General features: G+C 41.4%; 1 protein-coding gene across 1 annotated transcript; it reads right to left on the reverse strand.

Annotated features, from left to right (window-relative positions):
- Positions 1-42,762: 42,762 nt before the first annotated feature.
- Positions 42,763-52,989, reverse strand: LOC125092349 (odorant-binding protein-like). Its single transcript, XM_047716763.1, has 7 exons — positions 52,876-52,989; positions 52,267-52,406; positions 48,058-48,128; positions 45,628-45,738; positions 44,556-44,657; positions 43,848-43,900; positions 42,763-42,852 (listed from the first exon to the last, which is right to left on the reverse strand). The coding sequence occupies exons 1-6, from the start codon at positions 52,951-52,953 to the stop codon at positions 43,881-43,883; spliced, it is 522 nt and encodes a 173-aa protein (XP_047572719.1). The 5' UTR covers positions 52,954-52,989; the 3' UTR covers positions 42,763-42,852; positions 43,848-43,880.
- Positions 52,990-72,089: the final 19,100 nt, after the last annotated feature.

Here is a 72,089-nt window from a genome sequence, read left to right on the forward strand (position 1 = left end):
TTCTAGGAACAGACCCTCCTCCCCTCCCGCTCTGCGTGGTCACTCTGGCATCCCTGCTTCTAGGAACAGACCCTCCTCCCCTCTCCCTCTGCGTGGTCACTCTAGCATCCCTACTTCTAATAATGGACCTTCCTCCCCTCCCCCTCTGCGTGGTCCCTCTGGCATCCCTGCTTCTAGGAACAGACCCTCCTCCCCTCTCCCTCTGCGTGGTCACTCTAGCATCCCTGCTTCTAATAATGGACCTTCCTCCCCTCTCCCTCTGCGTGGTCACTCTGGCATCCCTGCTTCTAGGAACAGACCCTCCTCCCCTCCCCCTCTGCGTGGTCACTCTGGCATCCCTGCTTCTAATAATGGACCTTCCTCCTCTCCCCCTCTGCGTGGTCACTCTGGCATCCCTGCTTCTAGGAACAGACCCTGCTCCCCTGTTCCTCCGCATGGTTCCAGGAGCATCACCCCTGCCCTGCCCACTGTGTCCTCCTGTGATCCGACCGTGAATAGAATCGCACAATATAACTGAACTTCTGTCTTCTGCTGCATAAACTCCTGACCACATCTCCTCATCTCTCCTCCTGTGAATAGTTCCTCCCCCTGTACCTCCCAGGTTCTGGGCAAAACTCCATCAACAGGACACGTCTCTTAACTCACAAAGAAGAGTCTTACCCTGGCTGGTCTGCCCTGAGGTTTCAGCATCATGAAAACTTGAAAATAGGCTTTGAGAGCACGTTTCCCGGGTGGCCTCAGTCCTGGCTTTTAAGCCCTGTTATCAGATCCTTCTCATTTATAACAGATTCTTCTATATTCTGGTGTGTTTCTCCCCAGCGGCGGGTGCCCCTGAGAGCTCATCGGGATGCAGGAGCCCATCCAACACGTTTGCCTCATCGCCAATAACACGGGCCCAGTATGTGTCCCTATCTCCACCCTTGAGGAAACCTGATTTACACATTAACGTAGGACTTGGTATTTCTCTGTATCAACTGAATTTCGTAATTTCATATAAATTCCAACTTGCAATATCGTTTTTAAGACTACTAACAATATTGAATGCGTTTCTTTCTCTTGAATTCCTGGAGTTTAGGTTATTTAAAATTATAGGAATGCGTGCTGGTGCTCTCACACCTTTCCTTAGAAACGACTCGATGGTGGTCTTTTCCTTGAAAATAGCCCACTTTTGTGGGGTATCTGATGGACTCGTGTGTTTTGAACTTCTCGGTAGAGGAGAAATAAAGATGACCTTGGGGAATATTTAAATAATGGTTATAAAAATAAACCTTAAATATTAAATCTTCTTTTCACAGGCCATAAAAAAAATGAAAAATTAAATGTATGGTGTAATTCTAAACTTTCGGGCAGGAGTATATATATATGCATATGTATTTTTGTGTAAATATGTAAATATATGTCTATCAATACCCACTTTTATCAATATAAATACATACATATATAGAGATAGAAATATATACCTATATTACAATATATATCATGTACATTCTTGTATGTACATGTGTATTATGTGCATATATAATTTATTCTTCATATATATGCATATGTATGTCTATGTATTGTGTTTTTTACATATTTAGATCCACAGACATTTATACTTTTTTCCTTTAACTTTTCAGTGTATTCACTGTTTACAGCATGGTACAGAAACTCTTACATTTTTAAAGCTATTTTACGTAAATAGAAAAATGCAGAATGTTTAATTGAAAGTGTTGACTCCCAACCCCATAGACAGAAAATGCTCCGTCATCCGACACTGGCTTGCCAAGTTCACATGCTCTTTCATTCAAGGAAGATGAGTTCATTAAGACCATGACGTGTTCCTGGAAATTAGGACCTTGTGAGCTCAGTAAAAGGCTGCCTGTGAAACTAATAAAGAGAAAGAAAGAAAAGTGTCGTACACACACAAATCTGTTACTCAATTGAAAATCAGCACTAATTAACTAAAATTACCCAGTTGAAAAGTTAGCACTAGGGATGCCTGGGTGGCTCAGTGGGTTAAGCCTCTGCCTTCAGCTCAGGTCATGATCTCGGGGTCCTGGGATCGAGCCCCGCATCAGGCTCTCTGCTCAGCACGGAGACGACTTCTCTTCCTCTCTCTCTCCGCCTGCCTCTCTGCCTACTTGTGATTTCCCTCTCTGTCAAATAAATCAACAAAATTTAAAAAAAAAAAGGAAAGAAAGAAAGAAAAGGGAGCACTAATACTATTAGGTACCTATGGAAAACAGTTGACTGAGTTTCTATAAACTTTATTTTTCTAGACTGATTACAGAATAAACATAGGAAATTTGATAGGAAATTAAAGGGATTTTGATTTTTTTCAGAAAGCTGAAGTTAACGAGAAAGACCTTTTTTTTTAGTACAAAGAGCGTGAGAGAGAGAGAACCTAGAAAAACTAATTTTATAGGTTTCAATGTGGACTTTTTACAGCACATGTGTTCCCTTCTTTATTTCCAGTCTTTAAAAATAATTATATCTTCCCATCACTGCCATACTGGACGCTACTAAAAATTAGACTCTGGTGGGGGGAAAAAAAAAAAAAAAAACAAAGATACAAACATTTCAAATACCAGGTACCTACTATTGTCTTTTTAGTTCTTCAGTGACTTTCTCTTTATTAGGACCCCGGAAAGACATTGTTTGCCCTGCAGATAATAAATTACAAAACCAACAAACAAACAAAACCCCCCAAAAACAGGAAAAGAACCCATCAGTGTCTTTGACCCTGGCCGTTGACAAGAAGCTGATGCTGTGCTCCGCTGAAGGAATTGTAAAGTTGGGGAGCTTCTTATTAATTTAACTGTCGGATTGCTTTCCCTGCAAGCGTCTTGGAGAACACTTAGCAGAAGGAGCTCACCCGTGGTAGACGGCCAAATGAACTTTGACAGGGTCTCATTTGCTCTTGAGTCCGACAAGCCGTTAATGGTTCGGGGGGAGACATAGGAAGTAAATGGAAACGTTTCCTAATAGACACTGGAACACGGCTAAATGGGGTATTTTGTAATTAGACGTCTTTGGGTTGCTGGAAGAAAGAGCTCATGCCTCCAGAAGCTTGACCTCAGAATGGGTCAGTTAGCCTTACACCAGAAAATATTTACTCAGATCTGACGTTTAAGGAGAAAATATAAATTTCCCCAGACATGCTAAGAAGAGCGTTCGACAAATTAGTGTCAAAAACATGAACTGCTTACAGTTCATGCGCTTGTGGGAAAATAGGATCGCTGATACATTTGTAGATAATTTTTTAAAAGATTTTATTTATTTATTTGACAGACAGATCACAAGCAGGCAGAGAGGCAGGCAGAGAGAGAGGGGGAAGCAGGTTCCCTGCTGAGCAGAGAGCCTGATGCGGGACTCGATCCCAGGACCCTGAGATCATGACCTGAGCCAAAGGCAGAGGCTTAACCCACTGAGCCACCCAGGCGCCCCCATTTGTAGATAATTATAACAATGTCTGTTCCTACAGATTTTATTCCAAGGGGCGATCAGAAACACCAAGACATGGTTTTTGCTCTATTTCAGACCCAGATCCAAGGTCACCTTCTTACAAAGAGCCTTTTCCCCAAGACTCTGAGCCATGTCCCGATCCCATAGACAGCACGGGGAGTCATTGTCAGACTATCGAGTTGACTCTAATTGTCTTTGCCCGAGTGTGCATTCCAGAGGCAGCCACGTACCTGAGCCCCCCATGGTGTGAGCAACACAGCAGGTTCAAAGAAAGCACAGTGGGGTCACTGCCTAGGACGTGCAGCACCCCACAAATTCCACAAATGCAAACATTCAGCTTCAAAAACAGTTTACCGTGACTTCAGTTAAAAAAAAATAATAAAATAAAGAATAAAATAAACCCACTGGGGTGCCTGGCTGGATCAGTCCTTAAGCATCTGCCTCCAGCTCAGCTGATCTCAGGGTCCTGGAATCGAGCCCCGCATCGGGCTCCCTGCTCAGCAGGAAACCTGCTTCTCCCTCTCCCACTCCCCCTACTTATGCTCCCTCTTTCGATGTGTCTCTTTGTCCCAAATAAATAAATTAAATCTTAAAAAAAAAAACAACACTTTTTTAAAGTTGTCATTCCCCAAAGAAGCTTCTCCAAGTTTAAGACCATGGTAACTACAATTAATAGGACTACATGTGCGGCTGAAATGGGCTAAGGGGAGATGTTACACATGCTCATCACACACATACAAAGTAACTATGTGAAGCAGCGAATGTATCATTTGTCCTGGTTAGTGGGGATTATGTTACCATATATTGTCTGTCAAATTGAATTTAAGCTGTGGAAGAATATTTTTAATTCTATTAAAAGGTAGGGAGGACTTACAAACATTTTTTTGTGTGGGGACAGGGGGCCTCTGAATTATGAACAGACCCAAGAAAGAAAACCAAAAAGGATTTGTGCAAGACAGCATGATTCAGAGTGTTTGCACTGGGGATTTACCTTTCCCTGAGTGAAAGCAAGGTTTTTACACTTGGTTTTAAATGATGATCCAGAATGGGTATAACTTTACCAGTGACGCAAACCGTTACAACGGTTTTAAGGATTTTAAGTGATATGGTTGTCATTGGAACGACCACAGCCACCTTGCACACCATAGGGTTAAACACCGCAGGGTTGCCGGACCATTTGAAACATTGTATCTTGAGAAACTATGTGCAGGGACCTTCCTGGAGTTGACAGTGTATCTATCAAATTTTGGAGAAGACGCCTCCGTGTCACCTGGATTCAGTTTATCTCAGCGTTGATTAATGCGCTCTGAAGGGACGGGAAGGAGGAGGGTGGCAGCCAGGACGGATCCGTCCCATGATGAGTGACAGCGCTCGCTATTTTAATCAGGAACAAGCTTGCAGACATGAAGACATGGGGTTTGCAATTAAAACGCATGGGTTCTGGCTCTGTTCGCGTGGTGATGACTACGTAAATCAGCATTGCTTCATGGTTTGTGATTAGGTTCTCTTCTGTGACCTACTGCGTCCCATCTTTACGCTCTTGATCTCACATGACGGGTGCACGGACGTTATCCGAGACCTCAGAGATAGGAGCCCCCCAGGGAACACACATTTCTGTACACTTTGCCAGCAGGACGTATCCAGGGAATAAAATAGCACAAAGATGCCTGAATCAAATTCTGGATTTTTTTTGTAAAAGTACTTTGCATCGGATGTGGGGCTTACACTAATTAAAGCGTGCAATGCTAAATTTTAAAAACGTTAGAAGGGATTTCCATTTGATGAAGACCACACCATCCGACAGAATGACATTCAGACAATAGGCCCAGGCAGATACACAGGCTTTCAGAGCAGGCATCCCACACCATCAATAAGGCGACACCAACAATAATGGAGAAGAAAATCCTGTCTGTTCCGATTCATACTACAAGTGTTCCTATTTTTCTTGCAAAAAAAAAAAAAAATGTAAATGCTTTGAAATATTCAGTCTCGTTGAGAAAAACTTCACTAAGCAAAGAATGCACATCACCATTCCTCACCGTAAGGAATGTGTAGTCTGTGTAGGACAGAAACTAGAAAGATGACACGGAAGATATTACCAGCAACATGAATAAAGCATTTATGGCAGCAAAGACTATGTTATCCACATATCTTTGAAGAGAGGAGGTCAACAGGACGCTGTCCTAACCCACGTTACTGTTTGTGCAATGGGGGACAATAGTGCCAGCTGACTGGTGGGACCCCAGGGGACCACCTCATTTGTCCAGTGTGCAGAACTGGGCTGCTCTGTGCTTTACTTATAGGAAGCTTTGTCGGTACTGGGGACCGTCCTGCCTTCCTCCTGGTGCTTGTGGCTCAGACGCTTTCTGTCACCTTCACTAACTTCTTGATGGACGTCCGCTGTCCAGAGGGACAAATGCAATGTACTCTTTCCATCCTCTCCAAGGAACTCACTGGAAACACCGTGAGACTCCGCACATAATACCAGACATGATAAATTTAGGATATGCCTTAAACCGTATTCCATATATAACATTAATGCACAACTATCTCTGATCTATACAGCTATGTAAAACATCAGTGGAAAATACATTTAAGTACTTATTTATAAGTTGCACCAAGTAGAAAACCCCTCACGGTTGTATTTGTGTATTTGAATGAATTGAATTGCTTCCCGCTCCTAATTATGCAGAATTAGTTAAGCATTAAGTATATATAGGTACGCTTATATATCATCGTTATTTCATTAAGTATTGATAGCAGATTTACGACTGGATACACATTTATAATATATTTACAAGTACACATTACCATTTCTGTGTAAATTAAATATTTATAAATAATTGCTTATACCATAAAATTACATTTATATCAATCACTATATTTTATGTATCTACTTATTTGCTTATTTTTAGGAACAGAGTAAAAGAAAGTGGCAGGGGAGAGGCAGAGCGAGCAAGAAAATCCCAAGCAGACTCTGCGCTCAGCACGGAGCCTGACACCGGGCTCAGTCCATGACCCTGAGATCATGAGCTGAGCCGAAATCAAGTCAGACACTTACCCTGAGAGCCACCCAGGCTCCCCCTACATGACGTATTTTAATACTCATTATCCCTTAAAAATCTAGAGATTGATTTAATACTCATTATTATGCACATTTCACTTATTAATTCATTTACTACCCATTATCATGTGTACTTTGAAAGGGCGCGGACGTAATCCATCAGACGTGTTTCAAGAAACAATATATGACATAAATTTGTATCAAACATGGAAGCCATTAAGTGATTAACACAATTATAAGTTATTTGCAGACTCGTGACCTAAGTGCATATGCATTTATATATAATATAGGGAACTGTTCATATCAACAGTTGCGTAATACGCACAGACACATGTGTGTACGCAGGTTCCTGAGGAAGACGGCTATGGCCAATGTGAGTCAGCACGTGGGATCGATCAGAATGTGTGTGCCTGGAACCCAAATGTGATGAGTCAGGTCTTCGAGAACACGGGCGGTTGATTCCTAATGAAAAATGGTCCCTGGCAGGAGACCACAAGACCACAGGAGTCCTGGTCATACTGTCCCTGCAACCACCCAGCATGCTGAAGCTGGAGGGAGGGACTCACAAGAACATTCAGGACTAATCCCCAAGGACAGATGGGAAGACTCAGCAGAGTGGGGTCTGGAGAAACAGGAGTTCAGGTGTCCATCATTGTGAGGCCCCATGGAAGGAAGGCCGGACACAGGACATAGTGACACACACACCCTCTTGTGCCCTCTGTGACCTTCAAATCTGACTCCTAGAACACATCCTCAAATCCATGTGCTGCACACCTCGTAATGTCCCCCAGTGATGTATGTTTCCCTGCTCCACGGAGAAGAATTTCAGAGTCGGGACGTGTAGGACCACCATCCCCTCTCTGAGCCTTTGAATATGTTTGCAAATTCAAAATATTTTGCATTTCAAGTAAGGAACAGACCACAAAAAACACGATCAACACAATTTTTCTTTGCAAAACTCAGTCGCGCAATCCAGTGAGGGAAACGGACAATGTCTCATAGAATCCTTTTTGCCAAAGCTGTATCATTACTGTACCAGTGGGATTTTTACAACATGGTAACTGTTTCTGGAGAATGACCTAGTAGCAACGGTAACAAAGTCGGAATCCTTTGTGGTGGGAAGGAACCCTCCTTCATATATTGTGCATTATTATTCAGTGTTTAAAGTGGATTACATTGGGGTACCTGGGTGGCTCAGTGGGTTAAGCCTCTGCCTTCAGCTCAGGTCATGATCTCAGGGTCCTGGGATTGAGCCCCGCATCAGGCTCCCTGCTCTGCCAGAACCTTCTTCTCCCTCTGCCCCTCCCCCTGCTCATCTTCCCTCTCTTGCCATCTCTCTCTCTGTCAAATACATAAATAAAATCTTTAAAAATAATAATAATAAAATAAAGTGGACCACGTGTGTTGGCTGTGCATGATTCTCATTTTCAAATGTTCAGTTTCCACCAACCACGGCATTGTCCCCTTCGTCTTTAACCCAAAACCGAGACAATTGGCACAGATGCACAAAAACTAGTTTCATCATAATTACTCAAGGAATTACAGTCCCGTTCACTAAAGAGAATTTATTAAGGAGTTTTGACCCACCTCACATGTGAGAGCGACTTGAAACCATGTAAAGCATTTGACACCTCAATGGATCATGATTTAATAATGCAATTGGGACGTTGACTTTCGGTGAGCACTCTGACCTATAATATAATATAATATAATATAATATAATATAATATAATGTGAGCGGTACACATCTATGACAGGTGGAATGGCAGGTCCCCTCAACACCATAAGAAGCTGGTTGACTCATTTGATTTGCAGAACTGTCCCAGCAACACTAACGATATTACTGGTAAATAAAATTGGGCAGACCTGGGAAAGGAGTGGGGGTTCATAGCGTTCTCTGTTTAGCTAAGTGCTTTCAATGAGGTATTAATCAGTGATCGTGGGCTTGTAATTAGACACTTCTCAGGACTTTCAGCCCGTCAAGGGACATAAATAAATCCCATGTGGGTATACATGATCAACTATAGGTAAACACATTCCTACTTGGACACATTTTCCTGTGGAGCGTGCGGAGAGGGTAGTGTTCTGCAGAAGACTGTAAAAGAACCTTTGCATAACTTGTGATCTCTCTCTCTCTGTCAAATAAATAAATAAAATCTTTAAAAAAAAAGAAAAGAAAAGAACCTTTGCATAAGTTCATCCCCCACATCCACGGAACGATGTTTCTGTGATGATACCCCAAGCCATTCATGTTCATCACCTGCCTTGTTATTCAGACAGGGTGCAGCTACAGAGATGGTATTTCCCATTTTTTGTTTGTTTGTTTGTTTTGTTTTCTTTTTTTTTTAATGTCCCCACCAGCAAGAAGGACAGAGTCACAACCTCACTGAAATGAATCCAGTTGCAAATGGAAAGAGGCACAGACGATGTCCGCTTACAGACCAACTGGAAACTCCCCTCCTGTCTCTTACCAGCCTCATTCTTTGTGTGTTGTTTTCCTAGTTTTCTTTTCTTTTTTAATATTTTACTTTATTTATTTGACAGAGAGAGAAAGAGAGAGCATGAGCAGGGGAAAACACAGAGGGAGAGGGAGAAGCAGACTTCCTACAGAGCAGGATCCCAGGACCCCAGGATCGTGCTCTGAGCCAAAGGCAGACGCTTGAGTCCCTGAGCCCCCCAGGTGCCCCTGCTTTCCTTATTTCTCAAAGGAGACTGAGAAAGTTCACTTTTTAAGCCTCCCATGTCAATACATGGGTTCCTTATTCTGCAGTCTCGGTATACCCGTCCTTTCTGTCTTGTCCCTTCTGCAACTGTGCATGTGGACCTCCCAACAGAGTCCTCCGAGCACACGTGTTTGTGTTTCTCACTAAACATGGTCACCACTCTGAATGCACCAACCTTCTGCTCCTCAACCCCCATACAAAATGGGACCCTCGGCTCGATTCCTCCCAGGCAAATCCCGTGCCAGCTCCTGTCGCGGCTGACTCCCGTGCTCGACAGTGTGGCTGTCCCGTCCTGGAGATCTTGTTTGCTTTATCCCCAGGGCATCGTGCAAGCTTCTCTGGAGAGACAGGGCGCGCATTCTGGGAAGGACTGCTGTCCAGGGGTGGCCAGCAGGTAGCACGAGCTCACGGTCTGCGTGGTGTACCTTCTGTTCTGGCACAGACCCTTGCCAGGTGGACTTTGTCTCTCCTCCTGCCCCAAACAGCAAAATCTCTGAAAGGAAAACACAAAACAGAAGCAGGAATCTTGTCTCTAGAAACACTGACACTCAGGGACCCTCCTCGTTTCCCTAGCCAGTGACTCTGGTGGTCTGGAATATATTTTATATATTTTTATATGTATATAACAAATAGTTATATTTATAAATGTCTATATATATATATATATATATATATATATATATATATATATATATATATCTATCCATGGATTAAGATTGCTACAGAACTTAGTTCATTCTTCCAAACCCAAAATTGCAGGATTTCCCTCCATTTTACATGAATATTTAAGCTCTTCCCAAATTACCGCATATCTTTTCAGCCATGGGATCGTTTTTATGTCGTTGTAAAGGGATCTTTTGAAATTTCTCTTTGTTTCTCCCTGGGTGATGGAAATGCAGTCTTATTCGCAATCTTGCAAAATCGTTAATAAGTCCCATGGTCTGTAGACTCTTTTAGATTTTGGTATGTACTGAGTAATGTGAACTGAACAGGAAAGCTGTTTTTTTCAAGATTTTATTTATTTATTGGACAGAGAGATAGGGGGAACATAAGCAGGGGGAATGGGAGAGGGAGAAGCAGGCTTCTCGCTGAGCAGGGAGCCCGATGAGGGGCTCAATCCCAGGACCCTGGGATCATGACCCCAGCTGAAGGCAGACACCCAATGACTGAGCCACCCAGGCACCCCTGAACAGGGAAACCTTTATAGATATAGATAGATAGATCTCTCTAATATATATGGATAGCACTGATTTTTCTGTGCATTCTTTCATTAAGAAGCATGTCTAGAACCGTGCATGAATAGGGTGGCTCAGAATTTCTCCGTGATTTACAAAAAGACATTGCCCCATTCACTGCAGTTTTCTGAATGCCATACATTGCAGACTGTCTCTGTTGCATTATGGAAACTGTCTTTCATCACCAGGACCTGAAATTTTTTGTTTCTTTTTAATCATAAACAGCTGTTGAATTTTGTCATTTTCTCACACGGTAGAAATGGCCATATCTTCATGTTCTCCTCTTTCTGCCTTTTTTTTTTTGTCTTGTTTTGTTTTTAAATGAAGGGAAAATCAGCTTTCCAAGTGGCAACAATAGCTTTGCTTGCATGAAGCATTTCCTTCCACAGGGAGCCACTGCAAACAAATGCAAATGAGTCTTTGCAGGGGTTGAAGAATGACCCAAAGCAAAGCCCATCTGGCCAGAGTCTCCTGGTGACAGGACACAAGATGGCATTGGAAGAGCACAAGGCAGGAAGAACTCTACCCACATGCTTCTCCCTCTGTCAGTCCCCCTGCTTGTGCTCGCTCTGTCCCAAATAAATCAAATAAAATCTTGGGAAAAAAAAAAGAAAACAAAATTATTTATTTTAGATAAAAAGAATGCAAGTCAGGAAGAAGCAGCAAAGGGAAAGAGAGTATCTCAAGCAGACGCCAACCAGAGCACTTAGCTCTGGTTGGCTTCTCGATGTGGGGCTCGATCCCTCAACCCTGAGTACATGCCTCAGCCAAAACCAAGAGTCCACTGCTTAAAACCAACCGAGCCACCCAGGTGTCCCTGGGGTTATAAACCGTTTGATCAAAATTTGTGCTTTAGTAATATTTTGATATCTCTGTTCATCAGTACAAGAATACATTTTATTTTTTAATCCGTTTTTATCAAAGTTATTTTTCAATTTCATAGTAATTCAGGGTAGGTCTTGAGCATCACTTGTTAAGGAATGGCTTATGATATTGAATTGACTTTGCTTTTTTTAAATTTTTTTTTATTTCTTTTCAGCGTAACAGTATTCATTGTTTTTGCACCACACCCAGTGCTCCATGCAGTCCGTGCCCTCTATAATACCCACCACCTGGCTCCCCCAACCTCCCACCCCCCATCCCTTCAAAACCCTCAGATAGTTTTTCAGAGTCCATAGTCTCTCATGGTTCACATCCCCTTCCAATTTCCCTCAACTCCCTTCTCCTAACTCCCCATGTCCTCCATGTTATTTCTTATGCTCCACAAATCAGTGAAACCGTATGATAATTGACTCTCTCTGCTTGACTTACTTCACTCAGCATAATCTCTTCCAGTCCCGTCCATGTTGCTACAAAAGTTGGATATTCATCGTTTCTGATGGAGGCATCATACTCCATCGTGTGTATGGACCACATCTTCCTGATCCATTTGTCCGTTGAAGGGCATCTTGGTTCTTTCCACAGTTTGGCGACCGTGGCCATTGCTGCTATAAACATTGGGGTAGAGATGACCCTTCTTTTCACTACATCTGTATCTTTGGGGTCAATACCCAGTAGTGCAATTGCAGGGTCATAGGGAAGCTCTATTTTTAATTTCTTGAGGAATCTCCACACTGTTCTCCAAAGTGGCTGCACCAACTTGCATTCCCACCAACAGTGTAAGAGGGTTCCCCTTTCTCCACATCCCCTCCAACACACGTTGTTTCCTGTCTTGTTAATTTAGGCCATTCTAACTGGTGTAAGGTGGTATCTCAATGTGGTTTTGATTTGAATCTCCCTGATGGCTAGTGATGATGAACATTTTTTCATGTGTCTGATAGCCTTTGTATGTCTTCATTGGAGAAGTGTCTGTTCATGTCTTCTGCCCATTTTTTGACATGATTATCTGTTTTGTGTGTACTTTGCTTATTTTAAAATAGCAATTTCATTCCCAGACTTTCCAGAGTCTCATCCAGATATCTCTCATATTCTTATAATTTAAATACCTTTCTTTTTTTCCTGTCTCTACAACTTAATAAATTAGCATGTTTAATTCTGTGTTAACGTCGAAAGGAATGCTGGAACACTGAAAAGAAATAAAATGGAAAAAAAATTTAAGAAAATCTGTGCTATCCTCACCATTCAGATGTGGCGCTGTGAAATAGTAAGACATTGATGGCATTCTCTGTTGGAATAGTTTTTGGTTATGGAGAAAGAAGAGCATAAGAGGCAGAACTTAGAGGCAGAAATTCGGCGTTAAGGAAAGCAGGGACATGCGGGTCATTTCAGGGTTTCAAACGCAGAGTATAGCATAGGAACCCAGCCACATGGGGGGCGTGCATCTGCTTCTTTCTGTGAAATAAAGGTGATAAGCTCTTCACGATGAACTTAATCTTCATGATGCATAGTAAGCTACCATGAAAAGACCTGCTGAGTGACAAAGAGGTTTAGCTTTGACACACTATGTGCAATGGTGAGTTGAAAGTCAAGCACAGCATCAGCCCTGTAGGAAAGATGATCTAAGGGCAATGGAATTTGCTAAAATTATTGATTAGAAATCATCAGTTATGGATCACAGTGCTCATTCTGTGGAACGTAACCGTCCACTGTTTCTTTCTCTACTTTTGACAAAATTCCTGGTGACAAGAATGAAGATGGTTGTGTCCTTGGTCATAGACTGGGCTCAGCCTGTCACTCGGGCTCAGCCTCTCTGATTCGGTGGTCAGCCATCTGAGACATAAGAGCCCACAGCTCCTAGAGAGGGTATTGGCATGTTTGTAGGACCAAGGCACATAGACCCAATGTCTGATGTCATAGTTGAATGTTGTGATTCTTTGGAAATACGTGCCTCCCTCGGGTGAGTAGTTGGAAACTTTGCACTTAGGTGAATCTCTCCACCTTCGTCTTTCTGGTTAACCATGATTCTGCTCATTGGCCACCTCTCCCACCCCCAGAAGATGCAATAGTGAACACCAGACCCCCGTCTGCTGATGCAAACATATATATTCCGTATACTGAATGTCTTCTTCCTATCCTGCAAGTGCAGAAGCAATCCTGAAGCCAACGAGGAAGAAGTATTTAACCCAGAGTTACCAAAAAACAAACAAACAAAAACATTACTATCTAAAGCATTCTTTCCATTGCAAGAACATGGCTAAAAATCCACCTCGGATTTCATCCCAGCCTGCTGTGAGCCTGGCCCAGTGATGTGTAAACATCTCATTGATGAGTTTAATTGTCTTTGAACGAAATACTCCAGTTTTCAGCTTCCCGGTTTGCATGGGGAAAATGCTTCCCCGTGTATGTGGTGTTGCTTTGTGAGGTGATGTCCACACAGACACAGTTGTATGTCAGACACGCAGCCTGAATTCTATGTCTGAGCCTACTCAGTAGATAGAAACAGCCCCATGTTGGGCGTCTAAAGATGTTCACACATTGCCTTTTCTCCTTTGACCCAAAACACGCCGTAAAAGAGTAGAACAGTCACAACTCTGATAAATTTCCATAAGACATTTGTTGCAACACATTCGATCTGTAGAAACACACACATCCGTAAATATTTTGTACTCGAACAGATTCTTAAAAAACTGTCTCCATGAGTGATTCCTTGTTTCTACTTAAATTGCAATGTCTTTCTCACTTCTAGTCATGCACAGATTGCTGAAACAAGAGTATCAGACCTTGAACACAATAGGAGGGCTTACACACCTCTCCTAGGACCCGTGCTTGAACTGGAGTCACAGTCCTAGGTGGGGTGTCCCATCTGTAGGCTAACCATCTAGGACATTGTTACCGGCTCTTGCTTCGTAAGTTCATGAAGGAAACCAGAGGACCTCGGTGTATAGGGTAGGACAGCACAGCAACTCAGAGCACACTGACCCATGTGAATTGGGCGGGGGACATGTAAACTGTAGGGAAAAAGATAATCACGGGTCTTTGTGTTTCAGCTGTCCCGTGACTTCATTGTGGATCAAGTTAGGAACTGAGAAAAAAAAAAATGCATTCGTAACTCTGTCTTCCGAGCCTCAGGTTTATTCGTAGAAACACAGAAAGCTACCCTATTTCATGTCGTCGGAAAACTTATATCAGGAGATAAACACTTTCAGCTGCCTTGGGAATACACTTGGACTTCTAATGGAGTAATAATTCATATTATGCCTCGAGGCTTGAGGATATAGAAAGGGAATGGTGGCCAATCCAAGGATATGGTAGACAGAATTTCCCAAAGGAGTTGGGAAATGTGGCCAATGACTGCTTCTTTAAATGAGCACCTTACAGAATCATTTTCCTGTAGAAATTATGCCAGAATATGTTAGAATATGCTGACATAAATTTAGCTCTCGGGAGTTTGAAAGCAATGAAAACAGTACTAAACTCAACCGTCGTTTTATGGAGGGAAAGGCTTGATCTTCCTAAGGACTGCTATTGGAATATGAATACTGTTCCAATGAACCTTATCCCAAACCGTATATGGTCTAGGAAGAAAATAAATACGTGAACAGCCACCTATAAATGACCCACTGGACACAGTCAAGGATTCAACGCCCTGAGGATAATCTACATTGTACAACCGTCAATAAGTGTTCTGTGAATTGCATCACTGAATTCTTCATAACCACAAATGGTCATGACGTGGTGCGTCATGGTTTCCTGCGCTCTGTATGAGCTTTATGACTCCTGGATAAGTGTGACCTGCCCTGGGAGAAGCCAACCCCACTCTGTGCATTGCTCAGCAGAGGGTAAATCCCTTGAGACTTGCAGTACACAGCAAGGAAAGGGTTCGCTCAAGAGCCAGCCAAACCAGGAGAAGGGAGGGCAAGGCTTAAATCCACCTCTCCAAAGGGGGAAGGTCCAGGAAACTTACAGGTGGAAGGAGGAAGATCTGGATAAAAAGTTGAAGCTGAGCTTATGCATGTCTGCAGCTCCCGTTGGCCCTGTTAGCCCTGTGGGGACCGGTCCCACCTGCTTTCAGACACGCCCAGTCAACATAGGTTTACTATCCCGATGGTGCTCGTCGGTATTATTCCTACGTTTTGTTCATCTTTTCAATCCACACAATGAACTTACCCTTAAATAAAAATAACCTGCTATGGGACACCTGGGTGGCTCAGTCTATGTGGCATCTGCCTTCAGCTCAGGTCATGATTTCAGGATCCTGGAATCAAATCCTGCTTCAGGCTCCCTGCTCAGCGGGAAGCCTGCTTCTCCCTCTGCCTGCTGCTCCCCCTGCTTGTGCTCTAGCATTATGTGCCAAATGAATAAAATCTTTTAAATAATTTTAAAAAAACCCTGCTAGATGCAGGTTTTAGTACTTAAAACTAGGGCAGTAGGTCATAGGTACTGATCGGATTGGGTTTCTGACAATGCTAACATGGAGCACTAAAGCAATCAGTCTCCCAATTCCCCACATGTGGGCGTATTCCTGGCTGGGACAGGAAGCATCCTCTGCATTTCTCATAAACTCAGTCTGTCTGCTGCATCCCAGCAGGCAGGAGGGTAAACATTCCTCTGACTTTCTTAACTGCATTATCTGTCTCTCTCTGAGTCAGACGGTGAGGGCCCTGAATGGATCATCCCTCGGACTTTGTCTTTTCCATCTGCCCCCGTTTCTTGTTCTGGAAAAATCCTTCCAACAGGCATACGTGAGCGTGACTTCTGTTTTCCACATCCCCGACCTCGCAGAAAGACCGTGTGCAAACACCTTCTGGGTCTTGATCTCTCGAGACACTCCGGGGACACCTGAGTGCTCAGTTAAGATGAATTTCTGGGATGGGGCCATGCACACATGGGAACTGTGATTTAATAGAAGACAGGGTCTGGAGAACCAGGGCTACAAGAGATGATGTGTTGGGGGGAAGGGAAGAGACGGTGCTGGATCTGGCTGCGGTCTTGTTGCATGTCAGAGGAATTGCTCGCTCTTACAGATACCTCTCCAAGATTCTGGTCAATTCTATGCAGGTTCTACATGGAATCGTGCAGAATCCATCCTTCTGTGATGGGAGCATCATGACCTCAAGCGTCATCCTTGTCTTTGTGTATGGAGAAGAAGGAGAAACATCTCCTTCCTTTTTAAGGCTGAGTGTTATTGCATCATTTCCTTTATCTTCCCGCAAGGGACACTCACGTTGTTAGCCCATCTTGGCTATTGGGAGACACAATGCACTGGACACAGGTCTCCTGGAGCCCTTGATTCCAAGTTCGACAGTGATGGCCAGACACTGGGGCAGGGGTGGGTGGGACAGAAATAGGGACCTGCCATTGAGCATGGATATGCTCTCCACTGTGCACATCTGCTTTACAACACAGTGCATACAGTTACCACTGTTGTGCACTAGAACATTCAAGGGGGGAGCAGACCTCATGGAAAGGGTCCTTAGCAGCAATGGCTTGAACTTGTCTGGAGTACCTTATTCATCCCTATTACTTTCTCCCCAACAGACTTGGGAAGTTGTCAATTCCCAGTTAAGGAAGATCTTTGGGAAATAAAACCACCTAATTGGCTGACTCACCCTTCTTGCATTGCTGTCAAAAAGTCTGGATAAAGGAGAAAAAAATAGGAGGGAGCTATAGATAGTTTTTTAAACAATGACAATTCTATATATATAATATAATACATCATATAGATATGAATTAATATAGGAACTGGAGAAACGAAAACGAAGTGAAGTTGTAATATGCGTGATAAGAAAACAGAACGGGTCTTAACGTAGTTAAATGATGAGTCGGCAAAACGTAAATGCTGAATCGGCAAAGCATCCCCCATACCTCTTAGCCATTTGTATTTTTTATATTTTCTGCTACTGAGTATTTATTTACCGCCTTTTAAAATTTCTTATGTGTGGCAAGGATTGCTACCTCCCATTGCACACATTCCGTTTTTTATCAAGTATTTAAACATACCTCGCTCTTTCAGCCATGAAATATATACAAAATAACTTCATTTTCTTCATACCAATGACAGACAAAATTGAATTAAGACCCTCACTGTGCTTATTAAAGTGCCAAATGCATATAAAACGTGCTTGATACTCTTATGATTATCATAAGCTTTAAAAATAATCAAGTGATTCCTTCTGTATCTTACCCAGAAATGCAGCTTCTAGCATAATACTGCTTTATGTGGCGAAAGGAGAAAAAAAAAAAAGAGTCATTTATTTACATTATGGGACAATTTAGTGTGTCTTTAAGTTCTTCTCTTTTATGTAATGGGATCAAATGAAATAACTCTGCTGGGGTACGTTCTTAGTAACTCAGAGTAAACAAGGTCATAGGACTGTCACGGTCATGTCTTGCATCCTTCTGAAAACGAAAAAGAAAGCATGAGCCGTTGGAAGATTACAGGACTTTTGCCAGAGGAATTAATACCTGTAATTCACAGCAGAAAGTGGACTGGAACACCACCACACAGATGTCTGTTTGAAGCCCTTCACGGTCGGAGCTGCATGCTCACAGCTGGCGATAACCCTATAGCCCTCCCTCCTCTTCGGTTACCTCTGCCCCTTTCAAGACTGCATCACGGTCCCTAGAAAGCAAAGCTGACCCAAGTTCACTTTCAGATACAACCATAAAAAATGTCATCTAGGTCATACCACTCAACGTGTCATGCTCTGTATCATCATCCTGAACTTGTAGAATGACTCCAATGCTGGTGTCAACATCACAGAGATTGGAGAAAAATGGAGTTCAAAGTGCAAGTGACTTGCTCCAATTCACTCTTCCCCCAGATCTGAAACTCAGGTTGAGACAGAAATCAGAACCAAAAATAATTGGCCACATGCAAAACCACCAGGGCAGGGAGAGAGCAAGAACTATACAAAACAGCAAGAAGAAGAAAAATCATCCCTTTCTAGGCAAAATCCTTTTTTGTGCAATTGCAAAAGGCCAATCTCGTCCCTGACTTATTTTCAAGCATATTCCTACTTTACAATTTTGTAGGTTTTCCTGTTGCTATTTCTTTCCTCTCTGTCTGTCTCTCTTTCTCCCTCCCTCTCTCCCTTTTTCTTTGTCTCTCTGAATTGCTAGCTTTGAAGGAACAACACTCCCTAAGTTCCAGAGTGACAACTTTCTACCAGGGCTTTCACTTTCTAGGAGGTAGTTCAACAGTCTCACCCAGGATCACCCAGGAATTTGCAGTTCCATGTAGATAGTCTTCCGTGACCATGGGTTTGGTACAGATCACCTGGAACAGGCTGAACTCTGTACCCCCAGAACCCATATGTTGAATCTCTAAAGCCCAAAGTGACCATATGTGGAGATAGATCCCATGAGACAATAAAACAGGATCAAAGGGTGGGAACCTAATCCAATATGGCGGGTCCACGTACAAGAAATGGAAGGAGACACCCAGGATTTATGGGCACAGAGGAAATGTCACATAAATACGCATGACCAGATTCATTTATCCTTTGGGAGACCTCAGTGCTGGAGTCTTCTATATACAGATAAAGAGTGTGTAGAGTAGTACCATTTACTCAACTGGAATCCAAAACGTAGATTCGCTTTTTGTCATTTTCTCTTTCTTTGGAAAGGGAGCAGGTTCCGCAATATGGGCTGAAGAAACACTCTGGGGACAGGATAGGTGGTAGAAATCAAAACCGTTGTCTGCAGAACCTGTGTGGAGACAGTGGCCAGAATGGTGACAGTCCTCAGTCGAGGTGAGGGTGGGGAGGCGAACTCACAGCCATGTGTTAAGAGACTGCTGGGTAGGAAAGGAGGCACCAACAATCCATGCCCTGTGGTCTTCTGAAGCCCAGACCTCCACGCTTCAGTATGCAGGTCATACTAACCATTCTCCATAGGAAAGGGGTGCATTGGCCCTCGCAGAAAGCCAGGAACGAAACTCCCAGTCAGCCACAGCTGCGAGTCCGTGTTCTCAAGCCTATCATAGTGTGTATATGCACGTTGGATCTTATTCTCTGTTAAGAGATGTTCTGTCTTACTTTGTTTTCTGGTACATGGTTCTACCAAGAATCCATCCATAATGCAGGCTACCAGACCAGTTTGACACTCAAGCAGGGTCCTCAAACGGGGACAAGAGTGCCCATCTCCCAGGAGACATTTGGCCATGGCCAAAGATGGTTTTGGTCACCGCCAGCATCTGGTGGTCAAGGTCAAGCACAGTGATCCATATTCTACACTACCCAGAAAACCAAGAAAAATTGTTCAACTCCAAGGTCAATATTCCCATAGCTACGTAAAACCCATGGCGTAGACGTTTGAAGGTTGTGTGACAGATGCCAAATCCCTCAACGCATGGGGACATTTCCAGCATCCAGGTCAGTTGGGTTTGCAAGGCAGCATGAGTGTGAAGCTGGTCCCAGCATGCCCCTGTAGGACCAGTGCAGAATCCTAATTCTAGGAGTTGTCCCCTACCTGGTCGTTGGTAGAAGAGCTGCATCATGGGCTGGAAAGGACTTTGCGTGTCTCAGCTGACACCCAGAGTTCTTGTTCATTCCATCGTACCTCAGCAAGATGGGTATACACCATTTTTGAGAAACCTCCTCCTCCACTCTTCAACACAGAGATCTCAAGGCAGACGACCTTAGTGGACAAAAGAGAGATGCCTCAGCCCACCTCCTTTATGTTTCTTGCTAAATGGCACAGAGAACCAGGAATTCTCTGAGCCCTAACAGCCTCCAGATTCAGTGGGGAGTCAGCACATAGTCTGCAGTTACCCACCACAGTTAGAACAGAGTGTGACGCTTGCCCAAGCGTATGCTACTTTGGAGATGATATTTTTGGGGACCCTTCTGCTGAAGCCTCCCTCTGTTTCCACCCTCTATTTGGCCCCAAACCTGGTTTTCTAATTGTTTTTGTTTGAGATGAGTTGATACATATATATGTTGTATCCCCTCACATAACTTGGTCCCAATGCTAATATAAAGATTAAATGCTTGTTAGAGAGAAAATCCTCTAAAAGTTACATATTTTCTGTCTATTAGGAAAGCCAGCAGATCAGTTCTAAGAATAAGAAAGTTATTTTGGGGAAGCCCGGATGCCCGTTTCTTCCCACATAAATCAGCTTACTGTTCAGCCTTACAAGCTCTTAAAAAGGACAAAGCATCTTTATGATTCTTTACTCGTGCTTTGACAAGTATTAAATGTAAGGAAAGAATTCTTGAGTCTACATGAAGAATAGGAGAATGAGCCCTCTCTCAATCCAAATGACTATCATTTTTAACAAAAACAAACACAAAATTTGCAGATCCCTATGGCCAATGTTTTGGATGAATCTCCCCCAGTTTTCCCCTGTATCCTCCATTCCCTTCATTAACAGTTCAGTCAAGACTCGGACACTTCGCCCAGGTTGGGGAGGTCATGAATGAAAGCAGGAAATTTGTTTGTTACATTGAGGCTATGGTCTCAGGAGGGAAAGAGATTTACAATTCTCTTTGTTCCCCCAAAGCAGCCTCTTTGGGGTCATGCCACCATATGTTCTGTCACATTATTTGAAGTTGTTGAGATACACAATCAAGTTCTATAGATGTTCCTATTTCCTTAACATCTGTATAGGGTTCTATAATTTGTAACACAGAACATACTCCACTCACTATGGACTCAACTCTTTCCCCATTGCACTGTGGAAAGGGGTGTGATCACCCCAACTTCTGAAAGTTAAAAGAGGAGAGTTATCCATCCTCTCTCCAGATCAAGTTGGATTAATGGAAACTGGGAAAAAAGAAATATTTGCAGACTTACTTTTGTATGCCCATGTTTACTTACTTATTTTTTGCCTAATGTAGTATCAGGCAAAGAGCGTTTCATTCTCTCCTCAGTGAGAAGAAAAAAAAAAAAAGTTGTATGATGAATAATTTCCAAATGAAATCAGTATAGGATTCCACAGTATTGATGTATGATATCCTCCTCCAGAGCATCTCCAAGGCCTTGGAATCACTCCATGTGTCCATTTTCTGACCTTTCAAGAGGACTAAGATTAAAAAAAAAAAATAAAAAACAGAGTAATAATGTTTTGCCCGACTTAAATTTATCCCTTGTCCCCTTACTATCCAAAATAGCAGGACTCATGTTCATTCTGGGTGTCTCCTTCTAATTTTCTTTTCATCTGCTCTCACATTCAGACTTTTAAATTTTTTTTTAAAGATTTTATTTATTTAACAGAGAGAGAGAAAGAAGGAGACAGCTTACACGTGGTGGGAGGCAGAGAGAGAAACAGACTCCTCACTGAGCAAGGAGCCCAATGCAGGATTCCATCCCAGGACCCCAAGATCATGACCTGTGATGAAGGCAGATGCTTCACCAACTAGACCACCCAGGCGCCCCTCAGACTTTTATTATTTTTTAGGATACCTTTTATATTTTGATATACGCCTTTGCCCATCGTAAGGACGAGGAGGGAAATGGTGTCAGACAATGATCCAAACTTGGTCACTCTCATTTCCCAAGTTGAGTGAAATTATCCTGAAATTCACCAGGAGATCACTTCACCATTCTTACCCTGGGCATCTCTAACAATGGTAAATTTATCATCTCAACCAATAAATAGCTTTAGATAATGTCTTTGGATCTTCTTCATCCTCCTCTACCAAATGGCTCCAAATTTCTGTAACCACCTACTTCAGCAACTCTGAGATTCCAATGGAAATTCTTTATTACAATATAACTTTGTTTCTGATTTTGATCCATGACACCATGTTCGTGTTTCAAACTAGATTTCATAGGATCTCTTTGCTCCACTGGGATAGCCTTTCCCAAGATGCTTATGTGCCTGACTGTCCAACTGATCTTACGTTCCTGCTAAGAAGTGTTTACCATGTAAACAACTGCTCATAGAAAATAAGTCCAGCATGTCCCGTCTTATTTCTCTAAATGGAGAATCTAATAGAACCAAGGTATTTTTCTCATGTCATGTAAATCATGTTCAAATGGGGAAACACCATTATTATTATTATTATTATTAACATGTAAACATAATATGTATCATGCCTATATGTGTGTGCATGAAAAAATTTCAGAATAAGTGGATGCGGAATGAGTAGATTCTCACTCTTTTATCAAATGTGTGTGAAGTGGAATTAATTAGATATGCTTAGAGAGCAAAGATTGTAAAGAAGTTAGGGCTTCTGCTCCCTTAATATCTGGTCAAGGACATCTGTAGTCATAGGAAGGATAGAAAGGGAATACAATAAAGAACATAAAGACTTAGAAAAAAAAGGAGATTTGCAAGGTCAGTGAGGCTGTATTGGAGATATATCAAAAGAGCTTAGAGTGTGAAATAACTGGGATTAGACAGTCGACTGTCCATATTTTTAAAAGTAGATTCTACTTCAAATCATACTCCAAAATATCTCCAAGGTGATTTGAAGAGCTGAAGGTGAAAAGCAAAATGATAGTAATTCTTAGAAGATAGCAGATGTGCACCTTTTGGGTTTCTTTAGAGAGTTTTTACTCCTTAAAAGCACAAGCTATAAAATACAGTAAAAATAATTAGACTACATTTTGGTGTCACAAAAGATAGCCCAAACAAAGTCATACTCCAAGTAACTGACTTAAAGAAGATAGTTCCTTATACTATTATCTAAAAAAATTTATCTCCCCGAATTTATAATATCCCATGAGTGGGTTATCTTAAGCTGTTACCAAACAGCAACATGTTTGTGATACTCATAATATCTGTAGCTGTCCAGCGTTCTTGGTGACACTGGGAAACACTAGTTCCGTACACTATTATCTAAAACAATTTATCTCCCCAAATTCATAAAATCCTATGAGTGGGTTATTTTAAGCTGTTACCAAACAACAGCATATTTATGGTTCTCATAACGTCTGTAGCCGCCCAGTGGTCTTGGTGACATTAGGAAACACTCAGATGTCTTAAAGAGAGAGAGAATCACGTTTCCTGTTTCCCAATGTGACACCAGCTTGAAAATTTACAAAAAAGTAATAAAGATGGTTCCATAGTGTTTGGCTTGTATCTCCTCCTTGTCAATTATACCTGCTATCAACCCCTCCTGAAATTGCCACAACGGTCTACTGATTCCATCTAGAAAAAATATAGGTTGAATTATGCCAATTATAAATTATAATTTTTGTAGGTATCTGTCTATCCAGAGGATATCAGTTTAACCTTAAAAGGAGGCAGGTTTTTGCATAAACTCACATGAGTGGAGTGCATAGTACACCAATTCATTTCATTTTTCGGTAACACTGAGCAGAAGAGGTCATATGACCCAGCAGGAATGTCGTGGCCTCAAACTATGGCTTTCTAGGAGAGAAATTGGGTGAAAACATAAGCAGTTTCTTCTCCATGTTATAATTCTGATGTCAAGGAGAAGATGACGTTGCAGCTCTCTTCATGTCATTATTACGTGTAAGCATGTGAACAAAATGGCAAAAAATAGGAGATGGACTGTTGCCATGGCGATCATGGGGTAAAGGTGGGAATGAATGGTTAAGCTTGGGAGTCATCCTTAGAGAACTTAGGTGAATAATTCTCTGGTGGAACGTGATAATGGCTATCTCTGTATGGAACGTTCTCTGCCACTTGAAACTTTTCCTGATGGTGCCCATCGTGTGGGATATTTTACAAGCATCAGCTTCAGAATGCACCAAGGTGTACATCCACGGACACAGTACAATAAAATGTCGTGTATGCCTTTTGTCTGTGGCTACTTTCTTGCTGCATTGGCGGAGCATGGCCACAAAGACAGAATATTAACTACATTAAGGAAAAAAAAAAAGAACTCCAGATAATGTTCCTAGAGTCAAGTCTTTCCTATAAATCTTTTTTAAATTTAATTTAATTTAATTTAATTTAATTTTTTCAGTGTTGCATGATTCATTGTTTATGCACCACACCCAGTGCTCCGTGCAATATGTGCCCTCCTTAATACCCACCACCAGGCTCCCCTAATCCCCCTCCCCTCCTCCCCTCCAAAACCCTCTCCTATAAATCTTATGGAGAATTATAAAATGTTTCGAATATTGATTCTGCTACACTCACTTGGCAAGTCAGCAGGCTTAGGTACATCCCATATCTCACTAATTAATCCCACAGTGAGCCACCATCAATAATACTACTCTGAGAATATCCTTCCCATTATCCGTGTTTTCACCGATAGACTCAAAATCATAATCTTTGCAGGCCAGTCATTCACATCATTTTATTTCTTATTTATTTATCTGTTTTTATTTTATTTTCTTATTTTATTTCATCTTATCTTAAGCAGCCTCCACACGCAGCGGGGAACCCAGTGCAGGGCTTGAACTCACCACCCTGAGATCAAGACCTGAGCTGAGATCACGAACGGGACCCTTAACTGACTGAGCCACCCAGGTGCCCCTATATTATTTTTTATTGGAGTACTGTGGGTGCACGGTGTCACACTCGTTTTAGGTGGACACCATAGTGATTCACAAATCTGTACGTCATATGAGGCTCACCACAGGGAGGGTTCCTCTCTGTCACCATACAACGCTGTTGAAATATCATTCGCTGTATTCCCGAGGCCAGCAATGATGTCTGCTTACCAGCTTTGAGTGTTATCAGTATTTGTTATTTTAGCCATTCTGATAGGTGTGTCAGAGATACCTTGTGGTGGTGATTGGGTCTGTCCTACACCATATATATTGATGAAATGTATATTGAAGTCTCTTGCCCACTTTGTGATTAGGTTTTTTGCATTGACTTACTGTTGAGTTTAAAGACTTCTTTATCTATTAAAGAGACATAACTTTATCAGTTATGGGACGGGCAAATATTTTCCAAAGCCTGTTGCTTGTTTTGCATTCATTGAACAGTATCTTTCCCATACCAAAAGTAGTATGTTTTTTCACATCATTTGTAGAATATTTACAAATTGTGATTTCTGGTGTTAACTCTACAAACTCTATGAATTGCTTTAGGTTGTATGTTTTCCTTATTAAAAAAAGTTTCATAATTTTGTCTTACTACCATTATTTATGATCTGTATTGAGTTTTTTATTTTTTTAAGAAAATTTAGTTGATGTATAGCTCACATATAATATATTGATTTCAGAGGTACAGCATACTGACTTAGCAGTTACATAGATCCAACTGGGCTTACCTTTCAATAAGGTATAAGGTTTGCACTGGGAACCAATGTGTTTTTCTCCGGTTGCTCTGCCTGAATTTGTTGAAAAAGTCTGTTATTTTTTCTTTGCTCTCTTTCCCAATAACAGTTGGGTATATTTGTGTGAGCATATTTTTACATTCCCCAATCTTTCTGTTGATGTGTATGCCCATTTACCGTATTCTATTAATTAGTGCAGCTTTACAGAAAGTCTTAATATAGGTCGTGTGAGTCCTCCAAATGCATCTTTCCTTTTCAATGTTGCTCTTTATCTAGTCTAGTTCTTTTGTTTTCTATATAAATTGTAAGATAAACTAGTCTACATGAGCAACAATCTCTGTTGGGAGCTTCAGAGAAGACGACTTGTGTTGAATCCAAGACCAATTTGAAGAGACAGTAGGTCTAGTATTTTAAGTCTTCCAGTCCACTGAACAGGAGACAACTCTCCTTTTACTGGGGTCTTCATGGAATTCCTTCATCAGGATTCTGTTGTTTTCAGCACACTTCTGGCTCATGGTTTGTTAGACAAGTTCTTGTGTATTTTATCCTTTTGGACAAATGTGAATAGAACTGTGTTTGGTTTTTGTTTTGGTTCACTGCTAGGATAAGGAATAGGATAGATTTTTTTGGTCAATCTTGAATTCTGCTACCTGCTACAGTAAAACTCACTAGATCCAGGAGTTTTTTTCAGAAATCAGTAGGATGTTTTTTGTGATAGTATTGTTAGTAGTATTGTTGGTGATAGTGAATATTTTGTTTTCCTTTTCAGCCTTCAATTTCACTTTCTTATGTCAGTGCTTTTATATTAATTTTATTCACTTTACTAGCTTTGGATTTATTTTGCTCTCTATTTTAATAGGTTTTGGGGGATTGAAACAGATTATCTAATTGGTAACTTCCTTAGTTTCTAATAAATACTTGGTTTTACCCATATCTCTTTAAGCCACAGTGTAGGCGCAGTCCACAAATTTTGATATATTTCTGTTTTCACTTAGCTTTGTATTTTTTAAAATTTCCCTAGAGATTTCATCTTTTAGGCAGAGATTATTGTGAGTGTGATTTTTAATTACCACATGTTTAGAGATTTTTCTGATGTTTTAATTTTTTAAACATCTTTCTCAAAGATATTCTGTAGGTAAGGAAGCTTGAATTAAAAATTATATATATATTATATATAATATACAACAAAATATACAATATATGATATTGTATATTATATATACAATATAATATACAATATATACAATATATTATATATCTACATATATAATATACATAATATACAATGTATGATATATATTATATATATTTCTGTCATTCTTTTTACATATGAAATGAATTCTGCATACTTTTAGGAAAAGTTGAAGTGACTTTCCCTATTTTGATGGCTTCTAAAATATCTTTTCCTTCAGTTCATGTCATGAAATCTTTTGTTTCTTATTCTTTCTGACTACGTCCTTTGAATGCATTTTTCATGGGGTAACACACTGGGTTGTCCTTTAGAATCCTTAAGACTCCAGATAGGCAAATGAGAACTGGGAAAGTTAGAAATCTGGTCTCAGGTGACATACTTTGACCGAAACCAAATATTTGACATTTTCCCTTCTTAGCATTGACATTTTTCTGAGCCTAATACTACTGAGAAAATTAAAGACCACTTACATCTCTGATATTGTGCTTCCTGAAATAATTTTCAGGATCCTGAGTTTGCACCAGGGACTTCATGAAGGGTTGACGTTGGTTTTCAAATTTCCTAACCCTACCTTTGTTCTCTACCTACTAGTAGACCCATTCATGCCGTGCTCTAAACCAGCTGAGCTATTAGACAGTAAATAGACTATTTTACCAAGAATTATAGTGGTCTCACTCGTGGTGATGACAGAAGCATCCCCATCAGAGACAGAAGCTTGTCTTTGAAAGATAAAATACCATGAGCTCACCACCACGTGTGAGAACACTGAAATTCCTCGTGGAAGAGCCAACTTAATGTCTTATTTCATTGATTAAAGCAAGGTATATATATATATGTATATCTCTGAGCCATTATGACAGGAAATCAGATGGGTCATTGTTATTTCTAGCAACAGACCTACTTTCAATCCCACCATCAGTTAAATAATATAATTCACTCTCCTCTGAAACACTGGTGTCCCAGTGGAGTGACCCATATAATAAATAAACATGAATCTCCAGGACAATTATGCATGTGTTTCTATAGGTCTATATATATGTACACATGTGTATGTACATATGCAAACATACACACTTATATACACACATATAAACCTATACCTACACATATATGTGCATAGATATTTTATATATATTAATAAGTATGTATAAATAAATACATGTGCTTAGTTATTATATATAAATGTATTTATATATGAATCTATAAATACTTATATATTACTTATAAATAATTATGTATATTGATATAGAAACATATGAAAGTTTTGTGACCATATACAAGTTTTTGGGGAAAATCTAACATGCCATTGACTACTTCTGCCCCTTTTCTCAGAAGTCTAGCTTCTAGGAATCTTGGTCCACTAAACCAAAGCATCTTCCCTGCCTTGTGTAGACACATCTTGTTCCCTGGGTTCTTATTCACCAGCAACTCTCATTACAAAGGAGACGTTGGAACCGATTATGAGAGCTTCTAAGCCAGGGAGGGACCATCTCACTGCCAACCTCTTGCACTGGCAAAGATTTCATATCTTATCCAAGTATTTCCATAATATGCTTGCTAATGTTGCTGAAACATCGATTAAGCAACATGACCTATTTAGTTGTACGGGTTATTACAGAATAAATCTTAAATTTGCCATCTAGTTGTATGGAATATTGCAAAATATATTTTCAAATTCCTTGATGTGTTTTGATGGAAGTGCATGGCCTTTTTTAAGTTAGAATACCTTGGAATGTTGACTTATGTAATTATGTAAAGTAGCCTTAGTTCCCAGTCTATTGGGGGTATCATTTGGGGATAATTTTTTAATGTAGTGTTACAGCTTATCCGTGTGACAATCAAATCTCATAACAATATTAATTCTACAGATAGTAAGGCAGTGAGGTAATAAGTCAATCTCACAAGTGAGAAGACTGAATAAAGCCAAGACCATTGAAACCGAGCTGATTTCTCAAGCTAATTTCTGGTGATTGGAACAGCATTCCATCTTTCTCACAAATCTGTGACTATACGTCCAGGTACATTTTTGAATGAGAGCACTGACGTGACTTTGGTAGAGTTCTACACATCATGCCCTACTTGAAGATATGAGGAGTTCATAGGTGGTTTTCCTCTTTGTACTCCCACTGATGTCACACTTCATACCTTCTAAAAATCAGGTGAATCTGCAGGAGGACCATGGATTACAAAAACCCAAACAACTACCACCTCTAATCACAACTTTGGTGCTGGGCAAAGCACTTTTCTGAAAGCAGATTCTCCTAGTTTGGGTTACCCAGTACGGGACTATTGTTTGGTGGAATCTCGTAGTTTGGATTTTTTTTTTTTTTATCACAATGAAGAATTAAAATGACTCTACTTCACTTGGAACAGAGATCAGTGTTGTCCCTGTGCATTGTCCTCTCTCCTGCCCCTGGCATAGCATGGCTCTGGTCTGTTGGATATCGCACCAGTCATCGCAGGAGTTGGTGATGCCCATGACATCGTACTCTTCAGACCAACACCTCAAGAACTGACTGTTACCTTGGAGGTTTGTAAGACTTATTCATTCTAGTGGGAGGGAGAATGAATGCCAAAACCATCCATGGGCACCCAAGACCAATGATGTTTTTATGGATCCACACGTCTGGAGCATGTGAGAACATCCCCTCCAAGTTACGTAGTCCATTATCGTATTCTAATGAAATTGTCGCATTTCAAAATACAGCTTCTGCCTCCAGCATGTTCCCCAGGTGACTCATTACTTTGACCCACACACCAAGAGTTAGAAAAAGCTGCCTGGCTGAGTACAAAGACTTTGAAGAAGATCATGGCATACTTGGGGTGGTCATGGCATTCATGTCACTTTTGTGGGAAAAGACTTGTGTGCAATCTGTGGAAGCCCCAGTAGGACAACCATTTCTTCAAACATTTGGGTATTGGGGTCAGGGCATTCTTCTTCCATGGAGAATGACGCACCTTCCAAAAAGAGTTCCAGGCCACCTTTGAGCAGCACAAGTTTGAACTGGGTGGGTATACTAATACAGGCTTTTTTTTTTTTTCTGATAAATAACACAGTCCTATACATGTATGTTCTCTTCCTTATGATTTTATTCATCATATTTTCTTTTCTCTATCTTACTTTTTATTATCTATGATTTTTTTCTAGAGAGAAACACAACATGCATGGAAGTGGCAGGAGGATGGGCAGAGAGAGAGGGAGACAGAGAATCTTAAGCAGGTTCCATGCTCACCACAGAGCCCGATGAGAGGCTCGATCTCACAGCAATGAGATCATGACGTGAGCTGAAACCAGGAGTCGGATACGTAAGTGACTGAGCCACCCAGGTGCCCCTCTAGCCTACTTTATTGTAATGATACAGCATATAATGCATACAACATACCAAAAAAGTGTTAATCGATGGTTTATGTAATTGGTAAGGCTTCCAGTCAACAGTTGGCTGTTAGTCAAGTTTTTTGGGAGAGTCCAAAGTTATTTGTGGATTTTCATCTGTGCGTGTGTGCATCTGTACTGCTAACCCCTGCATTGTTATATTCTGCCATATAAACTATGGTACAGCTCAGAGGCTTGGACATGATGCCCTTAACAATGGGATCATATTCTATAGGATGAGGAACACACCCTTGATGTACCCTAGATTATGCTGAAAAACCAACCTTGGGACTATTGAATGGCCACCTCAGGTTCCAAGGTCCCCGTGGCACTGTCCCTGGTCCCTGTTATGACTCCATCATGGTTAAGCTTCTCATTCTGCTGAAACCTGCACTGTTGGCCTCAGAAATACCCAACAATCTTTCTGAAAGCTAATCTTCATTACAGACAGTGCTTGGGAAAACTGACTTGAGACAGTCACCAACATCCCTTTCCCTTATATTTGTATCTTTCCTTAATTCCTTTTTCTCATCAAATGCTCCTCCCATGTTCTCTTAGTTCTGGTTACTTCTTATTATTTTAAAATTTCATAACTCTTTCTGCGTCCTTGGTGGCCAGCCCTTACTGGTTACATACTTCAATGTCCAGGCTTGTTCAGTTGGTGTTTTTTTCTTTTTTTCCAATGTGTGTGTCTTTCCTTCACAACAGCTGTTTCTTCCCCATTTTTTTTTTTTTTTGGCAAGGATTAACGTGATTTACTTACAAGGGTCAAAGAAAAAACATATTATAATAATGTCTTAGATCATATTTTCTCCTCTTACCTAGATACCCTTGGGAATTGCACAATTAGTCCTAAGCACAATTATTTCCTGGGTCATTCCTGATGCAGTATTACGGATCCTTTTCTTCCAGCAATTATTTCCATACACTGCAAGTGTGACACTTGTCCTCACAGACACAAGGGTGTGTCTTAATGAATTATTTCATCATTTAGGAATCTAGTAACATCAAAAATGACATGGATGGGGAGTGCAAGAAGGCCATGAGGTCAAGATCAGCACTTCTGGGACAGAAGGAATACTGAATGGACAGAAGAGGTTATTTTCATGTCGATAGTCCTGATGTGCTGGGGATGATGATGGTGCTTATACTGCTGATATCATCATATCTTGAAGCACGGGAAGAAAACATTTAAAAAGTACTGAGCTGATGGATAGTAATAATAAAAAGTTATCACCGACAATGTGAAAGATAAACCAAGCAATTCCTTGGGAACATGGTGAAGAATTCTCATGAGACACTGTCATGAAACCACACGTGTATAGGATGCATCTGCGAGTCTGTGTAGACTAGGTCATAGGATGTCACGGAACCCCACATATGTCTGGGATGCACTTGTGGGTCTGTGTAGACTACTCTGTAGGATGTCATGGAACCTCACCTGTGTATGGGACGCACCTGCGGGTCTGTGTAGACTAGTCCACAGGATGTCACGGAACCCCACATGCATATGGACGCACCTGCAGGTCTGTGTAGACTAGTCCATGGGATATCAGGGAAACCCACGTGTGTCTGGGATGCACCTGCAGGTCTGTGTAGACTGACTCTGTGGGATGTCATGGAATGCCACGTGTATCTGGGACACCCCTGTGGGTCTGTATAGACTAGTCCACAGGATGTCAGGGAACCCCACGTGTGTCTGGGATGCACCTGTGGGTCTGTATAGACTAGTTCATGGGATGTCACAGAACCCCACATGTGTCTGGGACGCACTTGTGGGTCTGTGTAGACTACTCTGTGGGATGTCATAGAACCCCATGTGTGTCTGGGATGCACTGGCCAGTCTGTGCAGACTAGTCCATGGGATGTCATGGAACCCCATGTATGTATGGGATGCACCTGCAGGTCTGTGTAGACTAGTCTGTGGGGTATCAGGGAACACCACGTGTGTATGGGATGCACCAGCAGGTCTGTGTAGACTAGTCCATGGGATGTCACAGAACTCCACGTGTGTCTGGGATGCACCTGCGGGTCTGTGTAGATTGACTCTGTGGGATATCATGTAACCCCACATGTCTGGGACACTCCTGTGGGTCTGTGTAGACTAGTCCACAGGATGTCAGGGAACCCCACGTGTGTCTGGGATGCACCTGCGTGTCTGTGTAGACTAGTCCACAGGATGTCATGGAACCCCACGTGTGTCTGGGATGCACTTGTGGGTCTATGTAGACTACTCTGTAGGATGTCAGAGAACACCACATGTGTACAGGATGCACCTGTGGGTATGTGTAGACTCGTCCACAGGTTGTCACAAAACCCCACATGTGTATGGGACACACCTGTGGGTCTTAGACTAGTCTGGGATATCAGGGAACACCACATGTGTATGGGACGTACCTGCGGGTCTGTGTAGACTCGTCCACAGATATCACGGAACCCCACGTGTGTCTGGGACGCATCTGTTAGTTTTCATGTGGTTTGCCATACGTATGGTTTACCACCTTACACACTGCACTCCTGGGGTACAGTATGATTCCCCGTTTCCTTTGTAGGATGCCGTACGATTCTGTATTTACTTGTGGAGTAACACGTGCTCATCTTCGGGGCCCTTTTAACAACTGTGACAGAATCAAGCAGTGTGCTTATGGTGTTTGCGGTCACAAGTGGACATTGGTTTGCCTCTGTGGGATGCAAATTCTGAATCCAGACTCAGGTCACAGAACCTGGCTTTTCCAATGTGTGTATCATCTGGAAGTAACCTTAGGGTCCTCGTAGAGCATTGATGGGATCTCCAGAATAAGCGTGTATAATTTTTAGAGAAGCCATTTGATAGAGCCCATTCTGGATGCCTTTCTTCATCATTTCTGGGGGGCAACTTTCAGTACATCTCACTAAGTTGACTAGAACTCGAGATTCTCATGTGTGAACCCATTTCTGCACCAGTGTGCTTAATAAAATATATTGCACTTACTTACTTCTCTCCTTAATATAAATAGCATAGGTAATATTAACATGTTTATTTTGCATAGAATAAGCTACGATACACACCAAGACGTCAGTCAGATGCACACCTTTGTCTTCCGATCAACATTTTCAGCATAAATTACCAAGATGCGATTTGACCAAACATTAACTTGCATATAAATTTTATCCAGGACAATAATAGGAAAAACAGCATTTTCTAAACTCAGTATGATTAGCTGCATTTTATTTTTCACATTCCTTTTAACAAGAATATTTGCCTTACAGATTTTCTTTGCCTCAACTTTTTCTACATCTTCTTCACATGACGTAGATTTACAGTCTCCCAAACCCACCTAAACGTGGGCAGAATTTCCCCTCAATGCGAACATTGTCCGTAGCAGTGAGCCTCCACCTGCGGTATTTGCAGGCGTACGACAGCCCTCTCCCAGCTCCTCATGAGAGCTCATGGTTAAATTTTAAACAATTGTGCAACCCCAACGTCGGATACAGCCGTTATTAAAACCATTATGTAAACGGACGTCTAAATTAGTCATACCAAAATCGTGAGGTCAATACACACCAAAACATACCACTTCCTCGTAGAAAGTCTCAAGACACGTACCATTCAGGCTGTAGAATAACATTGCACACACATATTCTGGAATTATCTTCCAACTACATCCTCTTGCTCCAAGTTCCAATCTAAAAACAAGCTTGCCAGGCCAACATGAGAATGCTACCTTGTGCATTGTTTTCCATAAAAATTAAACACTTGGGCATTTGGCCCCGGAATGGTACAGCATTGGGGCTTGAAAATTATTTGCAGTTACTTTAAATGGTGCGTGTAGAATTCGGTTCCGACGCCCTCATCGTTTTCAACTAAAGCGCAAATTCTGTAGAAAGGGGGTTTGAGAGCTTTCATTTCAGCCACGCTCTTATCATTTGGGAGATTGACGTGAATCCGATCGAACTTCCCCAACACTATATCTCATGAAACAACTTTTAATATTGAAGAAACTCATTTAATTAAAGGCAGTCTGGATTACGCTGGAACGGTGCTTCCTGGGCATCTCGATATCTTGCATACAGCTAAGATCATGAACTTGAACACGCGCTTGCTCTGATCGTATGGACTCATTGGAAGAGATGCTCTCTCTCAACCCACCCGTAAATACCGTTTTCCTTTCTCACTGCCCGTGCTGCGTGCATTACGTACGTCCCATTAATCCTTAGTAGTAACAACAAACCCACAAAACCATCCTTAATCCCCATCCATTCCTTAACCCTTGAGGAATGGCAAAGGTTACCTTGCCTTATCATTGCTAAAAATAGTTGATGTTTTCAATCTTACACTCATCCCATCTCTCCATACTCTTTGGTGCCTTCATGACTCTATGAATTGGGATTCTCAACCTCAGCATGTACTGGTACATTTTATGGGGTTGCTGTCTTGGGCACTGTAAGATGTTAAGGACCCCTGGTCTCCACTTATGAGATCAGCAGCCCCTGACCCTCACTGAGGCAGCCCCTACATGTTTCCAGGTGGCCACTGGCCACCGACGGCACAATCTCGTTCCACATTGAGGATTGCTGCTCTGCTCCTTTGATAAAAACACCCCCCGCCTCTTCTTTCTCTTCTGTTTCGCAGACCAGCACCCTCAGTCGAAGCGAAGGCTTCCATGTGGGGGAAATCAAGTTACCCTTATTCACAAGAAATGAAATAGAAACACAGTCGACCCAGAACAACAGTGGTTTGAATGGTACTGGTCTGCTTTTGTTACTTTGTTGCAGGAAAGCACTACGAGATACAAAGACACAAACTATGCTAGTCAACTGTATCCATTACTGGTAAGACTTCTGGTTCATAGGAGCCTCCTGGTAATTACCTTTTGGGGGACTCAAAAGTTATACCCAGACTTTCAACTCCATGGGGCGTCCACATCCCAGCCCTTACTGTGTTCAAGGATCTGCTGTCCCCGGTGATAGAAACACCCACAGCATAAGACATGGACACAGACAACAATAAACCTTAAATATCCACACCCCGTGTCCAGATCTAGTGCTTAAATGTGCATTATTCACATGTCCAATGGATTGCTTGGCCACATTATTATTATTTCTTCCAAACGTTTCATTTTCTGCATATGGTATGTTATTCTCTGCCTTGGTTCAGTGCTATCTTCCTTTCTACAGATGAACTAATTCAAACCTTAGCATTGAATTGGAGAATTAAGCTCTCTATTCATCGTCTCAATTTTTTTAATGTTAATTTCACTCATCCCCATGACTACTTAATTCCGTTGCTAAAATTCCCCGAAATTATCTTCCCGAATACAGTTCTCCCATAGGAGTTCATCGTGAACTGACAATTAGTGAATTTTAATATCCCCTTACTTTTAAACCTACATCCGTGCTGGGTTCCCACGTGAGGGATATAAAATTAATATTTTTGACATACAACGGTGTCCCAAACAAAGCTCGAGTCTTTGCTTCATTTTCTACAACCGACGTCTTACCCATGGTACCTGACCACGCTGAAAATCCGACATCCCCTGAACTCACCATGACCTGTTCTAGATCTCTGCCTCTGTGCACCCTGATTCTTCTCTTTCTGCAATTCTCGGTTTAAGGTTTTATTCCGTGTTCAGTGACCATTTCTCACTCTCATGAGTCAAACACAAGTGTTGAGGTTTCCCTGCTTCTGCGTGACCTTATCCTTCGGGATTTTTGTTCTTACTTTAACTTAGGTGCCCATGACCTTGACTGCGTTTTGAAGTGTCAAGGTGAGACCCATTTTTTTTTTATATTTCTCATTCTTATAACATGTATTTAAAGACAGTACCTCCAATAGAATAAACATTCCATAAATATGTACTTCTTTTTTTTTTTTTTAAGATTTTTATCTATTTATTTGAGAGAGAGACAGAGATAGTTAGAGAGAGCATGAGCTGGGGAGGAGAGGGGAAGCAGGGAGCCCAAAACAGGACTCAATCCCAGGACCCTGGGATCGTGACCTGAGCCAAAGGCAGATGCTTAACTGACCGAGCCATCAGGGTCCCCCATAAATGCTTACTTCTTATATAAAAGTGTCCACCTTATTATTGAAACTTGTCCTCAGAATATCAGGGAAATACAATTTTTGCTGCATTTCCTTTGTGCTTGTTTTTGGATTAATATTACCTTTTTATTCAAGGAGAGTTGACAAACAAGGCTACATCAATTTCAGGGGTACAACATAGCGATTCCACAACTCTGTACATTATGCAAAGCTCACTGCAAACGTAGCTACCAGAAAGATGGATTTTTTAAAAAAAATATATATATATATTTAAATTCAAAAGAATTTAGTGATTCATCATGTGCATGTAACACCTACTGCTTGTACTTTCGTTAAAGATTCATTCATTCATTCTGGTTCTTCCTATTGCCTTACTAATGTCTGGGGAATATTAAATAAAAGGCAGTTAGGTCGTGAAGGTTATAGGACTTTCTTTGGGAATAAAATAAAGTAAGACTTGGGCTCCAAAGACCAACCAGTTTCAACAACCTCCTAGAATGACTTCTATTCCCTTTTCCAGACAGTCTTCAGGTTTCCCAAGACCCCGAACAAGTCACCCATTCTTCCAAGATGGCGATCCTATCAGCACCGAACATTGGTTACCTTCTTCCCCAGAGGAGACGCGTTCGATCTTTTTACAAAAAGGACCTTCTGTGTAAATGCCCGATCAGCTCATCAGAATACACACCCACACTTCATCCACATTGTTCTGTTTCCCAAATACCTTTTTAACGATCTAATCTTTAATATATGTATCCATGGACTCAATGATCTCTCCAAGCAAGGAAAAAAACACATAACACTTGTTCCCTGATTTTTATGAGTTCGGAAGAAAACAAACTTCCTCCAATTTCTGTACATCTGGCGATTTTCAAGGACGTCAAAAGAGCCAGAAACCTCTTCTGTGTGTTTGTTTGGCTTTTTTGGTTTTGTTTTCAGGTTTTTTGTTTGCTTCTTTGGTCCATGTTTCCTTGTATGTGCACTTTCTTTCCTTAGAAACGTATCAGACAAATATCCTGAAGATCTGTTTTGCTCATACCGTAAAGATGAACAAACAAGGACACTGATCGTGGCCGTGTCCTGGGAGTGAAAACAGCCTGAGGACTGGCTCGCCGATGTCAGCCCCAGAGTCTTGGTTTGGCATCTGACTGTGGAGGAGACCTTGGCTGAACCGAGTCCCCAGACTCTGTGTCCCGCTGGGTGCTTGCCTTCGTGCTCTGAGCAGACCAACATCATTCTTGCCATAGGATCATCTCCTTTGCTTTCTGTCCCCTTCTCTTCGGGTCCCAGGATCTTTATTTTTATGTCTTATTTTCTTTCCCAGGTTCCTCTCTCTACTGGTCTTTGTAACGTCTTGTTGTGAAGCTTTGAAATCATTTTCACATCTTCCAACGTCTTGGCAAACTTTCTCCATTGTCTCCTTGAATTGGATAATGATCCTGGCTAATGATGGGTTCCACCCATGACTACCCTTTGTACCTTTCTTCTGTGTCTCTAATATCCCCGGTTGGTGTTTGTTTTTTGTTTTGTTTTGTTTTGTTTTGTGTTTTGTTTGTTTGTGGGGTTTTTTTTGTTTGTTTGTTTTTACTGGACCTTACCAACATGTGTTTCCTGGGAAGGCAGCCTAAGGTCTTCCCGTCTTGAAAGCTCATTCTAACTGAGGATCGGCGAGAAATTAAGTAGAAGTTATTCTGAAAAGATATTTTCATCTTAAACAATGATGCCAAGTTTAGATCCCAACTGTCTTTCATCAATATTACCCAAAATGTGGGTAAGAGAATGATGAGTTAAGAACAGAGCCCTGGTACCCACTCCCACCTTACAACCCGGCAAGTAATGGTTTAAGGTACCCTTTTCCTACTTATAGGCAGTCTGTCTTCATTAGGGTGTAAGCGCCACCATTTCTTAGGGTTTGGACTTTGGTGTTGGTTGCATGCCCAGTGTCTACAACTGGTTAATGAGTAAGTTTATGTGTGTCCCTGGGGATTTGTGTTTCTTTCTTTCTTTTTTCAGGTAAATCTGAGTCCTAGTGCTGTGGAGAAGAGGAGCATGTCTTGTTGAGCAGAAATACCAAACTATCTGTTAAGGACCTAGAATCTAGAGCCACGTCCCACAGTCATTGGATTAAACTCCCTGACATATGGCTTCGGTAGAAGGGACGGTTACCACCCAGTTGGTTGGGCAATGAAGCAAGGGTCTGCGAGGCATGTCCAGAAGGATGTGGGAGTCATGCAGCATCGTCTTCTCTCTGAGAAGTTGTGTCTGAGACACACGAAGAAAGGGAAAAGGAGTCATGCTGAGTTCAGTAACACGCATGGGAATGTACAGAAGAGGGAAGAAACACACAGAAACTGCTGTATAGGGGTGTCACCACTTAGCTGCCATGTTGTTATCATACAGAGAACAGCAATGCCCCTATTAAATAATTACCCAAGTAGTACACACTAGCCCATCTTCCAAGGATACCTCATCATATGACCTGGAAAGCATTACCAATTTCCCATGAAGGGTCATGCTGCTTGGAGGCACTCTGTAGAGGAGAGCAACCCAGGCCAAGAACAAATAAATCAGATTTTTTTCCAGTAGAAATTCTCACCTCTTGGATCATCTTTTGAGCTTAACCTTGAGAATCCCTCAAATGTATCCATTTGGAGAGAAAAACAGACATCTTAAAAAAAAAAAAAATCCAGGGTACCTGATTGGCTCAATCAGAAGAGCGTGCAGCTCTGGATCTTGGTGTCATGATTTCAATCCCTGTGTTGGCTGTAGAGATTACTTAAATAAACTTAAAAAAAAAAGTGACATGGCCCAACATCTTCCTAATCCTCCTGTCAGCTTCTGGAAACTTTACATATGCAAATAGATATGGACAGGACTGGAAGGATACCCTATAAATTTCAGAGAGGACAGTGTCCAGAAACGTCCCCATTGTCTCCCTCCACTGTTTACCTTTCCTTTTACATTCATGCATGGGTGGTTTTCAGTCAGCTTCTGTTTGTTCTTTGTCCTGATTTCACTGCATGCATTTGTTTTACTAAACGGACACTTGATTCCTCTGATGACATTTTAATCTGTCAGGTTCGGGACATAGTCTGTCATCAAAACCTTTAGTGTCAGCTAGACACGAGTTGCTATTATCTGCCGTCCCCATGGCCCGAGTTATTGGTGATGATTATCTATTGACAAAGTCAAAGTGAAAGCAAATGCCAACAATAGGGAATCTTTTACTAGCTCGTCTCAAGTCGTATGCCTTCCGTCGCAGAACAAGAGTTGTTAGCCATCTGTAAAATGAATTCATTATTTTGTTATCTTACCGGAACATATCCGACAATATAGTCCAAGACACTGTAAACTTCTTTTTTAAGATTTTATTTATTTATTTATTTATTTATTTATTTATTTATTTATTGAGAGAACATGTGAGTGTGGGAAAGGGGCAGAGGGAGAGGGACACGCTGACTCTGAGCTGAGTGTGAAGCTGAGTGCTGGGCTCAGTCCCATGACCCAGAGACCATGACATGAGCCAAAACCAAGGCTCAGAAGCTTAAGTGACTGAGTCACCCAGGCTCCCCTCTATTGTAAACTTTTATCCAAGTTTGCACTACGAAACGTGTCTTCCCTAAGATCACTCCCATCCAGTGTTTGACTGTGTTCAGTAAATATTGGTTAGGGTATTTGATGTGCCAACAACAGCCCAAACCTCAAAATTCAGCAGGAATCACACAGGCTCTGCTCGTGATCCACTGATTCATCCACCTGTGAAAGGAGAGAGAACACCAACTAAACAGGAATTGTCACATACATCACCCGTTCCCAACTTCTAGGCTGAAAGAGAAAGCCAGGTAGGCACACAGAGCGTGCTGGGGTCTTATTTCGGAAGAAGACATTGTTCCTGACGGAAGGGTTTTGAGCAAAGCTCTGATGATAGTGGGAAGAGTAAGTTAAATGTTTCTCTGTGGGAAGAACATGCTGGGAACTGACAATAGAAAAATGTAAAGGTGTTTTAAGAGGCTAATTTGGTTGTATGCATCAAAATTCCAAATGTGCACTCACTTTGGTAAGGCATTCCTCTTTATAGAAACTTTTAAATTATTGATATGTACAAAACTTGTGCACTGCTTTGTTGTTTGTTATGTTGGAACACTTAAAAATAAATTCAGCAGTCTGGTGGCTAGGACACATTCAAAATGGAAAGTATAAGGAATTAACAATAATAAGTTAGATCTCAGTGAATCAACATATGGATAAATCTCTAAAAATACTACTCCCTTAAAAAAAAGTATGATACTCTTTATATTTTCTCATGTTCTGTGTATAAAACAAAGACTGCCCTCCAATATATTAGTATGTTTGTGTGTTCATGACAATGCATGCCTATGTGCAAAACAGAATTTATACCCATCTCTTGAGAGTATCCCATGCTGGCCAATGGGCATAAAGGTGCAAACTGGGATGGGACAACATTCTTTTAAAGATAGATTTATTTGAGAGAACGGTGGGGAGGAGCAGAGGGAGAGAGAGAGGCCCAAGCAGACTCCCCACTAAGTGCAGAGGCCTGACGTAGGGTTCCATCGCACAGCCCTGAGATCATGACCTGAGCCAAAATCAAGAGTCAGGTCCTTAATGACTGAGCCACCCAGGTGTCCAGGGAAATGTTTTAGTATGAACTCATATGTTCGCATATCTCTTGATGTCTGTGAGTTTTGGGGATTTAGGTTATGCTGACCTCATAAAGCATAAGACAGTGGAATTCCTTTTGTCTCTCTGAATATGAGTCGATATTATCTAAGATGAGTGATGCTCTGTTCTTCGCATGTTTGAAAGGATTTACTACTAAAATCTTCTGGACCAGCAGCTTCTTTATGGAAACTATTATGAGGCAAATTCAGTTCCTTTAGTCGATGAAGGACTATAGAGATGTTCTCTTTCTTCTGTGTCAACTTTGGTAACCTATCTTTCAAGAAATGTATCCTTTCCACCAAAGGTTTTAAAGTGGTGGGGTGGCTGGGCGGCTCAGTCGGTTAAGCATGTGTCTTTAACTCAGGTCATGATACCAGGGTCCTGGGATTGAGCCCCATGTCAGTCTCCCTGCTCAGCGGGGATGCTGCTTCTCCCTCTCCTTATGCCACCTCCCCCTGCTTGTGCTCTCTCTCTCTCTGTCAAATAAAATAAAATATTTCTTAAAGTGTTAAAGCGGCATAACTTCATTAATAGTTTTTTTCTGACTATTTGTATCTGTAACATTTGTGGTGACAGTCCCCCTTCCCTTATTAACATTGGTCACATACACACATTTATGAAAGAGAGAAAGAAAGTAGGCAAAAAATATGCAGACTCTGCCTTTTCTTCTTGCAAGTTTTCTATAATTTTTATAACATAATGTGTATGTGAATGTATTATATGCGCATGCACACACGCAATCATATGTGGGTGTGTGTGTCATATTTCACAATCTTTTAAACCCATTTATGCCACGGTTCACCTTTCAACATCCTTACAAGACTGAAGTTGAATTCACAGCATTTCCAGATACACTATGATGATAGGAGTCAGAACTCCAAATCCATACCCTCTTTTATTCAAGAATAATAATTCCAACATTTTTAGCTTTTTTTAAGTTTTTTATTTATTTATTTGACAGAGAGAGATCACAAGTAGGCAGAGAGGCAGGCAGAGAGAGAGAGGAGGAAGCAGGATCCCCGCTGAGCAGAGATCCCAATGGGGGGCTCGATCCCAGGACCCTGAGATCATGACCTGACCTGAAGGCAGAGGCTTTAACCCAGAGTCACCCAGGCACGACTCAAACATTTTTTTTTAAATTTTTATTTTCCTGGAGTTTGGACTGAATACCTGAACTCTGTATCAACCGTTGGAATAAGTTCTGCATCCACAGTGCTGATCTCTTTGGTGGTGAACCCCTGGATTTTCATAGATAAGAGATCAATGTGTTCTGCCTGTTGTAATGGGAATGGCCATCCCTTAGAAATCCCAGGTTATACCACTATTTGAAACACAATGGAATGGCACACTTCAGATCTTCCCAATTGAGCTCTCAGCCTGATGGTTTGTGCAAGCACTACATCGACTCCATGACCCTGTGGGTGGACTGGATTTCGACTGATGCCCCGTCTTGGATGACTGGTAATCCTGTTGTAAAGAAATACCAGTTCTCCCCCTCAGTGTCATGAATGATGTTGCTGCCATAGTAGGCATTTCCCCTTGCTTATGTCTCATGCCTTCACAGACTGTCCCTGTATAAGACTCAGGGAGATACACACATGCTCCTTTCCTTGTGGTGAATAAGATGCTTCTAGGAACTTTTTTCCTTGACCAGACTGCTTCATCCCATTGCAGTCAAAATATCCATCAGCGTTTCCTCTCTCCCCTGGTGGTTTAGACATTTTTTTTCCCTCTCTTTGTCATATATCTATAGTACATTGAATCCTAATGTAAGTTGTCTCTGATGGGATATTGACCCTATTATAGAATAATTTCCTGGATAGTTGTATTTAAAGTGGCTATTTGTGTGTTTTTAAAATTAAGGGAATTTCTGCACAAACACATATGTACAGGAAGCATATTTCGCCAATTTATTTAATCATTTGACAATCCAGTAACACCAAACAGTACATGAATAGTGAGGGAGAGCGAAGAAATGGGGAAAGGAATTATGTTAAGAGAAAAACATGACATCAAGCAATGATTTCTTCATACTGTTGATCCTGATTCCATGCAGAAAAGGATGTGTCCGCTTCTCAGTGACACGGCTACAGGAGCAGAAAACAGGACAGAAGGTTGAGTTGACCAGACTCTGTGATAGCGTGACTGGGGTGAGCCTCAGGAAGTATAATGTCAAGGGTTGGGAGAGGTTTTAGTTAACACAGCGCACAAGTTCCACGGGGAATGTCAGACATTCCATCTCTGTGATATGGGAGGACCCAATGGAATTTTTCCATGCATGTACATAGGATGGGACCCTTCATGATTAGGATCCCTATAATATGGAAGGAGCCACTGGAATTTTTCCATGTGTGTACATAGGATGAGACCTTTCATGATTAGGATCCCTTTCAGGACTTTGATAATTTCAGAATGCCTGTTCACAGGCACCACCTATCCAAAAGGATTTTACAGGATCTTTGATGGAGTTATGCTCTGTTCTTCCAATTCTAAAAGCTTTATGGCTTGAAGATGTTGTGTTCAGCCTGGAAGCTAATGTCTCTGTTTGCTCTTTTTTCCTCCATTTCTTCCCAACAACAGCGACAAAAGGTACATTTTAGCCTACACCAGCATCATGCTTTGACGCTTATCTTACTGTAGAAAGTTCAAAAATCACACGTTAAGGAAATCTCGTTCTGCAGAACAACACCCCTGGGAGGCATGTATCACATAGCATTTTGGGGGAGTTTCCAACGCGACGATTACAATTATGTGAAATCACACCTGGTGTGTGCAGAGGGAATAGGGACATGTATAGACAACCCTCAACTGAGACTGAATGAAAAAACCCATTGTTTTTCCAGTCATACCTGCCAACGTCTGCCATCTCCTGCTTCTCTCGGAAGAACTATCATTGGCATGATTTTTGCATGATAAGGCTTTATCACCAACACTGCTTTTTAGGATGAATGTACTAGGATGTGGTATTTGCAATTTCAGTAGGACTCAGGGTAAACACAATAACCTCATAAAAAAGCTCTCTACTGACATAATTATTGGGCTAGTTGACATAGAAACCCTCACAACAGTCATGCTTACTTACAATATTTAGAAGGAGTTGGTGTCACTGGTTTTGTTAATTGACAGGACAGTCATCTGGGGACAAAACAAATGCAAAAAGTGAAAAAAAGGACCAACCAATCATGACCATTTCCCAATATTTGAAAGGATTTCCTCTTTTTTTTTTTTTTAATTTGAATTTGAAAAAATTTTACTTGTTTGAGCAAGAGTGAAAGTGAGTGGGAACAGGAGCTGGGTGTGGAGTCTGATGCAGGGAATTAAAATTTTTAAATTAAAATTTTAAAATTAAGGGGTGTCTGGGTGGCTCAGTGGGTTAAAGCTTCTGCCTTCGGCTCAGGTCATGATCCCAGGGTCCTGGGATCGAGCCCCACATCAAGCTCTCTCCTTGGTAGGGAAGCCTGCTTCCTCCTCTCTCTCTACCTACCTCTGCCTACTTGTGATCACTGTTGTCAAATAAATAAATAAAATCTTTTAAAAAAATAAAAATGAAAATAGAAAAATAAAATTAAAATTAAAATCATGACCTGAGCTGAAATCAAGAGTCGGATGCTTAACCAACCTCACCACCCAGGTGCCCCATGATTTCTTCTTTTAAATGAAGGGTTTTATAAAGGATAATTCGTGGAAGAGAAAATTCAAAAAGAAATCCGTTTGTTTCCTTGTAGCATATTTATATATCAGGTAAGGGATATATTCAGGTAAAATTATATATATATATATATCACATTACCGGTACTGACGAGATTTACAATATTTTCTTCCGGAATATTCCTTTGTCTAACCAACTCCTTGAATTTCTCAACAGCTTCCTCATTGACTTGATGTGTTCTGCCTGAAAATCACAATGCGTGAAGCAGAAATTGCCCATTAGAACTCCTAGGAATTTCTGAATACAGAAAGAGAAACATGAAGGGGGAAATCTAGTCTTTCACTGAGTCTCAAATGATTACCATTGACCTTGTCTCAACGTCAGCTCTCTGACTTTGGTGGATAGGAGCCATTAAACCCTCTGTGATTGCATGGCCATGAGCTGTCTAGGAGTGCAGGACCCCAGGGACACATCAGGAACTCCATGAATCTTGGACCCGACCCATCAAGAACATCCAATCTACGGCGTGTCTGCCTTTGCCTCAGAATCTGTGTCTGACACTCACGTCGGGTTCTGGACCCAAACTGCAAGCGTGATTCTCACCTTCCAGACAAAAACATCCCCATCGCATGTAGACTCAGAGACAGCTTGTTTTGTTTCGTTTTTTTAAAAATTTAAACCACAGTTCTCAAATGCCCTTTCCAGATTGAAACCCAGTATCCCGCAGACTCTAGCACCCATCTCCACACCGCTTGTGTTTTATTGAGAGGTTGAAATAGTGTTGGCAACAACAATGCATTAGAAAGACGAAATATAATGAAGGTTCATTTTGAAAGCTTCTGTCCCGAGGCTGGTCAGTGGATTTGGAAAAAAATGGTCATAAATTGAAGGCTTGGGGTCAACCTAAAGAAAGCTGAGGTTTGAAATTAGTTGACCTGCTATGAAACTACTTCTAATGAAACTCATTTTTTTTTTGTTTCAATTTTTCATTTTAATAAATGGGAGTTATTTTTAAAGACCTCCCTCTTCTTCTGACTTTTGTTTACACCTTTCTTTTTAGAATCATTCCAGGATCCTTGACACAATGCACATGAAGACTTTGGCCTTGTTGGCAGAATCATTAACAGTGTCCAAAAGTACTGATTTTCTCCATGAAAATGTTGACAGTCGAAATTTGATATGGCCACGACCATCGCCAGGATGTCATACATACCCGCCAATAAAGCGAAAACTGTGGTGTGTCCTTCTTCATCCACATTGATATCATAGGCCAGCATAATGTTTGGGGTTATCCTGACAACTTGGAAATCGTTGGTCCCCTCATCTGTGAGGGAGAAAAAATATATATATATGTAAAATTAATATAAAGTTATATAAAATTTATATATGTATATAAAGACTCGCCTTTGTTAATTTATGGTAGATTGGCTTTACCATGGTGTAGTTGGTGTATGGGTAATGACATTCTCGTACCAGACTCTGTGTCCCCTTCGCGGTGTAGTATGAACATTAACGTTGCTTATGACAATGAGAACAAGGACGGTAGGGGACACTTTTCCTTAGTGCCACCTTCTTCGGCAATGAAACATCTCACACCTCCCAGTGTTACTAAAATAGTCCCTAAAATGTGTTGCCATGACACCCACATGTCTCTAAACAACACGTGTTGGGATTACATGGCATATTATCATATACAAGTTTGAAATCTTTTCATATTGGCCATATCCCAGCAATGGAGTTGACTTCTCTTTAGATCAGCTGCCGTTCAAAACCATGCATAACTGTATGCTGAGTGTCTACTCTGTATCGGGCAACCCTCCAGGCCTTTGGTTAATGCCAAAGGCTGCATTCACTCTGCCCCTTAATCTAGGTGTATGGGTGAACACATTTAAAACTTCCACGAATACACCCATTTTTATGACTATTGGTTATACTGTGAACACATCATGGGTGGGGACAATCTCAACATTCGATTCAGATCCCACATGCATGTGGCACCTTGCTCTCTGTCTAGGCCCATCCATCCCGCCATGTTTCTAAGAAAAAGAAAAAGGCAGCGATCCACATGCCAAACCTTCCCACATGCATCCTTCCTTCCAACCACAGCATACATAGCACCTTATTTGAACCACTGCTCCAGATTTTACCTGAAACTCTGCCGGTTTGTGAGTCCCACTGAACTAGCATTAGTCTACCATGGCGAAAGACCAAGGAGCCCCAGACGGAACTTCACCATCTCCCAGACAAGTCTCTGAGCCTTGCCCAAGCCTACTCTACCTCCATGAGTCTTGGGTTATGTGGAAAGAATTTAAATATGGTTTTGTGCATCTCTAAAGATTCTTGGTAACCACTTGGGATGACAATGTCATAAAGGAGGGCTTTGCAGGAAACCTCACTAAGTCGGTTTATAAAGGGAACGCAGGTCATGGAAGTAGCGGGATGAAATACGTTAAGGCCACCACTAGTTTTATCCCTTGGTTTCTCCAGAACAGAGCTGGGTAGGTTGCAAATCCTAGTTCCCAAAGTCAGCTCAAAGTAAGTCGAGCTCATGGTATTTCTCTCCTGCCTTAAATTGCCGTGTCCAAATCCTGTTAAAAAGGGCTACGGAAATGCAGAAAATTAAAGAAAGGGTGACAGAGAACATCGATGGCACAAGCAAACGGAAAGATCATCTACGAGTAAGAGAAATGAAATAATTAAAAACAATCTCCTGGTAATATAAAAGCGGCAGAAGGACAGGCATATAATCGACTTTATTTTCGTATCTTCTACTTAACTACATACCCATTGTGCTGTTTGTTATCTTAGACAAGGACTGTAACCACAGATTTACACATTTAAATTTTAATATGATAGTTAGACATGAGGCCACTTAAAATTTGGAACGTTGTTTAGGGTCATTAGAAAGCGCTTAGGGATCTGATTCTTAACCGGCATCCGCATGGCTTTCGACAGAATCTGAGCTTATGAAGAAATGTGCCTGGTGTGGGAAATAACTGATTCCCTTGGATTTTAAGTTAATCGCCTGCATACGGAATGGAGTAAAAGGCTTTAAGACAATTTTTTAAAATGTATTCCATCGGGGCACTTGGGTGGCTCCATGGGTTAAAGCCTCTGCCTTCGGCTCAGGTCATGATCTCGGAGTCCTGGGATCGAGCCCCACATCGGACTTTCTGCTCAGCAGGGAGCCTGCTTCCTCCTCTCTCTCTGCCTGCCTCTCTGCCTACTTATGATCTCTGTCAAATAAATAAATAAAATCTTTAAAAATAAAATAAAATGTATTTCCTTATAGCAAAATGACATCAATACGTAAACTCAAGATAGACCAGTTAGATTGAGTTCCTAAGGTCGTTTTACCTTATCTGGCAACATTTTCATGCAATTGAGAACCTTAGGAAACAAACCATCTAAACACACGGTCTGACCACTCCTTTAATAATACTCGTAATTGGAAGGAGCCACCCATGTCCTATGATCGAACTGTCTGTGCATGACAAAATAAAGTGCTTGGAAAATTTAGGGACATTGTGCCCGGTCATACTTCTGATCGTTCATCAAAATAGAATTCAGGCACACAGAGTTCCGGAAAGAAGTTGAGGCTAAGAATTCAATCTTAAAATATCAGTAAACCGATTATACTTACAATCGACATGGATCATATCGTTGAGTCCTATCGTTCCCATGACAGATTTTTCTGTGCATTCTCCATTCACCCTAAAAATGAAAATGTCTTTAAGTAGATGGATGAAAACCATGAAACCCTGGTCCGTAATTAACATCTTCGTTCTTTCAGCCACAGAAAACCCTATTTGAGGTGTCCTGTCAGTGCCTATGAACCATGATAAACAATGTGACCTTCGAAAGAGAAGTAGGTGTACCACCATCAAGTGTCACCTGGCAAGGACGTCTTTGTCTACACGTGGCATCAGACTAGTAGTTTTAACGACAGAGAGGAGATACAAAACACGTCATATTTAAAGCCAGTTAAACATGAAGACATATGAGGGGCCCCTGGGGGGCTCAGATGGTTAAGCATCTGCCTTTGACTCAGGTCATGATCCTGGGGTCCCAGGATCGAGTCCCACATCGGGCTCCCTGCTCAGCGGGGCATCTGCTGCTCCCTTTCCCTCTGAACCTCCTCCCCACTTGTGCTCTCTCTCTCTCTCTCTATCTCAAATAAATAAATAAATAAATAACATGAAAAAATCCGAAATATTGGAAAGTTATTAAAATACTAGAAAATAATAAACATTTTCTGGTAACAGACAGAAATAGCTCTCAAGGCACGCCTTAGCCATTCTCACAACACTGGGAAAGATTTCTTACCCAATATAAAAAACAAAAAATCATCCCCCCCAAAAAAACAAAGAAATATGGGTTTAATTTAATCAGAACCACGAACTTCCATTTAAAAAAAAACCCTAAGAAAACGAAACACTGAACAACATATATATATAAACACATTGCACACACACACCCACAGACACACACAAGCCCACATGATACACGTTTGTGATACGTAGAAAGTAAATGCATATTACATACAACCATCACCTATGTGTCCCATATATAGCAAAAGAGTCCGTGGGTCTCTGTGACAAAAAAATGTGTATTTGGAAAAATAGGAACAATGCGTACAGAACAAATAATTAAACACGGAAGAGTCCGACTAAAATGAAGCAATGTGTTGAACAGATACGTCACAAAAGAGGGGCCCCAGGAAGCTGTGGTCCCCACTTTGAGTCATTAGGGACGTACAAAGTAAAAGCCAGTTCCCGTTTGCCCGGAATGGATAAAACCACAGACCAAGTCAACCCCGAGGTTTGGAAAAAACGGGTTGCCGTGATGATGTGATATCTTGCTGGTCATAATCCTAACGGCGCTGTCACTTGGAAAACAATTTGAATTTCCTGTCGTTAGAGATGCTGAGGTCACCCATAGACAACTACAATGCCACCGTGTCACAGTCCCCAGGAGAACAGCAAATAATATGTCCATGCAAACACGTGGCAGAGCGACCTTATCAAAGCCGTCCCCAATACCCACAACGTGCAGACCTTATCCCGTACCTGGAAAATGTGCCCGCTGTTTTGGACACAAAGTACTTTAACTCAGCAGTGACAAAAGGGACTAATTGTCCCAGAAGCCCTGTGCCTATATGGTTAAAGCCTTATGGGGGATGAGAAAAACAGGAGGAGACACACTGTGTGTGATTCCACTGCGTGATGTTCTGGAGCAGAGGAGAAAAGCTTGTCAGAAAAGTTCTCCATGTGGCCCCACGGGCAGACACTGGGAGAGAAGCAGACTTTCGGTGGCGATGGAAAAGGTCCCGTACCTTGACTAGCAATGACAAACGGTTGTACACGTGTGTGAAAGTTCACCCACTATGCCTTCACGTGCACGCCTGCGATCTCACGTGCATGACATTTCAGTAGACCTGAGTGCAGAAGGAGGGGCCCCATGAAAAGTCAGCGAAATGCAGACGGACACAAAAGTATAAAAATGACCCCAAAACATCATAGGGTATTCTTTAAAAAAAAATATGGAGGAGCGCCTGGGTGGCTCAGGGGGTTAAGCCTCTGCCTTCAGCTCAGGTCATGATCTCAGGGTCCTGGGATCGAGCCCCACATCGGGCTCTCTGCTCAGCAGGGAACCTGCTTCCTCCTCTCTCTCTGCCTGCCTCTCTGCCTACTTGTGATCTCTCTCTCTCTCTGTCAAATAAATAAATAAATAATATTTAAAAATATTTTAAAAATATGGAAAACTGACAGGTATACTTATTAGGATATGATGTCTGCGTAATTTCATTATATATATATAACATCTAACCAACAGTATCAGATTATACATAATCAATTCTATATCTATCGGAATAGGATATGTGTGTAATTTGATTATATGTATATATAATACATAATCAACCATGTCGTAGAGTGTCTGTAATCAATTATATAATTAGTTATATATCAACTATATATCAATTATATAATTAATTATATAATTGCATAGCATTACATATATTATAATTATTGCGTATTATATATAGCAGTTTTATCCATTACTAAGTTCAGAATGCATTCCAGTACTATTAATGGAATGCTCACACTACTGCTAGCATATATATATATATAATAATTATATATTACCATATATGTACTGTACATTTTTATATATTAGACTCATATTATAATAATTATATGTTATTATATATTATAATGTATTATATATTAAAATTATTATATATTATTATATATTATAATTGTAAACCACGTTTATAATTATCAAACATGAACAAACATGTTCATTCATGACATTTGTACATCAATTATATCAATTACATTTGTATTTATACAAATATATATTTGTATTATACATTATCATATTATAATATATTATAATATATATTATATTATATATATCATGCATTATATATAATATTATTTATATATCATATCATATATCATATATATGTGTAATGTATTATTATATATTATAATTTTATCATATGTTATGTATTATGTATTATATATTATTATATATTATAATTGTAAAACATGTTTATAATTATCTAACATGTTCATTTGTGATATTTGCATATCCATTATATCAATTACACTTGTATATGTATAAACCCATCTCTCCAAACTCAACCCTCTTATTTTACTTTCTCAACGCTCATCTTTTTTTGTTTTCTGTTCTTCAGCACCTGTGTCTGTGTGTGGAAACTAGAGAGAGAGGTTCTCACTCAGTTTGTTATAATGCACGATTTTTGATACATGTTCTGAACCCCTTTATCCTTGGAAGAATCACCCTCCCCTTTATGCCCCTTCCAATTTCTTCCCGATTCATAACAGATGAATGCATCTCTCTCCTTATTTTCAGTCCTTTACTCCTGTGTGTTCTCCAGCCAGTACCTTGCCGGGTATCTCTAAACCTCGCAATATTTCCTTTACATCTCCCTCAAGTCCCCCTTTACAAAGTTCTTTCACTTTCCTTGTACGGCCAACTTTTGGAACTATTAAGCGATCATCCGTTCCCAGTGCAATTCTACCTGGATCGGAAGGACTGCAAACAGTAAAGATTAACAATTCCCTTTCCACGTGCCATGCAAACATAGGTTTTAACCTTACACACAGTGGATCTGTCTGCATGAGTTTGTGCTTTGGGATGCCCTATATTTCTTTTAAATAATTCCTCCTGCTTCCTCCCTTCCTTCATTCAGTTTAAAGCCCTTTCTGTTGATCTGTGTGCCAACATGTGTCCTCTTTCTTCCTCCTTTGTTGGAAAATTCCCAGCACATCTTCAAAGGCATCCTACACATACCCTGTCCCTTGTGACCTTTCATAGAACAGCCTCCAACCCCCACCATATGATCACGGGCCATTTTCTGGGGGTCTCTTTCCATCTAGACTTTACTCTTAACAATAGAATTTCACGTGGTATTGTTATGAGTTTAGAGATCTGTATCAGACTCTATTTTACCAGTGAAGGTAAAAAAACAAATAAATAAATAACTCTCATCTTCTCTTAGTCTTTTGAGTTCTTAATAAAATGCCTATCCTATAGTGGGCATTTTATAAATAGTAGTTGAAGTAGCAAAGGCTTTGGTGAATGTCACAATTCAATGACGTTCAAAATTTGCTACTTGTGAGTTCTTCAGGGTAGAGAATGATAGAGCCAGTGGCAGGAACCCTACAGTCCCAGAAGCTCCATGAAGACCATCTCCTTAAAGCAAGAAGGTTGTGCTCAATTTATAAGGAACTGAAACTTCAACGCCATGCAGATATTACATTGCAAACATGGAGCTCAGATGCATTAACAGGTGTTTTTGCTCTGTGTGATTTTTACTTACTTGATGAAAAAATTGAATAAGATTTTCCTTCTTGGCACGTCCACATCAATATGTCTGATATAACCCCTAAATGGGCTGTTTTCACTGAGCTTCTCAGCGTTGCTAGCTGCCAGGTATATCGTCTTCCATTGTCCTGCAAGCTAAAGGCAAAGTTCCTTTCAGTAACTTTACTCAATTCCCTTTTATTTTCTCCAGCATCATCCCATATGATTATGCCTTGTCTTTTGCATCAGCACAGAACTAACTTTTTGAACAACCCAGGATTTATAAACTACTGGAAAAAGCCAAGTCGGCAACAAATCAACACATTGACATATTCCTAAAATAGCATATCCATTCTTACCCAATGCAAGACCTCAACCCCGATAGCTCATGGGCTGCTGCATGTCCTCTTTTACAAGTACAGTAGACATGTATAAAGGGCCAGTGACTAGACTCTAGGAGACACGTACAGTAGATGCGTGTAAGACGCCTATTTACAGAGGAGTTCTCAGTTTCCAGGTAGACGGCTAATCCTGACGCAAGTCAATTGGAGAGACATAGGAAAACCCCCGAGAACATGCACATACACATCAAGACCTCTTTGTCAGGCCACCCAGTTTCTGTTACCCGTGTCAATGCATTAAGTAAGGGTAGCTGGGCATCACAAGCCGCAACAAGGACAAGAGACAACAGTAAAATCTTCATGTCTCCAGCACGTCTTGGTTCCTCCTCTGGAGAAGCTCTGAGTAGATTGCCGGTTGCTAAGATTCTGAATTTCTGTTGCTTTATATAGTATATGTCTGAGGATGTCGCAATGTTTGTCTATTTGTCATTCTTTTCAAGAGAGTGTTATGTAATACTGACAACATCCTGGTTGGCAGTGATGTATCCCAAAGACCTGTGAAATCTGGGGCACGTTGCTCATTTCTTCCTCGACTCTGGAAAAGACATTCAGAAGCTCGGTTGGCCTGTACCATTGTTTGGATCAAGCCTGCATATCTCATGTAATGTGGATACTCCCTCATTCATTCTTGGGGAAAAGAAATGTCCCCTTCCCTCTTTGTTGGATGTGTTGCAAGGAGATCACCTTCCTGCCCCAGCACAACTGTTCCCTGTTTCTTGGGAAAAGATGGAAGGATGTATGTGGGGGCTTTGCCACAAACCAACTCATAAATGCAAAGGCCAACGTGCAGGTTGGGAGACATCTGGTTTTCCTCTTTCCCAGCAAGCTGGGGGTGAAACCACTTTGAGGCTCTTCACAGAGAAAGTTGTACACAGTCCTGAGCGTGTCTGTCCCTCTGAGCTTATTATGAATATCAGATAATTATATATCTATGGAAAGCTCATAGGAGAGTGTTTAGCTTGGAGAAAACAGGTCTTAAGTTGTTATTAATATCTTTGAAGAAAACCAGTGAACCAGTCAATCAAATAAGAGTCTCTTAGGAAGCTGCTACCATCATCGGTTTGTTCAACATTAAATGAACTTGCCACTCATCCTTACAGGCTAATAAAGTGAAACAAGAAAACAGGTATCTTGTGATTCTTTTGCTCACATCTGGTCAATTATGAAATAGAATAAGGGGGCTGTGGGATAAGAACAGAAACACTGGAATGCCTAGAATAAATGAGTATCTTTTTAATGATTTTTTTGAAGATTTTATTTATTTATTTGACAGAGATCACAAGTAGGCAGAGAGAGAGAGAGAGAGAGAGAGAGAGAGAGGAGGAAGCAGGCTCTCCACTGAGCAGAAAGCCCGATGCGGGACCTGATCCCAGGACCCTGAGATCATGAGCTGAGCTGAAGGCAGAGGCTTAACCACTGAGCCACCCAGGTGCCCCATGAGTATCTTTTTAAATATGATAAGACCAGGGTAAACAAGACCTAAAACACAGGCAGTGGCACTAATCCCTCATGAAACGTTGGCTTGTGTCCTCTTCCAAACTCATGTGTTGACGCCCTACTTGCCAGACCCCCAGAATGGGATATACTTTGGAAATAGGGTCACTGTGACAATGTAGTTGGCTGTAGTTAGTTCAGAGCAGGTCATGGTGGACTAGGGTGGGCCCCTGATCCAATATGGTTGGTGTCTTTCTAAAAGGGGAAAATTTGGATGCACATGCACACAGAAAATGTAGGGTGATGCTGTCACAAAGCAGCAACCTTCCACCGGCAAGAAGACAGAGATAGAGCAGACCCTCCTCTAGAGACTTCATGGAGACTACAGCCCTGCCCACATCCCATCTCACACTTCTGGCCTCCTTATCTCCAAGGTAATACATCTCTCTTGCTCTAAGCTACCCATTTTGATTGATACTTTGACCGGTTGATTGATTCTACAGTATCCCTAAGAAACGCTTACGCACTCGGGATTTGATATCAACTATGACTTGGGCCACGTAGCTAAGGTCCTTGCCACGTCCTTCCACCTCTGCCTGAGCCCACTGAACTGATGGAAGACCTTCTTTTCTCTGAGGCTAAGAACTCAGTAGGGCATGAGAGCTCTAGTTCTCATGCCACCTGCTTGGAAGTTGTCGGGAGACCACATCTACAAATGAAGAAGCATCTTCAGCCAAATAAAGGACAAGACAAACAATGGATTTTCCTTGTTTTTTTTAGTTTTCCTCACATTTTTTTATTGACATAGGAAACAGTGACAGGTTAAAATTATTGACTTGATTTATTCTTTTGGAGCAACCATGTGGTCTCCATATTCTTGGGAGGTCTTCCTTCCTCCAGAGATCAGTTTATGCTCTAGGCACAGGACAGTCTGTTCTCTCTTGATTTCACAAGTTCTTTTATTGATTGAAACTATACTTTGTGTTGTCTTATGAAACAAAACAAAGACAACTGTTAAGGGACTTCCCTGCCAGAAGAGTGTAATTAATTACCCATGGGATGGACTCAAAAAACTCTGTTTAAGACAGTCATTCCTTCGGACTGATTGTCTCTCATTTGGGCTTTGACATTTTGTCACCTTATGATGAAGGTATCTCAGACTCCTGCTTCATCAGCTGGCCTTTTGCTCCCTTTGGAGTTCTAAAAGTGGTCAGTTTGGGTCATTGAATTGGATTCTTTCATTTGTCTCTCTCTGCTTTTGGAGCCATTGTTAGTTTTCTGTGTTTTGTCTTCCCCTCTGTGGGTTATCCCATATCACTTGCCTCTTGGCATGAAAAGGAAGACAGTCATTTCTATATCCAGCAATGTTCTGTCCAACTCCATCCATTTTGAACATTATGAGATGGATACTACTCTGTCTTCAGTCAACATGGAGATTGAGTTTAATATTTGAATGAATGTTCTCTGTGGTTCCTTTGGAATACACTTCGCTTCCTGTCAACATGTCATTTGGGTCCTAATTATATAAATTTCCTAGTATATTCACTCAGTGCACACTGAAGTACAGTAGGGTACATTGAAGGCTCAATTATTAATATTCAAAGGATTCCATATCTCCTTTCTGCAAAACCCTGGACTTTTTTAGACATCTGAGACAACTCTTCAAACCACAAGGCATGCCCCACACCCTGCCCTCCCATGCATTCTTTGTTTTCTAATTCTCACATTTCTTTCAATATCCATCAAGACTCTGGTCTTATAGAGTCTTTGGTTATCCATTTCTTTGGATATCCATCAAGACTGTGGCAATCTTCCTTATCCATTCGTCCGTTGAAGGGCATCTTGGTTCTTTCCACAGTCTGGCGACCGTGGCCATTGCTGCTATAAACATTGGGGTACAGATGGCCCTTCTTTTCACTACATCTATATCTTTGGGGTCAATACCCAGTAATGCAATTGCAGGGTCATAGGGAAGCTCTATTTTTAATTTCTTGAGGAATCTCCACACTGTTCTCCAAAGAGGCTGCACCAACTTGCATTCCCACTAACAGTGTAAGAGAGCTCCCCTTTCTCCACATCCCCTCCAGCACTTGTTGTTTCCTGTCTTGCTAATTTTGGCCATTCTAACTGGTGTAAGGTGATATCTCAGTGTGGTTTTAATTTGAATCTCCCTGATGGCTAGTGATGATGAACATTTTTTCATGTGTCTGATAGCCATTTGTATGTCTTCATTGGAGAATTGTCTGTTTATATCTTCTGCCCATTTTTTGATATGATTATCTGTTTTGTGTGTGTTGAGTTTGAGGAGTTCTTTATAGATCCTGGATATCAACCTTTTGTCTGTGCTGTCATTTGCAAATATCTTCTCCCATTCCATGGGTTGCCTCTTTGTTTTGTTGAGTGTTTCCTTTGCTGTGCAGAAGCTTTTGATCTTGATGAAGTCCCAAAAGTTCATTTTTGCTTTTGTTTCCTTTGCCTTTGGAGACATATCTTGAAAGAAGTTGCTGTGGCTGATATCGAAGAGATGACTGCCTATGTTCCCTCTAGGATTCTGATGGATTCCTGTCTCACGTTGAGGTCTTTTATCCATTTTGAGTTTATCTTTGTGTACGGTGTAAGAGAATGGTCGAGTTTCATTCTTCTACATATAGCTGCCCAGTTTTCCCAGCACCATTTATTGAAGAGACTGTCTTTTTTCCACTGTATATTTTTTCCTGTTTTGTCGAAGATTATTTGCCCATAGAGTTGAGGGTCCCTATCTGGGCTCTCTACTCTGTTCCACTGGTCTATGTATCTGTTTTTATGCCAGTACCATGCTGTCTTGGTGATCACAGCTTTGTAGTAAAGCTTGAAATCAGGTAACGTGATGCCCCCAGTTTTATTTTTGTTTTTCAACATTTCCTTAGCAATTAGGGGTCTCTTCTGGTTCCATACAAATTTTTGGATTATTTGCTCCAGCTCCTTGAAGAATACCGGTGGAATTTTGATTGGAATGGCATTAAAAGTATAGATTGCTCTAGGCAGTATAGACATTTTAACAATGTTTATTCTTCTGATCCAAAAGCATGGAATGGTCTTCCATCTCTTTGTGTCTTCTTTAATTTCTTTCATGAGTGTTCTGCAGTTCCTTCAACGGACGAATGGATAAGGAAGATGTGGTCCATATGCACTATGGAGTATGATGCCTCCATCAGAAAGGATGAATACCCAACTTTTGTAGCAACATGGACGGGACTGGAAGAGATTATGCTGAGTGAAATAAGTCAAGCAGAGAGAGTCGATTATCATATGGTTTCATTGATTTGTGGAGCATAACAAATAGCATGGAAGACATGGGGAGTTAAGAGAAGGAAGTTGGGGGAAATTGGAAGGGGAGGTGAACCATGAGAGATTATGGACTCTGAAAAACAATCTGAAGGGTTTGAAGAGGTGGGGGGGTGGGAGGTTGGGGGAACCATTTGGTGGGTATTAGAGAGGGCATGGATTGCATGGAGCACTGGGTGTGGTACAAAACCAATGAATACTGTTATGCTGAAAATAAATTAAAAAAATGATTATTAAAAAAAAGGCTGTGGCAATCAATTCAATATTCTCATCTTTTTTAGGATTATCTTTTGGAGCCTACGTCTCTTCTGTTTGCCTTTTGTCTTTTCTAATCTAACATATTCATGGGTAAAAGATTAAACAGACACCTGTGTACTCTGTCCTGAAAGGCTGACACAGCATAACACTTAGCCAAATCCCTTAGCTTACTGGCCTCACTACACGCAAAGGACAGGAAAAGGTGAACATCTAAAAGACATCTTGATTTCTCTACATATCATCTCACTTTTCATACAAAAGTCTTGATGTGAATTCCCTGTGGATTCCCCACCAGCACCCAGGTGTTCAAAATCAGAAAGATGACCATTACTCACATTTTTGAGATCTGAACTCAGTGCATTTAGGTGACCAGCTCATCCCACTTTTCCCGGGAGTGTATGGCTGGTTTTCGCACTGGCACTCTTACATCCCAGGAAAGCCTGCAGTGCCAAGCCAATGAGGACAATCAATTGTCCTGAGAGTGGTGATTAGCCACTGGGAATTCCAAACCTTCCCACAGAGATCCTGGGTCACTTGATCTGTGGCATGGCTTTCTAACCTGTGAGTTTAAGCAGTTCATGGCAGTAGTGAAAGAGCCATTTTTTTTTCTTGCCAAGTCTGCAAAGCACTGTGTAATTTCCTCTTACCAGACCTATCCTTGTCTACACACCTCCTGCAACTCCACCATCCCCTCCTCAACAACATACATGGGCACCTGAATGACTCTGAAAGTTGGCCAGCAATCCTTGAGTCTAAATGCCACTGTCACTGGACAACCGTTGTCAAACTTAAGTGCTTCAAGATTAACCTTCTCCTCCCCCATTTTACTACCTCTTCCTCACAGTCTCTGTCCTTAAACAGGAGTGTCAGGTCCAGCTATGTTTTCGTGTTATGCTCTTGTGCTGAAGCTCCAGTGCCCAAAAGTTCCGGGTGCATGTAAGAGGGGGTAAGCTTGACAGGTAAACTACAGGCTGCCTCGTTAAATTTGAAGTTCATGTGTAGTGTGGACATACTTATGCTGGAAAGAGAAAGCTTTGTTGTTGATCTGAAACTCAAATGTAACTTCCCATGTGCATTTCTGTTCACTGATTCTGGCTCATGGGCTTATGGAGGCTGACAAGTCCCGAGAGGTACGATCAGAAAGCTGGAGACGCAGGAGAGCCAATGGTGTAAAGCCCAGTCCAAGGGCACAGGAGCTGTGTCCCCGTTCGATGTCAAGAAGAGAGAGCAAATTTTCTGCCTTTTGTAGATCTGGTCTGTAGATTGGGTCTCGACCTGTACAACATCTAGATCTAGTGGAACTGTAGATCTGGTCTTGGACATCATGTACATGTAGACCTTGTACATTCAAGAATGTCATTTTCTTTTCATCCACCTCGAAGGACTTTTTGCCTCTTGGCTGGGCAGTATTGCTGCCATGGAGAAAGTTTGTGTTAGAGAAAATCCAAGTGAAGAGTCACTACTTGCGTTCTAACTCCAGGAGACACACGTAGAAGACAGTAGTCATAAGAATGGGTGTTGGTAGGACTGGAATAAATCTCCCACACTTCCCGCAAATGTCAGCGGTGGCAGCTTCCTGCCTGAAGGAAAGGCACTACAGTGTCTTCCATACTTTTGTGCATTTGCTTTAATTTGACTAGCTTCCATTTGTTTCTCAGTTCTTTATTTTAGTTTTAGGGGGTGCATTTATTTCGCCAAATGATGGGTATGGGCTTTCTGGGGTAATATGGCACTGAGTGCCGATCTTCATTGCAATGTTTATTGTCTATGAACTGTGGAGTTTTTCTTCTCCCTCCTTCCCCCCGGAGTAACGGTTCAATATTATCTCATCTCACGTTTGAAGAAAAACCCTCTATCAGCACAAATAAATCCCAGTGGAAATGTGTGAAGACTCCTTTTCAAAGCCTTCTTAGCAGGATGTACAGGTGCACTCAGGAATAACACCTTCCCCAATGGTAGCCATGTATCGGCCGTGTTAGGAGACAAGCCCATTATCTTTTGGAAGAATGGGGTCTCCAAATTTTTAAAATTGACTATTAGTAAGTCTAGTGGAGAGCAACGTAGTCATTTACCCCCATGTATGCTGACCCCCCAAAAAAGTGTATTTGCACAAGTGCTCGTAGCAAGTATTTGCTGTGCCATCAGTACGTCTCTGTTGAGCTCAGACCAGGTGAAGGCCATTGTTGATGGTCCGTAGCAGACAAAACAGGGAATCACACAGGTATAATTCCCAGAGTTTCTGTTACCATGAGGGGAAACAGGAAATAAATAAATCCTCAATGGACACACTTACAAGTATTGATGCACATGGAAACCTAACTTAGGAAGCCAGCCAGGGAGTGGTGGAGGGGCATTTAAGCAAGAGATTTGAAGAGAGGTGAAAGAGAAAGTCATGCAGTTATCTGAGTAAAATGATTCCAGAAGGAAGGACTAGTGACTCCATTGTTCTTTTAAATATGAATTTTGGTAAAATATACAGAACTTACCATTTACCATCCTAATCATTTTTTTAAAGATTTTATTTATTTGACAGACAGAGATCACAAGTAGGCAGAGAGGCAGGAGGGGTGGAGGGGGGGGTTGGGGAAAGCAGGCTCCCTGTTCAGCAGAGAGCCCGACGCAGGGCTCCATCCCAGGACCCTGAGATCATGACCCAAGCTGAAGGCAGAGGCTTAACCCACTGAGCCACCCAGACGCCCCCATCCTAATCATCGTTAAGCATACCATTCAGTAATGAGAAGTACACTCCCATTGTTATGCAACTACCTCCACAATGCTTGTCATCTTGCAAAACTGAAACTCTGTCCCCATTAAACGCCAACTGCCCATTAGCCTCCCCCAACCCATCACACCCACTGTTCTTTCTGTGTCTGTGAATTTGCCTGCTTCAGGAAATTTCCTCATTATTGTGGAAGCATACGGGCTCCATCCTTCTGTGTCTGGCTGATTCCACTGAGCATAATTACAAGTGTTCTAGCACGTGTCAGAATAGTCTTCCTTTTGATGGCTGAGTAATATTCCACTGGATGATTCACATCTTGCTAATCCATTCATCCATTGATGGATACCTTTTGGCTCTTGTGAATGAAAAGTACTATGACAAAATGAAACATGAAGAGGCCAAAGAATGGAAATGTGATAGAGAAGAAAGGGGAGAAAAGAGGTATTGTTTAAAGTTGAACATGTAGTTTATGATCTACTAGAAAAAGACGGAGTCTCAAAGCTAGCAGGTCATAACTTTCGAACACTGAAGGGAGACATTATGCTAGAGACTCAGGAAGCACTGCCCAGCCCTAGAAGGACAAACAAAAAGAAATCCACGGAGACCTACCTGAGCAAAATCCCCAAACCAGACACTAAGTGTGCAAAACAGTAGATTGCTTTGAGAGAAGGAATTAATAGGATGAACCGCTAAATCCTCTACAGACACAGTGAAACTCATGGTCTAGTAAAGTGTTCCACTGTTGAACTGTCCTACCAAATTGAAAGAGAAATAAATATCTTTTAGGCAGCCAAAACCTAAGAGAATCTGTGATATGTGTGCCAGTTCTTAGAGAAATGGAGGCACCAAAGTGTATCTCAGATCAAAGTTTGCAGGTGGACGGAGGTGCCTGGATGGCTCAGTCAGTTCAGTGTCCAACTCTTGGTTTCAGCTTAGGTCATGATCTCGGGGTGATGTGATTGAGGCCTGTGTTGGGCTCCATGCTCAGTACAGAGTCTGCTTGTCCTCTCCTTTGGTCTCCTTTTGGTTCCTCCCTTCCACCCCCACTCACACTCTCTCTCTCTCTCTCTCAAATAAATAAATAATAAATAAATAAATCTTTAAAAATAGAGGGATTAATAACAGTCTGTTTATCACATCTCATGGAAAGGACCATAAAAGGTGGTTGAAAGAAATCAGTTGAAAAAAATCAGTTGAAAAAATGGTAGAACACAGATAATTGCTGAAATGAATATATATGTATATTTAAAACTGTATTAAATTTTATGTCTTATAGCATTTGATGTACCTACATTTCAGCTAACTATCCATCATCTATCCATCCATCATATCTATCTATGTATCCACCCACCCATCCATCCATCCATCTGTCATCCACCCATCCATCCATCCATCCATCATATCTATCTACCTATCTCTCCATCATCCATCCATCCATTCATCCATCCATCCATCCATCCATCCATCCATCCATCATATCTATCTACCTATCTCTCCATCATCCATCCATTCATCCATCCATCCATCATATCTATCTACCTATCTCTCCATCATCCATCCATCCATCCATCCATCCATCCATCCATCCATCCATCATATCTATCTACCTATCTCTCCATCCATCCATCTGCTTATCTGTCCATCCACCCATCTATCCATTCATCCCTATGTATGTCTATCTACCTATCATTTATCCATCCATCTACCATATCTATTGAGCCATCCATCTATCATCTATCATCCATCCATCCATCCATCCATCATTTCTATCTGTCTGTGTATCTACCCATCTATCCCCCCACCCACCCATCCATCCATCTATGTGTGTATATACAGTCACAGTAATAAAATTCATTAGAATGTGATACTGTCTCCATGTAAGATACAGAGAGAATCAGACTTGATGAAAATGATCCAATACATGTTATTTACAAGATATACAGCTTAGATATAAAAAGGCAGAAAGACTGGGAAAGCATATGCTATGACAATCATAAAAATATTATGGTGCACAATTCTCTGGCTTTCTCAGTGTTCCTATAAAAACAAATGGACAAAAAAAAAAAAAAAAACAAAAACCCTAGCCCCCTGGGACGCTGAAATATATGTGATATAAAATTAGGAAGTGTTTGCTTGCACTTCTCCTAAAAATATTTTCATATACCATAAGCTTAGATATGTAGCTACTTCTTTCTGTAAGGAAAGGAGTAAGTGATGTAACCCAATAGGACAATAAAATTTCTCTTACCACTCCCGGTTCAGGGATTACAACACAGATTATCTCTAGATTAAGCTCTGAGGCTCTTGAAGCCCTGGAGTCCACTTGGGGTTATTTACACATCAAGGAGGAGCAATCTCATGACCTTGTAGCCACTTGTAGGTGTTAAAACTGTCAGGGTCTCCCGGAATCCTGGAAAGATTTCATGTACATCCAAAGGGCTGTCCTAAGATGACCCCTCACAGCCATCTCCTCCCCCTGTGTACATAGAGAAAACTATTTTTCCCTACTTCCCAGGCTATAGGGTGTTAGGCTACTCACTTTGTACAATTGACCTGTTTCTCATCGCATCCACACCAGCTAAGGGCTAGGGGCAAAAGGTGAGGACACACTTATTATGTGCTGTAAGATTTCAATAAGAAATCCATCTCTGAATCATAATGCCGTGACATACAATTGACAAAAAAACCCAAAACACTAAGTGTCAGTATGCTCCCATGGTTATAGCAGTATTGGACAAAATAATGAAAAATGCAAAAGGGGGGGAAAAAGGAACACGGAAAATAGTCAAAGACGAAAAACATCAGGAAGGGGTAACAATTCCAAAAGTAAATGTGATCAACACTAACTCCTCAAGTCACCAGAGTACACATTGACAGTTGCACGCGTCCACGATTAGAATGGGGAAGTTTTCCACACTTGTTTCAGCACAGAGGCAACTTAACTAACATGTCACTAGAAATAGAGAAAATCTGGAAAACAAAATCCATCAAATCGAATGAATTCATATATCTAAAACACCACTCAAGCGCTCTCGTGCTTCGAAAGGCAAACCAGAACTTTTCACCTGTTTCAACCGAAGGGACGTCTGAAGAAATATGAACGAGTAAAGTCATACAGATTATTATGTGGTTGAGTGTTGTGTCATAGCTGAGGAGGGCATTAGAAAATGTTCACACACTTGGAATTTGGAAACATCTGTTTAAAAAAAATGCATCCAAGAAAAACGACATGGATATTTGAAAATATTTTGAACCTAATGAAAAGCTAGAAATTAAACCCTGGTCTAAATGCTTCATACATTTCTTTTCAGATTCCTTAGCCACCGTTTGGAGCAGGTGGGCTAATTACCTCCAAAGTGACAGGTGAAGAAGGAATGCATAGAAACTTTAGGTCCCTTGATCAAACACAGCTCTTACGTTGGGGAAAGATGTACATAAAGCCATCATAAAAAATAATTTGGGGCCATTCCTAAGCCACTTTAACAATAATTGATTGTAATTTCCTAGGGCTTTGCTTTATATCTGTGAAATCAGGTACACACAGGAGTGTGGTGGAACCACTTTGAAAATCCTGGCCTTCATCCTAGAGTTAAAGCCACCCATGCATTTTGACTGGGGAAATCCCATGGTTTGACTTAAACTTTAACAGAAGCTTATAAATGATTTCTTAGCAGCTGCTGGGTAGGGGCACCAGGGAGACCACTCTGCAGTCTTGTGGACACATTGATGGAAGTGAGGGTTTCAGCATAGCTGAGTGTTCATGACGCTCCTCACCACTGATGTCTGGTTTCTGCAAATGCTTTCAAGTACACCCTTCATGATCTGCTTACGTTTGCATGTAACTCATTGCATACAACTCAAGGAGGATCACATGATTTGGAAGTTTGGAAACTTCTCCTACTCAGTCAATAAACGTGGGTATGCTTGGGGCACATGATGTTGAACTCATGTTTGGACATTTCACGAGGGACAAATACATTGGACCTTGTTATGAACCACTTGACTAGTGTATCAAACACCCAGGGTTGGGCGTGGTTTGCATGACTCCATCTCTATTTTGATCTCACGGCCACACGAGTATGCATGTCTTCTCACTGTAGGGCACACGATGAGGACTAGCCCTTTATGTAGCATGTGTCCATTCTCATGCAGAGGGAAAGAACAGGAGTCAGCGGTTATCCCCATAACATTGTTTAATATTTCTTCTCAGGGGTGGTACTAGGCATGCCTGCAGTAGAACTTCTCCTAAGGTAACAACTTGACACTACCCTTTGCATTTAGCCATGGGAGGAACTTGAAATGTGGGTACACCCTGGTGAGTCATGGGGCAACTTTTCTTTATATTTTGGCTCACCCAGGCTCCTTTTGTAGGCCTCATAGGCATTGGAGTGAATTCAGGAGAGATTTGAAAAGGAGAAACACGAGACCATGGGTCAGCTCTCTTGAAAAATTTTGCAAGAAAAAAGCTGAAAACATGGTCTATTGGGACAGAAACATATTCTAAGTGCCTTTTTTTTAAAAGTTAGGAATATGTCAAAATAAATTAGTAGCACTACAGGAACACATAATTCAGGGGAGTAAAATAATCCAGTATAGTTGGAATATATGTTGTAAAGCACATCCTTATTTTTGCAAACCCCAGATCCTTAAATCAACAGTAAACGGTGGGTGGTGAAATTTAAGCTAAAATCTCAAGTTGAGCAGAAGTCAGCTAGGTAAATGTCACTGGTGCAAGGCTAATGGATTGTCTGGAAGGAGGGGCGGCGAAAGGGTTGACCAGTTGTACGTATGACACATTACTCTGGTAACAATACAGTGGCTTCAATATGATTGTTGACTTCAAACCTATAAGAAGATTTTTCTCCTGTGGAACTTAGAAAGAGTGCATAATATCCCATTTCAATGACAAACATCCCATCTATCTACAAAATGTATATTCGGGCCCCATTTGGTTGCCCTGATCCCAGTAAGAGTAGAACAACGTTTGGTGTTATTTGACCATGAACTTTCTACACAGCAAGATGCGAACGTGTGAATTGAAATTATCTTTGAAAACAAGACACTGGGCCTGAGTTTCTTTGTCAAGCGGGAAAAAAAGAACGAACTTCCAATCCCATAAAACTGTTGTTTTCTGTTGGGCATTAGGATCAAGCAGGCACGTCTTGCCATGGCTCAGTGGGCCCTATTATCAAATTTCCACACAGTTGGAAAAATCCTTTGAACATCTCCATCCCTTGTGTACATATCCACGAATGTAAGGGTCTGTCATGTGGGCAGTTATGTCTGTAATTCTGGGGGCAGTCCACCAGAGTCAGAACAACACTCCATAAACGCAACGTGGAGAAAGCTTGCCCCCCTTGCTAATTCCCTGAGTTCTCCCTGCAACCTCTAGATTAGAACAAATATGAAAATCTTCATTGCAAGGACCTCACCGGACCACAGAATGCACAGTAAGACACAATTGCTTTAAATCTTGCTCCCGAGGCAAGATGTTGTATGCAACGGAGTTGGCTTTCCCAACGTCATTCAATAAAACCTCCTCCACTTTTAAGAGTTCTTTACAAACACACCAAATGCTTGTTTGGGCTTATTCTTACGGCTTCCTTTAAAAAAAAAAAAATTAAACCCCCTTTTTTATTGTGATTCAAATAGCTTCTCAAATCCTCTTTCCTTGAGAAGTCAAAAATGGACAAATTTCTATTTCCCTCTTTCATTCTATTGGAAATTGCATTTTTGGGGATTGTCTTTGTTGCATCAAATACTCTTGAATATTGTGCATACATCTTTTTTTTTAATGAAACTCTCTACATGTATGAAAATTTCCCATAAACCATTCCGCATAAAATGTAGTTCAATAAAAGACTGTTTATTTTTACTTTACTACCATGGGTGCTTATGGTTATAAAAAGGAACAAAATGACGAGATCTCACTTGAAATGCATTTCTATGTACTGCTGGCAAAGAGGACAGTATTATATAGAAATTCAATAAACTTGCCCAAATCATCACTATCTTAAATATTAAATTCCAGGTATCCGGGACAGTGTTCAATTTTCTCTGTATAGCAGACATTCTTATAATTTAAAGTTTAGCGCCATATGTAAAATATAAATACATTCGAATCGTAAGTCTGGTTTAAACATTTTGTCGGCATTCCACTTGTAGGTGTAGTGAGAGATTGTGACAATGGCCAAGATCAGTGTTTCAAATGAAGGACCGAGTAGTTGAACACGGTTGTTTATTTTCTGAAAGGGAGAAAGAAAAGAAATAATTATTAAAATAAACATTCCAGAGATTTCTCTTCATACTTGACATAAAACAGACCCCAAAAAAGAATTTCCAGACTTCTCCATAATATGTTCATGGCAAGGTTTGGCCCAGCCAAAGTGCAAAGGACATAGAGACACACCTCTTGAAAAGGCATAACTGTTGTAGACTGCACAATACTTTTAAGGGCACTTCTGTGTGAGGGCGTCACCTGGACACAAGGATTCCCAACAAACCAAGCATCGTGACCACTGACCACAGACAAATCTGCAGATGTGCATTATTAATACTTGCAAAATTCCAGAGTCTTCCTAGAGACAGCTTGTCCCCCAGCATCTTCTGTCTTGAGAGGTCCAACTGGGGTCCAACCCCCCATTCCTCAGTCGTCCTCCACTTCCCCCTCTCTGCCCACACCATATGTCATCCTCCATCAAATGTTGCAGGACACCCACATTCCATCCACCGTGGTGGAGCCCTTCAGTGACAGCCCGGGACCTGTCTTCTGTTCCTCTGCAAACCATTTTCAGCACAGTTTTCTGATGCACTTTTTAAATTGTGCATGGGTCTTGCTGTCTGGAGTGGGCTTCCTCTGGTTGTTCAAGTCTCGTTAGCCAACGTCAGCAGCTCTCTGTGCTTCCTATGACGTAGCTGTCCCTCCACACCTGACATGACAGGAGAGGGTCATCTAAGCCTTCCCAACAGTCTGCCCCCATGCCTACCAGTAGATAGAAGCCTCCCCTTACGTTGTTGTGTCTGGCTGCTTGCCACGTTTCTGTGTGCAGTCATGGTTTTCAGAACCCCCATGTCCCCTGCCGACATGTCCCCAGGATCTCACTGCATTCTCATGGTGCATCCACACAGGTTTGGGGTTCCGCACGTGGCCATCTGGACACGGAAAACCTCTCCCTCCCTGGGTCCCACAAGAGGACATCTCTGTGGGCTTCTCAAGGGGGGTCTCAGGTGAACTGGTAGGTTACCAAGAATGAACAAGTCATAATTAATTTGTCTTTCTGTCATATATTTTTAAACCTTATCCTGGCTATGCCTCCTAAATTCTGTTGTTTGACCTTCTTCCCTTAGCACCTGTTTTACCCTGGTTAAATTTAGCAATGATGTCCCAAGCCCCAGGCTTCTCCCTAGGAAAAGCACAAAACCCTTAAACAATGATTGTGAAAATCCCACACATTCTTTATTGATTTATTTGAGTGATTTATTATTTCATATGTTTAGTGCTTCCTTCATCTGATGCTGGGTTTCATCTGTCCTCTCTTTTTCTACCTTCATAGAGAGAACATTGATTTTAATCCTTATAAAAAATCTAATATGCGCCTATAAATCTGTAAATACCCCTCTAAAGACCACGTTAGCTGCATCCCACACATTTTAAATAGGGTTTTTAATATGCCCTAGACTTCCTTCTGTGACCCATGGGCTGTACAGAAATAGTTGGCTTGAACTGCCAAATACGCAGGGATTCCCCAGATAATTGTTTTCATTGATCTTTTAATTTAATTCTCTTCTGATCAGAGAACACACTTGATGGGATTTCAGTGTTTTCAAATGTCCCATTATTTATTTTGTAGGCCAGCCAATGGTCTGTCTTGGTGGATACTCAGGAGCCCCTGAACATGAGGGTCCTGTGTTCCACGGCCCTTGGGTGCATGAAGGTCAGTCCCTACGACTGTGTGACACAGGCCCTCACACCATGACCACCCTTATTTACACTCTATCTCTTTGTTCCATCAGTTATTTACTAGATTAGTGGTTGTTTACACTCTGGGTTCAGCTCTCTCAGCTCACAAGGACGTTTGCACACTGAGTCTGTCCTTAATGACTCACTCATTGTTGACTTCCAATGACATTCTGTCGATTTTGAAATCTTTCTGAAATCAAACAGAAATCAGATTTCTGTTGTCTTGATGGTTGCACCCACTTATCATTAGGAAATGATAATGTCCTTTCTTATGCTGGTTCATAGATGCCTGAAACCAACTTTCAGGAATTCAGGAATTCCTGAAACTCTTCACATAAGTGACTAAGCTCTCTTAGGAACCGGGCTTGTGTGATGTATCAGAGCCATTGGGTAATTTTGAATGTGTGGCATTCCTATAATTAATACACATTTCTTGTAATAGCACAATGATGGATTTTCATGGGCACCCAGTCCCTGTGCTCCATAGATGGGATTCACATGGCTAAGTCCTTTCTTTCTCTAATTTATTGAGGTACAATCCATACTATCAACAGCGTCCATTTACAACATACAGGCCCGTGAATTGGGGAACATACACACCTTAACATAACCCCATGCTTTCCATGATCAAGACAGAGAATGTCCCCATAACCCTAGAACAATCCCTCTTACCCCTTTCCAGTCAAATCCTCCTTCTCTAACAAGCCCTAGGCAACCAACACACCTCATCATAACCCCACCTCAACATAACCCCATGGTTTCCACGATCAAAGCAGAGAACGTCCCCATAACCCCAGAACATTCCCTCCTGCCCCTTTCCAGTCAAATCCTCCTTCTGTAATAAGCCCTAGGCAACCAACAGTATGTTCTTTGTTGCTGTAAATTTGATTGCACATTTTTCAAAATGTCAGATCTGGGAAAACAAGACAGCGTGTTCTCTTCTGTCTTTGTCTTTTTGGCTCAGTGCACGGTTCTGAGAACGGAGCCGGGAATGTCAGTGTTTTCATAATTTCTGAGCATAAGTCCCTTGGTAATTGTCTATGTAAATTACATTTTTGTTTGGCCCCATTTCGTTGCATGGCCAACCTCCCTCCAGCTGAAGCAGCCTTGAGTACACCTGAATGAATCTTTGTGTGTGTCTTTTAACCAAAAGACTCCTCTTGAGGAATATGTAGGAGAGGGATTGCCAGCATGTATAGTAAGATATTTTTAAGTGATTTTATGCTTACAGTCAAAGTGAGAAGAAGGTACAGAAATTTTGAGTTCTGGGGCACCTGTGTGGCTCAGTCAGTTAAGCATCTGCCTTCGGCTCAGGTCATGATCCCAGGGTTCTGGCTTCAAGCCCATGTCGGGCTCCCTGGTGAGCAGGGGGTCTGCTTCTCCCTCTGACCCTCCTCTCTCTTGTGCTATCTTTCCTTCTCAAATAATAAATAATAATACCTTTAAAAAAAAAAAAAGAGAGAAACTTCAGATTCCTACCCCTGCCCCCACATGTGCACAGCCTCCCCATTATCAACATTTCCTACCCACACAACAGTGCATTCATTATAATTGAGGAACCTGCCCTGACCGACCTATCAGGACCACCCAGAGTACACAGTTCACATCAGGACTCACTCTTGCTGTTGTCCACTCTGTGGGTTTGGACAGATGCTCAATGATACGCATCCACTATTACCATATCGAGCAAGTGGCTTCACTACCCTAAATCCTCTATGAACCCCCTCTTCCTCCCTCCTGCCGCCCGATTCTTGGCAAGCAGTCATCTTTTTATGGCCTCTGTGGTTTTGCCTTTTTCTAGAATGCAGAGACTTGGGCTGTATGTAGCCTTTCTAGCATTTTTGTTTGCTCTTGCCAAAACTTGGAAGCAACCAACACATCCTTCAATAAATGGATAAAAATTACTGTGGCCCATCCAGACAATGGAATATCATGGAGTGCCACACAGAAGTGAGCTTTGAAGCCATGAAAAGACATGGAGAAAATGAAAATGTACAGTAGTAAATGTCAATTTTTTAAAGATTTATTTATTTTAGAGGGAGCACGAAGAGGAATAGGGGTGGGCAGAGGGAGAGGGGGAGAGCAGACTCCCCACTGAACTCAGAGTCCAACATGGAGTTCCATCTCAGGACCTTGAGATCGTGACCTGAGCTGAAATCAAGAGTCGGATGCTCAATCGACCGAGCCAACCAGGCACCCCATGAAAGGCAAATTAAAAAAAAAAAATGTATATGTACTCTTAGTCTGTTCAAATCGGAGTAATTTACATCTTCATTAGCATTCTCTGAATTAGAGTGTTACAGTAAGAGAACATGGCAGATCTTTCACTCTTTATATATATATTTATATAATTTTATTTCATATACGTCTACTTATATAAATATAATTTTAATTTATGTAAATTCATACATATGAATTTTTCGTTTACCCCTGTCTCTCCATCTATTGTCGACCTATCGTTTATCTACCTACATAATCTTTAACTTAAATCCTCTATTCACCTGTCATACTTTGTTTCCTAACATCTCAGTCTTGTTTCTTCCAAGAGATACTTATTCCAAAATACCCATTGATGTTGGGGGACATTACATCCAAAGATGTAAAGCCCTCTGTCCTCACTGCCATTGCTTTCAGACTGTTGCTCAAGAGAATGAGAAGGGAATGACCCTTTTTGAGAATGACTCAAGACACCTTGTCCATTGTAAGGTCAGAAGTTCACTTCCACTAATTCCTGCAAGCCAGGACTTGAGTCTAATGGCCACATCCAGTGCTCAGTTCTGTGTCAATTATTTAAATGGTGTTGCCCTCAAATTACCTTTCCAATTTTCAGAATCCATCTCTGTCATCTAGATCTTGTCATTTTTCCAAATGCTGGAATCTCACACCACCACTTTTGGCTAAAGTCAGATTTCAGATTCTGTCTGTTTTCAGACCGCCACCAACTCGAAACCAAATGGCACCAATCACAACATAGTGCACTTTAACCCTCTCCTCCCTTTTCTCCGCAGGTGGCCTTCAACGACCTGCATCTCATGTAGTGATTTGCCCACCCCCTTACACCTCAGGCCCACTGAAGAACGTTCTTCTTGGGGGTGCCCTGGTGACTCAGTCTGTTGGGATTCTGACTCCTGATTTCAGCTCAGGTCATGAGCTCAGGTTTGTGAGATCGAACCCCATGTTGGGCCGCATGTTGGGTGTGGAGTTGATTAAGATTCTTTGTCTCCTTCTGCCCTCCCCCATGACCCCCACAGCATGTGCACACTCCCTCCCTTAAAAATTAATTAATTAATTAATTAATGGTCTTCTCTACCCATCTCACAACCATTATTTTCTCCTGCCAAAATCCCCAATGCGTGCCTTTGGCACATTGGTTGAAAATCTTGTTCTATCATGTCTGGTCACTCAGAAACTTCAGATGTACTGTGCATTATTTTGCAAGGCATACAGCTACTCGTATCCCCTTGCCTTTGCTCGCGTTTGTCCCCGTACTCATATGCATGCCCTGGCGCCCACTGGCTTCTCAAGTTATTAGCAGCTGTGTCAGTGAGATTTGCTGTCTCAGGCTGTCTTGGTGAGAAGCACACTGAGCCCTTGCCCAATGAATTAGGCAACCTTCCCTGGTTACTGGGTGTCCTTCTCAATGAGATGGGTCAACTGTAATCTCTTTCAGAAATATTCCCTTATACTTTCTTCTCCCTTATGGAGTCCTCTCTACATGTATGACTCCAGAGCAAAAAAAT

The sequence above is a fragment of the Lutra lutra genome, chromosome X, assembly GCF_902655055.1.
Source record: "Lutra lutra chromosome X, mLutLut1.2, whole genome shotgun sequence".
Taxonomy (NCBI): Eukaryota; Metazoa; Chordata; class Mammalia; order Carnivora; family Mustelidae; genus Lutra; species Lutra lutra.

Bases quoted from the DNA above. Each gene is read 5' to 3' on its own strand.
- LOC125092349 (XM_047716763.1), bottom strand. From the start codon at position 52,953: ATGAAGATTTTACTGTTGTCTCTTGTCCTTGTTGCGGCTTGTGATGCC. The intron at 52,407-52,875 runs GTAACAGAAACT...CTTTGCCTTTAG, and splicing joins TACTTAATGCATTGACACGG to CTTGCAGGACAATGGAAGAC. The intron at 43,901-44,555 runs GTAATGTGATAT...TTTTGTCCCCAG, and splicing joins TGTAAATCTCGTCAGTACCG to ATGACTGTCCTGTCAATTAA.